The sequence below is a fragment of the Peromyscus leucopus genome, chromosome 6, assembly GCF_004664715.2.
Source record: "Peromyscus leucopus breed LL Stock chromosome 6, UCI_PerLeu_2.1, whole genome shotgun sequence".
Lineage (NCBI taxonomy): Eukaryota > Metazoa > Chordata > Mammalia > Rodentia > Cricetidae > Peromyscus > Peromyscus leucopus.
Genome location: NC_051068.1, coordinates 9,150,444 through 9,222,532, shown reverse-complemented (window position 1 = coordinate 9,222,532; position 72,089 = coordinate 9,150,444). Strand labels below are relative to the sequence as shown.

Sequence of the window (72,089 nt, the reverse complement as noted above, 5' to 3'; positions counted from 1 at the left end):
AAGGATTTCATTTGAGTAAGTGAATGGAAGCTATCATCCTTTGTAAAACATTGAATTATCGACAGGCAGCAGTGGCACACACCTTTAATCCCAGCACTCGGGAGGCAGAGGCAGGCGGATCTCTGTGAGTTCGAGGCCAGTCTGGTTTACAGAGCAGATGCCAGGACAGCCAGGGCTACACACAGAAAACCTGTCTTGAAAGAAAAAACACAAAACAAACAAACAAAAATACTGAAATATCTATCACCAGAGAAGTAGAAAATGCCTTTGTTTCTCAACCTTTAGTGTAAGAACAAACCACCATCAATTGAGAAGTAGTCAGGAGGAAGTATAGTGTTTTTAGTGACTCCTAATCTCTTCTGCATCACTGTACCATTCCACCCTTGTTTTACTCTTTATATGCTGTTTATTATTATTATTATTATTATTATTATTATTATTATTATTCACAGTGGCTGCCCCTCAACCAACTGCCTCCAAATCAGAGACCTGCAGCTCTGCTGTTGCCGCAGGGGTCTGGCTGCCAAGGCCGCAGTCTGAGGGGATTCTGTTCCCTCGGCACCGACTCTTTCAACACTATTGAGGGAAACTTTACCTAGATCTCTATCCCTCTAAAGAACTCAGGATTCACAGATTGAGGGGGAATTCTGCTCACTCAGAGAGGCTGAATAGCAAGTAGCTAACCTTCTCCCTTTGCTTCCCAAAACACTGAGTGTCCTTCTGCTCAGCCCCTGCATAAGAACCCTTATTATACATGGCTCCTCTGTACCACTTCCTGTCAGCTACATGCTGACTCAGCCTCCTGACTGCGGGTTAATTTTATTTAATCAAACAAATGTAACACGTCTTTGCATTGTTAACAAAAGCAGTAGGAAAAATGCAACACACTTTAAAATAATATTCCACAACATGTATATTAATTTTTTTAGCTCCTGTATGGAAGTAGAGACCTTGTTCTTTTTCTATGTGTTCTTCTGGGTTACAATTCAATATCTTTCAAAGAAGAGTGAGTAGTAGGGTGAGGCCATGGGCCCAGGAGGCATCTGGTGATGCCAGGCTGACAGATTCAGGGCTTTGCCTCCATTGACCTGAGGACAGTGATGAGAATTCCAGGAAGCCCGTCTAAGCTCAGGGCTCCTTTATATCCTTTCTGCCACTGAGGAGCTGCTTCCTATAGACTTATATGCAAAAGACCTTTGCAAATAAAAGGACTAATAATTACCTATGATAAGTAGTATAATTTTTCAATTTAATTTTATAGTTTTGATACAAATTATCACCTGGGGTTGTATGCTTTTAAATAGTGAAATGGTTTAAGTCTTTAAGTTACAGCCCTCACAGTAAGCTATTTTTATATTGATTTTTATCTGTACCAAAATAGCAAGCAAGGGAAGAGAGAGTATTTGGGCCTGTTGACAACGCATCAAGTCCAAGTTCACTGTCCCTGTGTCTGTAGCAGCAGCACAGATCTCCTCCAAGCTGCTGGGCCAACATCCAAGGATGTCTTTCCTCTGACCAAGCTCTCAAGGCAGGCCAGTTTGGAGTCACAGTAATTGGAAGAGCCTCTTCCCAGTGGTCTGAGGAGGGATTCGGCTGTGAGGGCAGAGACCTGACTTGTAAGGGACTTTAAACCTGAACGCACAGATTACATCCTAGGCTAACACAACTAAGCAGGACTCCCTGGGATGGCGAGATCTGATCAGAAAGGTCGCCCTTCTGCCAGGCTCCACATCCCGCAGCTCTGGGCTCAGTGGGGAGGAGTTGGAGAGAAATGAAGAAAAGAACTAGAATTTAAACTCCCTCAGTGTCTCGTTAGGGTTTCTAGTGTTGTGCTAAAATGCCATGACCAGAAGTAACTTGTGGAGGAAAGGGTTTATTTCAGGGTTTATTCCAACTCTCAGGTTACTCTGTTACCAAGGGAAGTCAGGGCAGGAACTCAAGACAGGAACCTGAGGCAGGAACTGAAGCTGGCTTGCCTCTTATGGATTACTCAGCCTGCTTACTTACACACCCCAGGACACCTGCCCAGGGGTGGCACAACTCTCCCACATCAATCATTAATCAATAGAGTGCCCCACAGACTTGCCCATAGGCCAGTCTTATGGAGGCATTTTCTTAATTAAGGTTTCCTCTTCCCAAATGACCCTAGCTTGTGTCAGGTTGACCAAATGACCCTAGCTTGTGCCAGGTTGATCAAATGACCCTAGCTTGTGCCAGGTTGGCCAAATGACCCTAGCTTGTGTCAGGTTGACCAAATGACCCTAGCTTGTGCCAGGTTGACCAGATGACCCTAGCTTGTGCCAGGTTGACCAAAGGACCCTAGCTTGTATCAGGTTGACCAGATGACCCTAGCTTATGCCAGGCAACCAACCAACAGTGGGGAACTATATACACTGCTAGGAAAAAGGAGCCCTGCTCCCGCTGGTGGTTGTGTCGGGGAGGGACTAGAAATGCCTACCTGTCCTTTCCAGGTTAAAAACAAATAAACAAACAAACAAAACAACAAAACTTACATGTGTGGTACTGCACTCCTTTAATCCCAGCACTCGGGAGGCAGAGGCAGATGGAACTTTGTAAATTAGATGCCAGTGTCGTCTACCTAGCGAGTTCCAGACAGCCAGGACTACACTGAGAAATGCTGTTTTGAAAAACCATAAAATAAAATAAAGCCATTGCATATATTCTGACCATGTGAGTTTATGTACAGGAAGCCATGCATCTTTTCCACACTTAGGGAACAGGTCCTCCCTGGGGCGTGGTGTGGGGGTTATAGGGATGATCAGTCTATCAGAGGCTGCTATGTTCAGATCATTGTCTTCTTGTTAGTGGTTACTAGAAGCTTTTATCTGGAAATGTGGATGTGGAGTGGAGGGCTTTGGCCCTGAACTCCTCTGGGGGTGTGGCTTCACAGAAACTGGCCTGTGCACTTCATCACTGTATTCCTTACTTCTCTTTCTGCTGTGACCAATTACTTGATGAGAAGCAATTTAAAGGGAGAAGTATTCATTTTTGGCTTACAGTTTGAGGGATACAGTCTACTGGGTAGAAAGCATGGTGGCAGGGGTATGAGGTGGTAGTCATACACTGTATCCAGAGTCAAAAAGTGGAAGGATTAGTCAGGTTAAGATAGATCTGGATTATGGGTCTCTGGGGAGAATTCCAGAGATAAGGCATCTGTCTGTTCACTCTGGCTGCCACGCTGTCACCCCATGCAGAGTGCTTCTATGTAGAGGGCCAAACCTTCAAAAGGCAGGAAGGTGATGTAGGAGAAGTCAAGAAGGGGAAACCATAGAACATCCCACAGCTATCCACAGAAGGTCTGGTAAACCTGAGGGCGCCTGCTTAACAAAAAAGTGTGAGAATCTGTTTCTTCCTCTCCAGCTGGCTCTGATCAAATCCAGCCTTCTCTAGTTGGAGTCAGCTCTCTCTGCTTCACAAGGGGAGATCCCAGCCAAACTCTTAAGCAGAATTGTGTAAATTCACACAGAGATTCTGCTGATGTCAACTGCTTTCTATCTGAATGCTGCCCCCTTGCAAACATTTCCTTCCCAAGATCTGGGAAAAGAGGGCCTTCCTTTGGATGCCAAGTGTTTTGGATCCTACCAGGTTTCTGACTTGTCAGACCAATAGAGAAGATCTCACCTCAGGTCTACATGTGGAACCCACATTTTTATTGACCCTAAGAGTCATGCTGAAAACTACATGGTCCATCTCTCAACCTTCTGAAATGTCAGTCAGAATAGGTTAGGTTATGGTACAATATGAAACAAGCCCAACTCCCAGTGGCTTTAACACAAGCTCACAATCAGCAAAAATAACCACACTGTTTTGAATTATATCTGTTGTCCTTTTAACTCATAAAATTGTCCAGTATAGAATCCTGGTTTGAAGTCATCTTGCATGTCCAAAGCAGGTTCAGAAGAAAACTCGGTCACAGACTAAAGGTAGAGACACCATTTTGACACGTTCTTACCGTCATTTCAGTTGTCAGGGGGGAGTTTGGTCACATACCAACTAAATGATCGCGTCTAACTTCCAAGGGAAAGATTAAGAAGACACACAGGAAGTGATGCCAGAAATAATTTGTAATTACTCCACCAGGGATCAAATGTTTTATTCAAAAGCAGAATAGTATTTAGAACCATCAATGAAATTGATATTCATATCTGCTTCATCTGATCTGTCAGCATGATGATTAATGTTACAGATTATCTTGACTGGGATAAGGGATGCCTGTAAAGGCAAAGTAGTTCTATCTCAGAGTGTCGGTGAGGGCGCTTCCAGAAGGGACAGTCTCTGAATTTTTGGGCTGAGTAAAGACGACTCACACTCACTATGTGCATCAGTACTATCCAATCTTTTGAGCATCTGAATACAGAACAAGGTAGAAAAGGTGATTTCACTTTCCGTGTGGCTGGGCCATCCATTATCTCCTGTTGTTATAGACCAGACCTTTGTACTTAGACTGAATTACATGATAGCTGTCTTGGTGTGAAGAAAAATCCTGACTTCCATAACCGTCTATCTGTCTGTCTGTCTGTCTATCATTTATATATCTATTGCTTGTCATTTATATATCTAATCACCGTTCATCTGTACACTGGTTACTCTTCCATTGCTGTGACCAAGGCAACTTTCAGAAGGAAGGGTTCATTTGGGCTTACGGTTCCAGAGGGAAGAGTCCATCACCCTCACGGTTGGAAGCATGTCAGCAGACAGTCATGGCAGCTGGAGCACCCCTGGGAGCTGCAAACTGAAAAGTGGAGGAAACAAACTGGGATTTGAAACCTAAAACCCTGCCCACGGTGACACACCTCCTCCAGCAAGTCCATACCCTGTAAGCCTCCCTCAACAATGCCACCAACTGGGCATCAAGTATTCAAATGCCAGAGCCTATGGGGGGCATTCTCGTTCAAGCTACCACATTCTATTCCCTGGCCACATCATAATTCAAAATGCATTTAGTCCAACTTCCAAAGTCCCCATACTCTCTGTCTCAACACTGTTTAAAAATCTGAAGTCTCTCCTGAGACTCAAGAGAATCTTCTAATTGTAAGCCTCTCTAAAGTCAAAAAGCAAATGACATACTTCCAACATTCAGTGGCACAAAATAAACATTGCCATTCCAAAAGGGAAGAACGGGAGCATAGTGAGGAGATATTGGATGGATACAAGACCAAAATCCAGCAGAACAAATACCAAGTCCTTTGCTCCGTATCCCACGTTAAAAGGCTTGGTGGCTCTGCTGTCCCCGCCTGTGACATCCTCCTCCCCCTGGGATGTTTCTACTGCCCGTGTGCAGCCACCTTGGCGAGCTCTCACAGCGCTGTCATCTCCAGTATCTTGGTGTCTCCAGTGCAAGCCAGGCTTCACTTTCACAGGTTCGTGGAATGGCCTCTCAGGACCTCCTGGCAGGGACTCTCCTGGCACACGTTTCCTGGCCTGTCTCAGCAGCTCTCTGAAAAGAGGGAGGAAGATTTCATAGCTCTTTCACTCATGTATCCTTCATGACTGTAAGGCAGTACCACAAGGATGACAGGCCAAGACTGGTTAGCTTGGGAAGAACCCTGGCCACTTTGAATCACATTTGCATTAGGGTTTGTTTGTTGTTCTTTTCTAGGAGCAGAAAATTCATTAGGCCTTTTCATTTCACAGGTTGGAAGTTTACATAGGTGAGGTGCTGCCTTGAAGGCATCTGTCCCTTAATATGATGCAGATTCTAGTCTCCTTAATCCCCTAATCTCTTTCAGTAAGCCTTGGCTGCTCCATTAAGTTTCCTGGTGCTCTTTTCCTCTGCTCACTGTGCATTTTGTGTTTCTTTGTGCTCCACTTCCTCCTTTTCACTGTGGGTCCACGCGAGAGTGTTTACCAACCATGCCACAGGCTAGTATTAGGCTGTCTTGAAATTCCCTTTGCCAAATAAATTAGTTCATTATTTTTAAATTTGGCTTCAGGCATGTTCAAGGACATTTAGGACAAGGGCAGAAAGCAACCACATGTTTTATTTTTATTTTTTAGTCTGGTTGCTAGTATTTTCGCCCTCTGAAACCTCTTGACCTGGGCCTTTACAGTCTCAGCAGTCACTGACTTCCAAACTCCTGCTAGGGCCTCTTGCAATGTTCAACCACCTTTCTAGTCCAAACTTCCAAAGCTTTCCACATTTCCCAAAAAAAACGTGGTCCGATCTATCACAGCGATGTCCTGCTCCCTAGTACCAAGTTTGGTATTGGTCAGTTTTGATTGCTGTGATAACACATCGTGGCAAAGGCCACTGGTGAAGAAAGGTTTTGTTAGGGCTGATGGTTCATCTTAGTTAGGATCTCCATTGCTGTGATAAAACACCCTGCCCAAACCAGTCTGGGGAGGAAGGGGTCTGTTTCAGCTCACAGCTTTGGATCACACTCCATCCTTGAGGGAAGTGGCAGGAACTCAAGGCAGGAAGCTGGAGGCAGGAACTGAATTGGAAGGAGAGCTGCTTACTGCCATGCTCCCCATGGCTTGCTCATCCTGCTTTCTTCTATTCCCAGGACCACCTGCTCAGGGCTGCTGTAACCCACAACGGGCTTGGCCCTCCCACATCAGTCACTAGTTAAGAACATGTCCCCCAGGCTTGCCTATAGGCCAGTCTTATCGAGTCTTTTTCTCAATGTGGCTACCTCTTCTCAGATAACTCTAGGTTATGCCAACAAAAGAAAACAAAACAAACCAATTGCAACAACAACATCCACAAACCCCAGTCAGGACAAGATTGCAGAGGGATAGGAATCCATCATAGCAGAGAACTATGACAGCAGGCCACAGGCTGGAGCAAGGTACAGGGGTCTCACATCTTGAACTGCAAGCAAGACCAGAGAAAGTGAACAGGGAATGATGAGTGGCTTTTAAAACTCAGATCCTGCCCCCAGTGACATCCTTCCTCCAGCAAGGCCACACTTTCTAAGATTAGCCAAACACTGCTACCAACTGAGGACCAAGTATTCAAACTTCTGGGTCTATGGGGGCCATTCTCCTTCAAACCATCAAAATCTATCTATTATCTATCTATCTGTCTATCTGTCTATCATCTATCTATCTATCTATCTATCTATCTATCTATCTATCTATCATCTATCTATCTATCTATCCATTTATCCATCTATCATCTATCATCTGTCTATATCAGCATCCTCTTTGTGTTCCAGAGAATATAGTAGGAAACACTTAATTGAACAGATCTTGTTAACACACTTACTGGACATTGCAGAAATGGGATGCTCTGTGATGTTCCATCCACTTGTGACCTTGAGTTTGAGTTTACTCTTCTCTCTTCATATTATGTGATGCTACCTTGTATTCAAACTCCTTCATTATAGATTTCACTATTTTTCAATCCAGTTTTTCTTTCCCAGTCCTTAAGAGCAAAGAGCTATGTTTTTTTTCCTTCTGGCCAGGACCACTCAGGTAGTAACATTTTTTTTTTCATATTTTCCCAACCCTGGAAACTCTTGTCCTTTAACATAAAGGTTTGTCTCCATGATGTACATACAGTTTACATGAGGAGTTCTATAGACTATGCTTTAATAAGTAGGAGGTGGGTTACCCATGCACCAATTGCTGTCCAACTCACAAATAAAATATTCAGACCACAGAGAGGCTAGATCCTGCTGCTGCCCTCTATTCCAAGCAGACTGTATTTGGGGCCCTCTGGCCATATGGGGCTCAAGGTTTGAAAGGCGTCTTATGGTGTGTTAAGAAGACACTGCCCAGGACAAAGAAGGGTGGCGTGCGTGTGGCTTACCCAGGAGTAGGACTGTGCAGGACACTGGAGGTGTGAAGTCGCACAGCAGGAAAGCATGGCACCAGCTGACACGACCCACCACTGAGTTTTTAACATGCACAGCCGAGTGTGGCCCGGGTCCGAACATTTCAAGATGATGGCACCATTACTATGGCTGTTTTCTTAATTACATTTTCTTGAAATGATTCTTCTGATTTTATTCAGTTGAAGCATTGTTCCAGGTATGAGAAGAAAGGAGTTCTTAAAGGGCACTAGAAATGCTTTATTGCTAGTTTTAGGAGTCAGTGGTAGGTGGCTCTTGCAGAAAATTGGTCTGAACTGTTTATTAAAAACATCTCATGGAGCATGTGCCTTATCTGACAGAGAGCAGCAATCTGACCCATACGATTTGATGCTGGAAACCTTGAAGAAGACTTTACATGGCTAGGGAAACAGAAACTCCTTATCTCAATTGTTTATGGGCTGCAACAGCTATGTTAATTTATGGTAATAGCTGTTCACTGTTGATGGGCAAGGCCAGAGTAGACACACTCAGAAGCATGGAAATTGTCCAAAGAGTTAGAAAATTAATGCTATTACAAACACAGACACATGCTTTTCTCAGTAGGGTTGTTCATTTCCTGCTATGGTTAAAATGCTAAATGTTTAAATAAAAGAACATTAGAATGATGTAAAATGAATATTCTATCAGTGTAAGACATTTCTAGGCAATAATAATCAATCTTAAGCATCCTGGTCTCTAATGTGTGGAAAGCCAGCCTCTTTCCCCTAGAATCCTATGCAATTAAGGAGTGGTATAGAATGTTAATGTACTACTGAAGGAAAACTCACATATAGGAAAATAAAAACTTTGCTTTGTACTTCAACCATTCTGCTATCTTTTAAGGAGCTAAGTATTAAGAAAAAAGATGAAGCCAGGTTTGACATCAAAGTGCCTGTAATCCCAATGCTTGAGAGATGGAGCCAGGAGGATCAAGGACTCAAGGCCAGCCTCAGCTACATAACAAGGCCATCCTAGACTCCACGAGATCATGTCTCAAAAGTAGAGTATTCTGTTCATCTAATTGTTTTCTGTCTGCCCCCAATGTAATATTATCAAGAAGTAGAATAGAAAGGAGACATCATTTATGATTCTTTATCAACTTTTATGTAGCTCATCCATTTTCTCACTGTTGGATAACAAAGAGACACCTATGTGGTCATTGGATACATGATATAAGCTCATTCATTGTGAAGGCAATGACATCCAACACCAAAGAACATGACATGCAAAGACATCATGATCCCACATCCAATGAGATGGCACCAAAGCAGAAAGACCGTGATGTCATGTCTTAAAGAAAAGTTAGTTCAGCCAGTACACATCATGTCCATCATTCAGCCAGTACACATCATGTACATTATCACTTGAAGGTGGTGATCAGAAAGGGACTTGTGATATGAGATTGTATGGAGGAAAAAAAAACCCTGACATTGAATTCTAGTTTTTAATGTACATATGAAGCATTTATCAATCAAATGTCTAAAAGTAGGTTGGGTTGTTAAAATTAACTGGTGGGTATATAATTCTTCCAACTTTTTTTTTTGTTTATTAGAAACGTAATAGAATAGAACCTGCAAAATAAAGCCAAGATTGTTTAATGAAAGCCAAAGTTTGCCGGGCAGTGGTGGCGCATGCCTTTAATCCCAGCACTCGGGAGGCAGAGGTAGGTGGATCTCTATGAGTTCGTGGCCAGCCTGGTCTACAGAGTGAGTTCCAGGACAGCCACCAAAGCTACACAGAGAAACTTTGTCTCGAAAATCCAAAAAAGAAAAAAAAAAAAAAAAAGAAAAAGGAAAAAAAAAAAGAAAGCCAAAGTTCAATTCTGTTTATGCGATGTGCAAATATGAATGTGCAGGATATAAGCCATCTTATTTGGGGTTGGGTTTCCTGAGTTTCTTGATGTTTTATCTTTCCTCTCACACAATGCACCAATATATTTTAAAAGTATTTTTTTAAGTATGTATATACACGTTGGGGTGGGGATGAGGAATTTCTGTGGAGGCCAGAGAGGGTGACCAGTTCCACAGAGCTGGAGTTGCAGTTGATTTTGAGCCTGAAAACTGAACTGCAATCCTCTGAAAGAGCAGTATATACTCTTAACCACCATCTAGCACTAAAGATATTTTAATGAAGATAGTCACCAAGTCTTGCTGAATGACTGGGTTATATTGTTAATCTCAAAGATGGGAGGAGAAAGACCATTGACACAAATAATCATGGCCAAATTAAAGCAAGATTTTTTTTTTTTATTTGTGTACATGGGCTGCCTTCACCTAAGGTAGGGTTGGAGAGATCAGCATTGAATGTGAGAAAGACAATGGTGGTCATAACAACAGGTAATCATAACAAGTAGTCATAGGTGTTGGCATTCTGGCCCACCGCTTAGGGACCTGCCAGGCATCCTGATGTAAATCCTCTTTTAAGGAAAAACCCCTCCCTTCCTTTTCCTCTCTCCCCCTTCCTTCCTCATCATGAGGTGTGCATACCTTCACTTTCCCTCTTTCTCGATTTCTCTATTATAATAAACTTCTATGTGGATGTCGTGCCTGGGGTGAGTGACTTTCCACTGTGCCATGCCACCTGCCACTACCCGCCACCATGTCTACATGGCATGTCTCCCTCACCTATTGGGGCACCTTGGCCCAACCTGCCAAGGCCTCCTGTGTGCCATATCATAACAATAGGTGGCCATATAACCTTTTGGAACAAAGGTAGGGTTGCAAGATGGTTATTAACACTTTTTGAAACACAGACATGATTGCCATTCCTGGAACATGCAGTACAGAACCATTTGTAGTTAAGGTGACAGGTAGGGCATTGCCCAAACCTTGAGAAACTGATTTAACCATAAACAGGAATGAGCCTAGTTGTTTTTACTGTAAGTTGGCTTTCAAGCCTAAGATGGAGGCAGGCTGGTTCTTCACATGCCTTTTTTGTCCACTCTATTTATGGATGACATGCCCCATGATAGGTATACAAGTGTCTTGCTTATCTTTATGCTTCCTTCAACCTAACACATCCTGTCACAGAGAAAGTACTAAGAAAGTCTGCACTGTGAAGACTTCCTGCTGTACATCCCCCACCCTCTCTGAGATAACATATGTGTGCCTTGTCTACAGAGACAGAGAAGAAAGAGATGTAGGTTGATCTTGGCCCCACCATCCAAAAGCTTGCATATTTCACATTTTCTCTGCTCTCCTCGCCACTCCTCAGCCAGGCTGAGCTGAAGGAAGCTCGCTCTTCCTAACCAGCAACTTATTTCTCTCAGTGGAATAATGCAGTAGGGGAAAAAGGTGGAAATAATTTTTGGCACAGAACCAAAGTCTAACATGGCCTCTCAGCATGCACATTTGAAAAAATGGGAAGTGTGGGGCAAATGGAGAGTCGGAAGGAAACAGGGGGCTTTAAGAAGCTGTGAGAAACACAAATCTTCTATCAAAGCTTTCTGCCAGCTCCGGGCTTCCCAGTTCATCCTGTGCTCTTCCCTCACACTCCCTCCTTCTCTCCCTCATTCCAGGGGTTTGTTTTGGAAATGTTGTCACTTGTTAGCATAGCTTTTATCTCAGTGGGATGCCTTTCCTGTCCGCTGTTTTCCTCTCAAGGAGGCAGGGCCCTCTCTTCACTCTGGGAGTTTTATTCAACATACCCCTGTTGTTAGATGAAGCTAAAAGAATTTTGATTAAGCAGTCTCCTTGAGGGAGACGCAAACCAAGGCCCAAGGTTCATGAATGGTGCCCCCTGGGGGCTGGAGGAAAAACACCAGGAGCAGGACCTTCTGTTTGGAATAAAGGTCTTGTAAATACCACTCCACTCTGCCTCTGCAACAGCAACCAGAGGGTGGGCTGTGGGCAACTGCCTTTTGTGAAAGTTGCTCCAAATGTTGAGACTAGGACTGTGATTAGAGTTCTCCGGTTGCTTTTATGCAAAGTCAGTCTGTCCAGGCAGTGTAGAACTTTCCACCTGGAATTCTGGAGCCTGGAGAGAGGGAAGGAAGCAAAAGGAATTCAGAAATATAGAAATGGAGTGACAGGAAGACACACCTGCTGATGGGGAAGACACAGGGCTGTGATAAATACTGTTCTTCTTTGTCCTTGACCTTTGAACTTACTCGTCTTAACTTCTTCTGGTGTTCTGATATAACATCCTGGTGGAAACAACTTACAGGAAAAGGGTATATTTGGGGCTCACAGTAGCAGGTCACAGTCCATTGCAGGGGGAGGTCACAGCAGCAGGGGTTTGAGGAAGCTGGCCTTACTTCCTCCATAATCAGGAACAGAGAGAAAAGGTAAATGCTAACATGCTAGTGCTCAGCTTGCTCTCTCTACTTTGTATTCCAGGATTCTCTCCCGGGGAATGCCACCCCCCAACACAAATAATGAAATCAAGGTAATCCCACACAGGCATGCCCAGAGGCTCATATTCCAGGTGATTCTAGTTTCTGTTAAATTGACAATTACTGTTGTAGAATATTATTTTAAGGTGTGTTATTTTTGTTTATTTTGCATTTGTTTAACTCTGTAAAGCTGTGTTACTGTGCCTGTCTAAAACACCTGATGTTCTAATAAAGAACTGAACAACCAATGGCAAGGCAGGAAAAGGATAGGTTGGGCTGGCAGGCAGAGAGAATATACCAAAGGGAAAATCTGGGAGAAAAAAGAAGTAGCCTGAGAAGGAGGAGGACTCCAGGGGCCAGCCACCCAGCTACACAGCAAGCCACAAAGTGAGAGTAAGAACTACAGAAATAAAAGAATAGGAAAAGCCCAGAGGCAAAAGATAGATGGGATAATTTAAAGTTAAGAAAAGCTGGCTAGCAACAAGCTATTTACAATTTATAATTAAGAATAAGCCTCTATGTGTGATTTATTTGAGAGCTGGGTGGTGGGCCCTCAAAAGAGACAAAGAGTAAGAAAATAAACAACAACAAATTACTTTTTCAAATGACTTTTGTAGGCATTAACTTCCTTCTCCCTAAACTCTGGGAGCTAGAATTATCCACGGTTGGGAAGAATTTATAATATATAAATAATATAATATAATAAATATGATAAATATAATATAATATAATATAATATAATATAATATAATATAATATAATATAATATAATAATATATTGTTGTGCCCAGATCGTGACCCCCAGAGAGACCACCAAAGACGAGCAAGCCGGAATGCAAAAGCAAGGTTTAATTCTGGATATCCAAAAGCAATACAAGCCTAGGCAGGGACTTTGTCCAATACATCCAACACACCTATCTGCAAGCTCAGTTTTTAAAGGGAAAAATCACAAGGTTACATCATTTAGGGGTGCTAGTACGGGTACAATTCTGATAGGCTCGCTTCTAGGGGCTTTCTAGAAATCTTGGCTTAATCTTACTTCTAAGGGGGTGGTTACCCGCCACCATTTCTCATTGGCTGCCCTCAGGTGGGGACATTTCTGTGGTCAGTTATCCTGGAAACCAGGGAGAGGACATTCCATAGTCTGGCAGGCATTACCTTGTGACTCTGCACTTTTACACTTCCTGGTTTCTGGAATCTGGACTGATTTGTTTCAGTAACTATTGGCCTATTCCTAGAAGGAGAAATCTTAGGCTTAGTTTTTGGGTGAAAGCATTTTGGTCTTATTTCTAAGATGGCTCATTTTGGTCTCACAATATTTGTATGTATTATGATCTGTATGTGTCCTAGAAGGCTGATGCTATCAGCTTAGGCTCATTACAGATAGATGGAAGAAAATCTAAACATGAAATTTCAGACCATTATCTGAACAGGAAGAAAACAGGACACTCAGAATCATGATGGAGAAAGACAAGTTGGGCTTACTTCATGCAGGAGAAATCTTTCAATTTGCCAAGGTCAAGCTTTCAAACATTTTATTTTCTCTGCCTTTCATGTCTGAGGCTTTGTGCAATTCTGTGACTCTGCCTGAAGGCTCTTGATAGTGAGTAGAAGAAAAGCTAACTGGAGCCTGGATGTGTATCTGGGTGGACCTTCACTTTGGGTAAAAGGGACTAGAGATGTACATCTAAACCCCAGGGTCAGTGTGTTAGTTCCTATCGCCACTGTAACAAACAGCACAGATTTGGTGGCTTATAATGGCTTAAATGTGTCTGTAGTTATTAGGGTCAGAAGTCCTAAATAAGCCTTGCTGGAATAAAATCATACTGCTGCCTGGGCTTTGTAGCTTCCTGAAGGTTCTTACAGACCATTTTATAATTGTCTTTCCAACTTCTACAGATCTTTTCCTTGGCTCTGGACCCCCTTATTTTCATTGTTAGGTGATAGTGACATCTTTGGGCTCACATTCTCAACATTTGAAGATTTTTGTAATTGCATTGGGCCCACATAGGTGACTCAACATGATCTCTCTATTTTAAGTCAACTGATTAACAGTTTTAATTCTTCTTTGCCCTGATAATGTATTCTAGGAATTATTCCCTAGAAGGCAGAGACTACTAGCCTAGGGAACATCAGATATCCTTGGGAGGATTTTATTTTGCCTAACAAAAGTGTGTGTTCACTTTTGTGTGTATAAGTACATGGAAAAAGAATGGAAGGTGTCAATGTGAAAACACAAATTTCTCTGCAGTGGGAATAAGGGATGATAGTTTATGCTGAAAGACAAATATTGAGTGACCATGGCTGAGGATCACAGATTCAGGACACCTGAAATACCATGCTCCAGCATGGCGACAATCCCATGACATTTTTACTGTAGCAGAACAGAGAGAATCATGAATCCAAGCACATTTAAAACACATTGGTGTAAACACCAGGCAGGCAGATGGCTTTCATGCAGGTGGATCTCTGCTATAGGTCTCAGTGTTATATGATGACGTTCTTAGCCTTTGGGCTTGTAGAAGCTGGTGGTCTACATTAGTTAGGTAAACTCATTTACTTAATGGTCACAAAGATGCTTGGTCAAATATAGAGTGGACAATGAATGGCCTCAGGAAGGCTAAAGATAGCACAAAATAATTTGTCTCTGGGCCTGCAACACAATAGCTCCCTAGAGTCATGGAAATTCTAATTAACCAGTCTTGCAGAACCTTTTACATAACTGTGGCTTTTCTTTTTTCTTTTCTGGAAATTCAGTTCACAAAGGTCATGTGCCAAGTGAGGTAAAGACTTAAGAGCATTTACTTTCGAGAGGAAGGATGAGAATGGAGTGAAACCAAGGACAGCCTTTCTTTTAACTTCAAGGAACATACATGTATGTATGTATGTATATATGTATGTATGTATGTATGTATGTATGTATGTATTTATACGGGGCAGGGCTACGGCGGCCATGTTGAGGCCAGAGGGTGACATGGAATCGCTTCTCCCCTCCCACCATGTGGGTCCTGGGAATTAAATTCGGGTCTTGAGGCTTAGCAGCAAGTGCCTTTCTTGCTGAGCCATCTAAAGGCCCTAAACTTGTTTTTTTCACCTGAAGTTAGTCACACTCACTTTTGAGGAATACACCTGAACCAGAAGATGGTTAGATGTTTTGGTTTAAAAAGTCATTAGAGTGTAATTCAAATTTATATTTGTCATTTGATACATAATTTTTAAAGCTACTATACTTAATGGGTTTGGTGACAGGATCATTTAAATCTGTTCATAACTCTAAGTGAAAATAGAATTTGGAGGTGTGAGTAGGTTTATACCTGAAGGTCCACCTCTCTGGCCTGTTGGCAGTTTCTGTGAAATGTCTAGAGCTGTCAGGCGGAATGGACGGTTCATCCTATGATGAGGCCACTCTGGTTTTGGGAAGCTGACTGGGGCCCCCACACCCTTCTTCTGCCTTGACCATCGCTCTTTAGTTCTTAGTAGAATTTGCATTTCAGTCCCAGTGTCCTTTCCTTGGCTCTCCTAGTCCAACAGGCTCATTTTGTCTCAGTCCATCTAACTCCTAATTAAGTACTTATTTCTGTTTTCTTTTGTTAAAAAGCTTTATTTTATTTTTATGTGTGTGTAAGTATATGTATGTGTGTATACGTATATACACAAATGTATGCGAGTGCCCTCAGAGGCCAGAAGAGGGCGTCCAGATCCCCGGAGCTGGAGTGACCGGCAGTTAGGAACCGGCTGACATGGGGGCTGGGAACCAAACTCAGGTCCTCTGCAAGAGCAACACTCACGCTTAACTGCAGAGCCATCTCCCTCTTCTGTTTCTTTTCCTTTCCTTGTTTTGCAGATATTTTTAAACTCTTTAACATCATTTTAACTTTTGATTAAATAAACTCTCTAAGACACACAAAAATATTTGTATCACAGATGCACACAATTACCAAAAGTGCGTTTCTACCATACTTCAAAAACAAGCAACAAAAGAAATTTTAAGTTTACTAAAAAAAAACAAACACCACAAATTTTCTAAGGACTATTAACTTTGTACTTTTCACTGGAACACAGAACGCCTGACAGTTCATTGGCTGTAGGGATCCCCATGAAAAGCCATATTGAAATCACCTCAGGCTGCATCTGATGTGACCCTGCTAAATGATTTCTGAAACACACAGTGAGGGAAAGGAAGAGAAAGTGGGAGGGAGGGGATTGTGTCAGGGAGTGCAGAAATGCAGCAGAATTGCTGGCCAACATTAGCAGCTCCTGAAGTGCACGTGTGGCTAGTTTGGCTTGGGGAGGTGCAGCTGAAAGTTGTCTACAAATATACACACGTACATACACCTCTTTTGAAAGATGTCACAGAAGTGAGCAGACACATTCACTGTCACACAATCTATATCACCAGGCAAGAGAGAATTAGGAGGTGAGGGAGGGGACTTGAGAGAAATGCCAGCTTCTTGGTTTGTCTGCCTCTGGAGGGAGCATGCTGCATGCTGGGCTTGCCTCCCACAGTGCTCCTAACTCAGGGCCTGCCTCCCACAGAGCTCCTAGCTCCGGGTCTACAATTGGTGACCTGCTTTAGTTTTAACTGGAGGTGTGACATTGAAAGAGAAGTGTGATACCTGTCTCTTTTCTAGGTAGTTCAGGGCTTCACCCACTGTCACAGGCACCAAAGGGAAAAGATACTTTAGAGATTGCTTTTGAAAACGAGTTAGCTAGCCCAGCATACTCCATTCACACAGGGAAGGTGTGCCTGTCATCTACCAAGACCCTCTGGGATGTCACTCAGGCCACCCAGAATGTCCCTTGTTCTTATCCTAGGACTTCTCTAGAAAACCTCAATCCTGCCATCTCACTTTCCCTCTTCCCAATCCAGCTGCCAACTACGCACTCCCTCAGTGAGGGCAAACAGTGCATGATTCCTTTTCTCCCCTAATTACCAACTAGGGAGGGAACTCAAGCAGAAGTTCAAGGCACGACAACAGACAGTTGTTTGGTGGGTGAGTCCCAGATGATGGGTAAAGTTTCCATCTGGCCTTTGGCGTTGAAGAAGAATTTCTCTTCATGCTGGTGACATGGTGGCATTTGTGTAGCAGTTATAAATGCAGCGACAGGAACCTAAAGGCAGACGTGGAAGGCAGGTTACACTGACCTCTTTTAATATTCGCTGTGCTGATATTATATAATATTAATATTATTGTGCTGATACCTTAATGTTTGCGGGGGCATGGCGGCAGACAGTGCCATGCCTTGCACCACCAGCTGCATCCTGGCGAATTTGGAATCGCCCAGCCTACGCAAGAGGCCTTGCTGGCCCATTGCCGCCGCCCTCAGCGCCAGGGCAGGTACCCGATGCCACCCGCAGCACCTGTGGCTCCACAAAGGATCTGAGGGCAGGTCCCCGAGTGCCGCCCTGGGCATCTGAGAACTGACAGCGCCACCAGCCTCACACCCATGCTATCTAATGATGCCTGGAGACAGGGACTGTTCCCGTCTCCCCGTTTATTTCGCACGTGTGTATGTGTGTGTGCACGTGCGCACAGGCCCGTGGGGGCCGGGGCGTGGGACCCCGGAGGCTGGCGACACAGGCGGTTGTCAGCCCTACCGACCCGGCCGTCCCCAACAGGCCTGGTCCTGGGCAGGTGCTCGTGGGTCGCTCGGGCTTGCCGGAGCTGGTGTTCACGCTGCCCACCCGGGAACACGGCAGCCTCCACGGGAGGAGGTGCTTCTCGAACCCAGGACTCCTCCAAGTCTCAGGGCTGGAGCAACGCCTGCAGAGGGAAGGGAGGGCGCAGGCGCCGAGGGCTGCGCAGTCGCGGCGCGGGCGGGAGGATGGTGCCGGGGTCAAGTGAGTGGTGGCGCGCACAGAAGCGCGGGTGTGACCCGTGCCATGACTTCAGATGCTGCATTGCCGGCTTCAGAACTAGAGTCACATGACTGACCCCAAGTTCATCCTCTGCTAAGTGTGTCAAGGGCCCTGGACTCCAGTCCTCTTGACTAGGGCACAGTTAAGGGGACCGAGGAAGGCTGGTTGCTGCTGTAAGGCCTTTTTATAAATACGGTTAAAACCTTAGAGGAGCCGGGCGGTGGTGGTGCACGCCTTTAATCCCAGCACTCGGAAGGCAGAGGCAGGCGGATCTCTGTGAGTTCAAGGCCAGCCTGGTCTCCAAAGAGAGTTCCAGGAAAGGCGCAAAGCTACACAGAGAAACCCTGTCTCGAAAAACCAAAAAAAAAAAAAAAAAAAAACCTTAGAGGGTGGAGATTGATGCCTCGGCACCACACTCAGGTTCTGGGTTCGTGCTCTAGGATACACTGACTTACTTTAACACATTTTAACATGTTTGAGAACTGTGGAACCACTGCAGTATGACAGGAGATTCCTGGTGAGGAAAGGGCTTTTGATAAGAATGCCATGCTTCAAGGCATAGTCTTTCAATTCATTTAAATTAGTAGAGCTTAATGTGTTTTCCCTTCATAAGTGAAATACACGTGTAATCTATTTCCTTATAAACATTAGGAAGAACACACACACACACACACACACAACACACACACACACACACATTTATATATATCCTGTTCTCCACGCTTCCACCTCTGGAGTTCCAGGAATATTGACATATACTACTCTGTACACTTTCTTAATCACTTCTATTTTACAGTCAATTGTGAACTAAATAATGCCATATGTGGTCTGTGGGATTCTGTTGACTTCTCTGTTTTCTTTCCTTTTTGTTTTGTTTTCTCATGAAGTTTTGAATTCCCTTTCTGATACCTGCGAAATATCTTAAGATTTTGATTAATATTGTAAGAATATGTATAATTTGAGAAAAGTTGCCATCAACAGTGTGGAGTATTCTATGAAGAGAAAGGATCTCTATGAAAGGGAACAGTGTTTAAATTTTTATATGACATTCAATTTCATTGTAAAAGTCAAATACAGCGTATTCTACTAGTGAATAATCTGTTTCTTTCCTGTTTTCTAATAAGAAAACTAAAGATACTAGGAACATTCCTGTACATATTTTGGTGAACATAGACACATATTTGATTGGTTATTTGCCAAGAAGTGAATGCGCTGGTTTAATATTATAATAATCTTTAGTTTAGGCTGCTAAATATTTTGTAATAAATGTTCAAATATGTGATATCTAAATATAACTGAATGTGTCTGTTCTGTATTCTCTTCAATGTTTGTAAGGACTGTCTTTCACTCTTATTTGGTGGTTTTGCATTACTAGTTTGCTATAGCCTGAAAATTTGCTGATGAAAATACAAATATTCACATTTTTTATTGGTTTTCAAGAGATTGTTTATTTTCTGGGTATGATTATTTTATCATCAGCATACAAAGAAAATAACTCATCAAGGCTTACATTTAATATATTATGCTTCAAGCTCTAGTTAATTCTTTTTTTTCTTTTGACTCTGTTCCAAAATTAGGAAATCATGAAAGGAAATTATATAGAAACTTAACTGATTATGATCACACATCCAGACTTGTGAATATTTTGAATCACAATTTCTTATTTTTATTGACTTTATAAGTAGATAATTGACTCTGAATTTTTTGTTGAGAGTATTAACTATTAAATTTATACAGTGAATTGACATTGTTAACTGCTGGAGACTCCACAGTAACTTAGTAAAATATTTTTCAGAAGCAATTAAAATTTTCTTTTAAAGATTTATTTATTTGTTATGTATACATGTTTTTCATGTCTGCAGCAAAGCACAGATTCATTACAATGGTTTGAGCCACATGTTTGCTGAAATTGAATCAGACTTCGAAGAACAGTCAGTGCTCTTAGCCTCTGAGCCATCTCTCCAGCCCTATAATTTTCTTTTACACATAGTCAAAAGCTGTGTTGATTGACATAAAGGAGAATGCAAATATTTTTTCTGTTACTTCACTGAAGCAAATATATATATTAATATGTATTCAATTTTTTAAATTTGTTTTTTCAAGACAGGGTTTCTCTGTGTAGCCTGGGATGTCCTGGAACTTGCTCTGTAGTTAGGCTGGCCTTTAAATCACAGAGATCTGTTTCTTCTGCCTCCTTAGTGTTGGGATTAAAGGCATGCTCTACCAACACCCAGCCATGTATTCATTTTTAAATAGTTTACAACACTCTGCCCACCTATTGACTGGAACATTTAACCTTAATATTTAGTTGAATGTAGTTTGCTGTCATAAAAAACCCACAAATGGACATAGAGTGTAGGATGATTAAAAACCAACAAAATTTAAAACACACACGCATACACAAAGAGATTGCAAATACTGAGCTAAATAATGTGACTTTTGGATTTACAGATTAAAAATATGTCTCTGTATGATGATGATAGCATCTTCTAGTTATGATGAATCACACTCATGATTTCCCACAGTTCCCTTGGTTTGCAGGAGAAACACTAATGCAAAGAGGGTGAATAAATTCACAGCAGTGAGGTGTAAAACAGGCACAGTGGACACAAAATTATGAGAGGACAAGACCATCTGAATAGTTAATCAGTAGCCTCTACTCTGGAAAAAGTAATTTAGTTGAGTTAAGTTACAAAATCAGGTAATAATTTTGAATTTATTCAAGATTTTGTACCTTAAAAATACTTAAAACCAATTGAACACCATGTCAGTTATTTTTGCAAGACAATCATATAGCCATGCCACCAAGCACTTATTGATTAAAAATAGTGATATAAACAAAATGGGGAATGTATATATATATACACACACACACATTTTATTAGAGCTACTTGGAGATTGTATATTACTTAAATTTGATTACATATTGGAAAAATACACAATGCACAAATGATTTGGAAGCTACACTTATTTTCCCATTGGTTGGGTTTGCAAATAAAATCACTATTAGTGGAATGCTGGTAGGAAGATTGACTAAGGTGCCTAGTATGATTGTGTTTTAGACAAACAGGCACAGCTTATGTTATATCTATGGAATACATACAAAGAGGACAAGTCCATGCTGCATCTGAAAGAACTTTCCTCCCATAAAGCCTTGCAATGGAAAGCTCACCAACTGACATAGTTGAAATCAATTATGAGAATGCAGACATAAGAGATATCATATTGATTTTCATCTAAGATATTCTCTCCAACAATCTTAGTCCAGTTGAAATATTTTAATATATAGAATATAAACTGTAAATACAAGAGAGAAAAGCAATTATAATACACACACTGGTTATAATCGTCTTTGTGGTAGAGTTTAAAAATTAAATTCTCATGCCCTTTAAAAGATTCTTTACAAATGATTTTAACAATTATATTTCCAAAATGGATGCAACCACAAATCTATCAATAGTGCAATGGTTTAAAAAGAAGTACCATAGGTGTTACCTAGGAATGTCCTTAAACATACTACTTATATGGCTGGACCGCCAATAATATGCAATAATATGAATGATTGAATGAGCCTCCAGTTATGCTGATTGGAATAAAAGAAAAATACTGAATATTCCATATATTTTTAAAAACATATCTTTCTTTAAAATACAACAAAACAAGCAAACAAACCAAATAAGACAAAAAAAAATTGGATAATTTTAAAGTACCTGATGGCCACTTAAAAGATGCTCAACAGGGAGGTATCAATTGGTGTGTATGGTGAAAAATAATATTAAAGAAACATATTTTAGTGGGAATGTCCCAAGATTGATACAGATCTTCATTGTATCAAGATTCACACCACAGTTCTTTGGTTCAATGTGGTTTGGCCCTCATGGGCTTATCTGCTCTAAATTTAGTCTCAAGTTTGACAGTGTTGGTAGGTAGTGTCACTTTTTTTTTTTCATATTTTATTTTATTTTACAATAAAACCATTCAGTTCTACATAACAGCCACAGATTCCCTTGTTTTCCCCCTTCCTGCCCCCTCCCCTTCCCCCCAGCATACCCCCATTCCCACCTTCTCCAGGGCAAAGCCACCCCCGAGGACTGAGATCGATCGACCTGGTAGACTCAGTCCAGGTAGGTCCAGTCCCCTCCTCCCAGATTGAGCCAAGCGTCCCTGCATAAGTCCCAGGTTTCAAACAGCCAACTCATGCAATGAGCCCAGGACCTGGTACCACTGCCTAGATGCCTCCCAAACAGATCAAGCCAATCAACTGTCTCACCTATTCAGAGGGCCTGATCCAGTTGGGGGCCCCTCAGCCTTTGGTTCATAGTTCATGTGTTTCCATTCGTTTGACTATTTGTCCCTGTGCTTTATCCAACCTTGGTTTCAATAATTCTCGCTCATATAAACCTTCCTTTTTCTCGCTAATTAGACTCCCAGTGCTCCACCTGGGGGCCTAGCTGTGGATGTCTGCATCCAGATTCCTCAGTCCTTGGATGGGGTTTCTGGCACAACTATTAGGGTGTTTGGCCATCCCATCACCAGAGTAGGTCAGTCCTGGCTGTCTCTCGGCCATTGCCAGCAGTCTTTTGTGGAGGTATCTTTGTGGATTTCTGTGGGCCTCTTTAGCACTTTGTTTCTTCCTTTGCTCACGTGGTCTTCATTTGCCATGGTCTCCTATTCCTTGTCCTCCCTCTCTGTTCTTGATCCAGCTGGGATCTCCCACTCTCTTCCCCTTGACCCTCGCCCTTCATTTCTCCCATGCATGTCCAGGTTGTTCATGTAGATCTCAGCCATTTCTCTGTCATTGGGCGATCCTCGTGTCTTTCTTGGGGTCCTGTTTTCCAGGTAGCCTCACTGGTGATGTGAGTAGCAGTCCAGTCATCCTTGTTCCACATCTAGTATCCTCCTATGAGTGAGTACATACCATATTTGTCTTTCTGAGTCTGGGTTACCTCACTCAGGATGTTTTTTCTAGATCCATCTATTTGTGGCACATATACACAATGGAATACTACTCAGCAGAGAAAAACAATGACATCATGAGGTTTGCAGGCAAATGGTAGTGTCACTTTTAAGAGACAAAGCCTATAATGAAGCTTCTCTGTCATTGGAAGTGCTCCCTTCCGAAGAGATTAATGCTGTACTGGAACCTGGAACTGGAATTACTGCTGATGGAACTGCATCGGTACTATTGTCAGAGAGTAAGACAGCCTCCTTGTCACTCTGTCTGGCTTCCTCTCACACCGTGTGGTCTCTCCTCAATGCCCCATCCGCGAGGCCATTTGCTATGATGTGACATTACCAGGATGCCACGAGCAGAGGACAAACTGTTGAAACTAGGCCATTTGTCCTTTCAAAACACTGAGCAACAGAAAATAGTCCTGCATGTCTGATTATGGTAGTACACCCGAGTTTGGGGAGGCACACTGCCATTGATTTTAATCTCTCTACTTACTATTTTCTGTCTATCTATCTATCTATCTATCTATCTATCTATCTATCTATCTATCTATCTATCTATCTCTATATCTCTGTCATCTATTTCTAGCTATCAGTCTACCTATCAATCTATGCTTGTGAAAATCTGTTGTTCTTTACAAACACTTGTGGTTCAACAGTTGCTCAAAAATAGTTTTTCAAAGCCAAACAGGGGAAGGAAATGAATGTGTCACTTTGTCAGTTATGGCATGAGCCTTAGAATGTTGACATCAGTGGTCTGTCACCATGACTACTTCAGGATGCTCAGACTTCAGTAGTTGGTCTACCAACTGCTGTGACCATCTTTGGTGTTTAGTGCCAAGAAGGAAAAAGATAATTTCACGTTCATTGAAAGGTTCTCCATTCCAGACTCCGCTGTAAAGGTATTTTTAATAAGTAGTTTTGATTGTCATGATAACTAATAGTATGAAGATGTATTCTGTCTTGATTCTTGCAGATCATGTGAGCCAATTCTTAACTCAGCCATGGCTTCATGAAAAGATGCCCATGTTTAGTAATATTCACTACCAATCCACTAAATAAATATGGTTATCATGTCAGGGGAGGTATGTTCTAGGCTACACATGAGAATAGTATCTGTAAATCTACAAAATTACCTGTCCAAGTTATGAGAGATGGTTATATTCTGATCCTTCTAATTGTTTTACCCACTATGACCACAAAAGTTTATTGGAAATGGTCAGATTTCAACCCAAAATAGAAAAACTCTCTGGTTTTCAGCAAATTGTTATGGTTTTCAACATATATTGTGTTCTTTAGAATCTATTTCCCTATATTTTAACATTGATTCAGATTAGACAGGAATGACTTTCCAAACATGTCATTTAATTTCAAATTTGTTTATCATGAAACTGAGTTGGTACTATTTTTTAACACATCTTTACATGTATGAGGACATATGCTTGACATGTGTGAGGACAACCATTGGCTGTTTGATTCTCTCTTTGATTCTTTGATTCACAGGTATCTTAAAGCTAAATGAAAGCTATGGTGTTTCTGTGCATATTTCTTGAAAGAGATAACATATGTCTTGGGAAGAGTAATATTCACTTGAAGAAATATATATTTTGAATATTCAAACTGTAGAGCATGGCACAGAAAAGAAACCACTCCATAATTGCAGGGAAGAATTTTATTGTGGATAAGAGAGAATGTTCAGAGGCATCTGGAAGAATTCAGAGCAGTAATAAAAAGAAACAGACTTGATGTGACCAAAACAGTCTGTGAGAGAAGGGAGAATAGCAAAAGAGAGTAGTGGAGATGGCTGGGGCAGGGGGGAAATACCTAGACTTCCTAAAGAGAGCAAGGGGAGTTCTAGAACATTTGTGGGGTGGTTGTGAAGGGACTGGAAAGTAGATGGGGCTGTGAGATATTTAGCAAGTACTTTTGAATCGAGACACAGGGAACCTGGAAGGCAGCATGGGTGTTGATATCAGCCACAGGTAATTGGGGATCCATATGTCCCTTTTACCAGAGGAAATGACTCCTTCTGCTATTCAAGATCCATTTCACAAATTCTTGATGAATGCTAATTTTTGTTTTTGTTTGTTTGTTTTGTTTTGTTTTGTTGTTTTCTAACCACCGGAGACCCTTCTATAGTCCATCTTGTGCTGGACAAAGACTGACATGTCTGGATATATGTGTTCCCTGAGAACTGACTTGTTTAAATCATTAGGAAAAAACTTTTATTTCTTTCACATCTATTTATGACAGCCTACAAAGGAATGTGTTAATTATGGCATTTCAATACATAGATTACTTTCTTATTTGTTTTCTTTACCACACTCCAACATATCAGTCATTTTAAAACAGAATTACACAGCAGAAAATCTTTATAAAGAACTTTACAATTTGGTAGAGTTTTGCTATCTTAATTAGTACTGTATAATTACACCTATCAGTGAAAACACACAGTTTGCAGAAGGTACAATTTATTACTCTCACCAAAATTAAATCATTTTAAAGACATGGGCATTCTAGTTTTGCATGATCTTTCTATGATTATTATGTGTCCAAGGTATACTTTATAATGAACTATGAGATTTACACAGTATCTTCCGGGTTGTTTCAGTCACAATCCTTTGTGCCTCTAGGCTTTACTTCTTCTAAGCATGCACCTCTCCTCCATAGTCTCCAAAGCTACCTGACTTACCTGTGTGTGCAGCTTTCTGACTGTCTCGCTAAGGCACATTTGTCTATAAAGACTCCTGTGATTCTTGCATCTGTTACACTCTAAGGTTCACAGTGTTAACGATGTCTGCATGCTGCTTTTATCACATGGACCTTTGATAGGTTAAAAGAATTAGGATTGAGAGTCTTTGGGGATAAATCTGCAGTTCACAAGGTTTTGCACAAGAATTCCTCCTATTATTGCACACATATTATTGCAGTTAGGGTTGGCAATGACATCCAACTTGCTACTCCAATGGCCATTTTTCAGGAGTCACCTTCTTTGGCCTTCATTTAATGTTAGACATTGATCTCTCCTTTCCTGTGAATCCCTCTAGTGTGTGAATATTTCTTCTCTCCAATAGCATGCCTTGCAATGTGTTACTACTTTATTTATAAATCATGAATAATGCTGGTAAATCAAAATTCTTTTTTAAAAAATTGATATTTTTTAGTGTTCAATTTTTAAAATGATTTAAAATGTGATGGAATTACATCACTCAGCCCTTTTCTCACTCTAGACTAGTGGTTCTCAACCTGTGGGTAGTGACTCCTTTGGGGTCCCTTATCAGATATTCTGCATATCAGATATTGACATTAGGATTCATAACAGTAGCAAAATTACAGTGACGAAGAAGTAATGAAATAATTTTACAGTTCGGTCCCCACAACATGAAGAACTGTACTGAAGGGATGCATCATTAGAAAGGTGGAGAACCACTTCTCTAGACCCTACCAGCTTCCCAGGCCTCTAAGTTGATACCTTCTGAAAAAGAGCCCACTCCTGCAATCTGTTCCCAATACTTCCTTTCCTAAGCAACCTTAAAACTGTTGATAACTCAACAGAGTCCTGTTGGAGAACTGAGCCTGTGTTTTAATATCATTCACCCTTTGAAATTAGGTATCAATTAACAACCACTGAATACCTGTTCTGTTAGTTGGAGATCTGGACCAGGAGAAGCCTTTTTTTTCCTACATGGAAACCCTTGAGGAGAAAGCCATGGGAGGGATACATCGAACCTTGCTGTGCCAAGGCCCCGTGGAACTCAGAAGAGGCTGGAGAAGGAAGAAACAACATCTCTCCTTGTTCAGTGATGTTTTGATTGTATCTAATAACCTGTGAGTATGTACATTGTGCCTTCCTTACTATGAGAGGCTACACTTTGATTAGGCCTTCCTGTTCAAAACCACAAAAGTTTTATTTATTCTTTTTTATTTTTTGAGATTATAAATACTTCATTATCATCTCCCCTTTCCCTTTCCACTTGACAAGTCCTCCCATATTCCCCCTCTCGCTCTCTGTGAAAATCATGGCTTCTTTTTTATTAATTGTTATTACATATAAATGTATATTAAGATATATGTATGTATATATACAATACATATGTGTTTTTAGCTATACATATATTAGACGCTTGTATATGTGTTTTCATGGCTGTCTATATGCTATCGGGTAATCAATTGTTCTGCTGTTTGATCCTGGGGAACGAATAGCAACAAACTTGAAAAGGAGGCAGGTGTGGTAGCACATGCCAGCAATTCCAGCACTTTGGAAGCTGATTTATGGGTATTGCAAATTTGTGGATCTTGTGGAGACATCTTCTCAAAGTAAAATATTAAAAACATGATAATCAGGGGCCCTCTTGCTTGGTGTTTACAGATAGATTGTAGAAGCAAGGGGGAAATCCCTGATTATGATGGTTGCTCATAAGGGGCCACACATGAGAACCTCTGTGAGCTCATAACTTCCAAAGCAGTGTGAAGAGATGAGAAGCAGCTACTGTCCCTAAACCAATCAGGGGAAACTGCAGACATCAACTAGGTCCAGCATGGTGATTGTTTGGATGACATAGGAAACTGCTGTGATTGAAGCTTTACACATGGTGATATTGTCACATAGAACCATGGAGGTATTTTCTGTGATCACCTCTCCAGAGGATCATAGCCTTCATATTACTCTGAAAGGCATGAAATAGGTACTGGTCTTATCAAGTAAACATTTTAAGGGTGTGTTCTCATAAAGACATAAGTAGACTGGAGGACAGGCGTCAATACAACAGTTCATTCAGTTTTGGGGATAAACGTTCTAGTCTCCAGTGATTAATATTGCTGAAGATCTACTTCACAAATGGTGAGAAGAAGGAAGGGTGCTGGAGAGAGTTCTGCTCTGCATTCTAGACACAACCAACTGGGTCCATTTCCTTTCAACCCTGAACAGTCCCCCAAAGTTCCCAGTCTAGACACTGATGGTCAGTTAGTGTCCGACAGCGGCAAGAATGAAACGATTGAATGACCTGGCTGTCCACCAACCTGTCCATCTTCCTTATCATTTCTCCTCAGCCCCCCTTCATGCCACGGTTGGAAATCCTCATATTTTAATCTGAAAAGATAGAAATAAACTCATTTGAAATCAATAAAACATACTGATAATTTCCCATATGAGTGTAATTTGTGAATGTAAGTGAAATTCACTGTGTTTTTTGTGAATAAATGAAAGTAAAATGGCTGACTTTCCTAAAAGACGAAGTTTTTGTTTCCCTTCTATTGTGTTACAATGGTAATTAAAACTATTTTGAGATTGTCGTTCATATTAAGTAAAGAGGATTATCAAGCTTATGAGATGATTTTCATTATTTACATTTTCAAGGCAGATTATCCCTTAACACTAAAATTTGAATTAGAGGTTTCTAGTTTAAGCATTTCATATTATATATATATGTATGTGTGTATATGTAATAATTGTGTATTAATATATATGCAATTAGATGTCTTGAGGGTGAAAAGTAAATGGAAATACAGATGTTTCATATATTTGAGACATATGTATGTATGTGAATCCTGAAATGAATGTTACATGCTACGCTTGCATTTTAACTAGAGCATGTTCCATTATATGGGGTGGGCCTTCTTTCATGGGAGTATCATGTTAGTCTTCAGATGTTTTGGATTTGAGAAGATTTACATGTAGGATTTTTGAACCAGAGGTTATACTTTTGACCTAGTGTCCTCTGAATCTGAGAGAGAGAGGAGAGAGAGAGAGAGAGAGAGGAGAGAGAGAGAGAGAGAGAGAGAGAGAGAGAGAGAGAGAGAGAGAGAATCATCTTCAATTATGTAGCCACCTATTAGCTCACTAGTCTCCAATGGAGAGATCCATGCCCAGGTTCATGCAAAAAATGCCCCAGATAAAACACAGTCAACTATTAAAAAAATACAAAAAGTGTGCATGTGGGAAGGAGAGTGGTCAACAGATAGAAGGGAAAGAAGTTAGAGTATTAGAAAATAATCAGAACACATTGAATATGCATGTAAAATTATCAAAGAACAAGCTCCATATAAAAAGAATAAAGAAAGAAGGAAAATTAATGCTCCTAAGACAATTGTTTCTCAAGAACACTTTTGATAGCATCAGAAGGCTTGGTAGGAAGACATATTTGTAATCTAGGCAATATTTCTATATTATTTATTTGGAAAAGGTCATTAAATGTAATTATTTATTTAAGTAAAACATAAAACACTTAACTAATTTTCTTGGTATTGAAGTTATGGAAGTAAACAAGAAGAAAAGTTTAACACTTAACTAAATAGATGGGAGAAATATTGAAGCACATGGTTTTCTAAAAATGCCACGTCTTTAAAATACACAGTGTGGTCATTCTAAACACTCAACTATCAGAAAAAAGACCAGACTATGGCTATTCTTGGCCATCAAAAAGTGTGAACCTCATAACTTCCTTCAGCACAGACTTTGCTGAGGCGCATCTACCATAGCATGAGCCCTGCCTGTGTGATAGAAATGGATGAGTCCTCCTCTGCTCTGGAGCAGGAAGAACTAGGACTTACCACAAGTAATTCCCACTGCAATGAAAAGCAAACCAACAGATGCTTTGATTCTCTCTCTAGGCATAAGGGAAACTTTAAGATGAAATATGTCATCCCTTGAGTTATCTGTGGATGGGTGACTATGTGGACATAGTCGGGACAGACAACAGCTCTGCTTGCAAGTCGATTCTCCTGTCCTGGCCCATGGGAAATTTGGTGGCAACCTTTCGGTAAGACCTACAGCTTGGACTTGTGTTCACAAGAGGCTGGCTGTGGAAATTGTGGGTCAACTTAATGCTGTTTAATTCACAGGGAAAAAAATCAAATCAATGAACCAACATGTTTACCGATTAAGAAATCATGTTAGTCTGATTGTATACAGACTGCCAACTCAAGTTTTTTCCTCCCATGATGACCCTCATTTGTACTTTCCACCACACACATTTCTTCATGGAACTAGACTGCTTAGATTTTCACCTGTGATGTTCATCAGGACTCAACAAGATCCTTGGGGTAGAAATGAGGTCATCCTGTTCTTTGAAGGATATGGACAGAACAAGGCCTTACTCCATTCCCCACATTCTTCTTCCCCAACCGATCTGATTTTTCTCTGGGTTTTGAAAGTACACAAATTGATCTCACTCCAATGGTATTGTGTAGTATAAATTTGAAAATTACCTCCTACACTCCCAAGTTAATTTCCTAAAAAAAAAAAATATAGTATTTAACCATACAGATAAACCTAGTCACTTATTAAAAGCTCAGGGTCTTGAGTGTTTGTGTAGTGGAGTATCATTGGTGTCTATAGTCAACACATGAGGACCAGTGTCCTTAGACCATCAGAGTCAGAGTTATTTTGTGGAGTGCAGGTAAATGTCAAATTCACATTCTTATCTTTCATGAGAGGATCTGATCATGGTGTACTAAGAATACCTTGAGTGCATTTGTTGGACTCACAGGGATAGTGTAGCATACACTTGCTGTGGGAAAGCATACAGCAGCATTCATCTTTCTTTTCCACATGAAGAGTTCATCATATACAAACCCCCAATTTGGAATCTCCTCATTCCTCTGTCCAAACTTCTAGCCTCATTCCAGAGTTTACTCAACTAACATAAGCACTTGCAGGTTTTTATAAACTTTCTAGGTTCTGTGAGTTTGATCTTTACCTGAGAAAAACATTTCCACAGAACTCTTTGAGGAAGAAGATCATCTTTGTGTCATTCTCTAAATACACTCTTTTCCCTTGTTAATATTCCTGAAGATTATCTATAGTTAATGCTTAGTGTTTCTCCCACATTGAATATGAGAGGAAGTACTGTATTTAGGGAATTATGAAGAGTTTCATGACAGCATTTCCATTAAACTTTTCTTTTTATGAAGGAGTGAAATTCGGAAGTCATGTTTAGACTAGTTCACATTCAGTTGAATGTGTATCAGTGTATTCAGCCAGCACATCACTAAGTGTCTTAAAGTTCCTGCTGTGTCACTTTTGTAACTGGTGACATTAGATGATTATGTAGACAACAGTCTATGTACATGTGAAGGTTGGGAATCACAGGCACAGTCCACCCTTCTGATGAAACTGGTTGCAGGCAGAATATAAAGTGGATGAGCAGGTAATTGTAGAAACATGAAATGTGCTGGTCTTTGGGCAAAAATCAGTCCATAGTTCCATAGAAAGTAACATGGAATTCCCATGTGACTATGCAGCTCCAAACATGGATGTAGAACCATTGAAAAAAGGAGAAGAAAAGTCTGTGAACAAATGTTCTTCATAGCACGGATCATTCATTATATTCAGAATGTAGAAACAACTTACATATTAAACTTATGAATGGAAAAACAATATATGGCACAGGGATGTGGGCAAAGGGAAATAAAAATAGTGAGATGCACGGCCAGCTTCCACACTATAGTGAACTTCTTATCATGGAAGATTTCCAGTGAAATAACAGGTCAATCAGAATCCCAGTCATGTGGAGAATGCCACCTACACCTGCACTCTCATTGATGACAACTGGCTTATAATATTTTTATGAGGAATAGTCTTAAAAATCTTTGCATAAGTGTTTCAAGAGTCTAATTGTTTTTCACTTTTTGTATTACAGTTCCATGGAACAGAAAGATTGGTGGTATTTTTATCTCCAAAGGTATTTTACTAGCATTCATATTTTAATACCTTGGTAGTATAGGAATGGTAATCTGTGATCCATTATCTATCTATCTATCTATCTATCTATCTATCTATCTATCTATCTATCTATCTATCTATCTATCTCTATATCTATCTATCTATCTATCTATCTATCTATCTATCTATCTATCTATATATCTGATAGATTGTCTTCAAATTGGTGTTGATTAGATGATCCCTGACTACTGTTTCATTCTCTCCTGTTAATATGCATATTTTGTTTAATTTTGAGGAAGTCCTGGTGCCATGCTCTTCATCATCTCCTCTTTAATCTATATATGGGGGTAAACTGTACTCACAGACTTATTTTAAATTCCCACCAATACAGGTTACTCTACCTTCCACATGCAAACCATCCACTGCTTCCTACTTTGAAATCAAGCAGGTTCCTCCCCTTTCCTGTCACACGAAACATTTTGAGGACTGGATATGCTTCCACAATCACATCTTAGGGCAATGTATTATTACCTATTGGAGGCCAGCTCCCACCTTTTAAAGGGTTCCTATGAGGAGGAGAGAGGGATAAGAAAATTTTAGATAGAAAGATAGTGAAGAGGAGAAAGACAGAAACACAGAATATTTTTGGGAGGACCTGGATCAAAACCCACCAGCCTCTTCTGCCTCTTCAAAAGGGATTTTTATAATGATGTCAAGGGGCAGGGCAAAAGACCTCCTCTTTGCTAGATCAAAGCACACCACCCAGCCAAGTGTAGACCCTTCCAAATACCTGGTAACCACACCTGTGGTCAAATCATCCCCTTATGTGGCCCTGCTGGGTAAAGCAAGTACAAATTCTTGGACCCTGAGTAAGTTCTTACTAGGAAACCTCTGTGGTTGTCTATTGCTCCTGCTTTTTAATACATTAAAGGGCCCCTCAGACCCCTCAGATGGACTGTGCCTGCCTTAGGTCATCCTTCTTTACAAATCTTTACCTATTGTGGAGATGCACTTTCCATCAAGCATACTCTGTGATCCATTAGAAGTTAGCAAGAAGAACTTTACCCGTCTCTGACTACTAGCCTCTGGCAGGGGGAAGTACAGAGCTTAACTCAACTCTGACTCAGGTCCCTACTAAGAGCTGCAAGTAGTTGAAATAACCACAGCAACCCCTATGGCTGCCCCCGCCACCCCTGTAAAGGAGTGGAGGAAGACCAAGATGGAATGTCCTTTTAGCATGGGTCAAGATGTTTATAACAGCCTTACCTGTGCCAAGCCCTTTTTAAATCAATAAAGTCTTGATGCAAAGGCATCAAATAAATCAATAAATTCCAGATGCAACTGCATCAAACCTAAAGACTCCCTTAGATTCACCAAACCATGGTTCATTAATATTATGGGTGACTTTACCATTCTGATAGACGACACCCCCCCCCCAAAGTTCCCTTCTGAGGAGAGACCTGAAGAGCTTCCAGTTTTTGAGAAAGAGAAATTACGAAGTTTTCCAAGCACTTTAGTTCCTCCCTTGTCTAATCCCAAGACTTCTGTTCCTTAAACTGGGCTTCATGGTCAAGAGGGAACTGACCCTGATTGAATGATGTTGTAAAAGCATTCTCATCGACAGGCAGCTCTGGCAGAGCTGAGGGTTTTGTTCTGCCTGTATCTGCCTCAGGAAAATTGCCCCCTGCTGCTCAGGACTTAGATCTAAACTGTCCCGAATTAATGCCCACAGACTAAAAGCTTCCACTGGAATTTTTTCCGGCCCATGTTCCTCATAATGTTTTTGCATTTCAACTCTTACTCTCCCCCAGGAGTTTGTATCCAGAGTCCCATAGTCGGAAAACCAAGAACACGGCTCCTCTACGAACTCCAAGAACCTCTGTTCTTGTGCTGTTCTACCTTAACTCCCTAGTTTTCAAACTCTCTACAAACGAGTATACAAACATCTGCCTACTGTTTCCCTGCCCTGTAACAACTTTTCTTCCTCAAACTGCTAAGTCCACAGTGGCTGCTTGTTCCTGGACGCTGTTTTCAGGTCCGGCACTACGGAAATTCTACTCTTATCTTAAGTTTCTTTCTGCGCAATATTCCTATACCCAAACCCTACACTTTTTTTTTTTATTAATTTAATAGATAGAAATTGAGAGAGAGAGAGGGAGAGAGAGAGAGAGAGAGAGAGAGAGAGAGAGAGAGAGAGAGAGAGAGAGAGAGAAACTTAGACAGAGAGAGGTACTTGCTGCAGCCTAACTTTTCTATATACAGTTTTTGCTCTCTAAGAATAAAATACTACCACCTTAAACTTAATACAAAACCAGACATGTCCAGCTGCTTCCGTGGTTCTTTCTCCCTCACTTTCTTCCTCTGCACCCAAGTCCCTAGTTCTGGTGCCAATATGTGTGAGGCAAGCTCCCACCTTTTAAAGGGTTCCTATGAGGAGGAGAGAGGGATAAGAAACTTTTAGATAGAAAGAAAACGAAGAGGAGAAAGACAGAAACACAGGATAGCTTCAGGAGGACCTGGATCAAACCCACCAGTCCCTCTGCCTCTTCAAAGGGGGTGGGGCAAAAGACCTCCTCCTGTCTAGATCAACGCACACCACACAGCCAATTGTAGACCCTTCCAAATACCTGGTAACCATACCCATGGTCAAATATCCCCTTATGCAGCCCTGCTGGGTAAAGCAAGCTCAGATTCTCAGACACTGCATAAGTTGTTAATAGAAAACCTCTGTGGGTCTCTGCAATTACCTAAATATGTCTTTGTTGCTGAAATATTTTTGAACATTCCCTAATCTATAATGCATATTGCTGAACTGATAGTCTTTTATTTAAAACCAACATGGTATTGGTAAAATATTGACAATGACTAGTGCAAAATAAGATATTAACAAATTCATTACTGTATTGTGTGTTTTAATGCATTTGAACAGGTCCATTAATGAAGCCACAAAGGGCTACAGGAAGCATGTTAAACTCCCGATATTCACCGAGGACATCCCAAGCTGTGCCAGTGTATGTGAATATAAAACCAAAAATGACATCCCAAGTTCATGACTAGGAGAGACATGCAGTTTATAGAGCAATGGAAGTTGGGGACATAAAAAGAGGGTGGAGGAGAGAGAGAGTTTGATATTTAGGTAGTATTTTGTTGAAAAGGTGTATGTGTATGCCATGCATGCATGTCTTTCATATGTGATATGTAGAAAGCAACATGAAGCAAGATTGATCTACATTAGCTACAGTGCTAAAACAAAAGAAATAATTTTTGGTTATATGACTGAAGATTGACTCAGGTAGTTACAACAACATACATTTCCAAGCTAAGTATTCCTACTGCAATTAAATTTTTTCCAGTCCTTATTGCTTACATAGAGACTTATGTATTATTTCTACTATTCCTTATTTATTTTAAAATATTTTGTCTAATCATAAACAATTCTAATCATGGATAATCATAAACAAATTTTAAACAAAATATTATCAAGAATTTTATTCACTCTCCATACTCACCTGCTTGATCACAATTGACCTCTATGAACCCGTCCCCTGCTCCTTCTCTTTGTCTCTCGCTGGGTGTTCTCTCACGTGCTTTGAAGAACGGCTGCATCACCATGTAATCTCAAGGCATAAGGACGTCCTTTCATGGAACTTCAGTTGAGAATCCATCATTAGACATTTAATATAGCTGTGTGTGTGTGTGTGTGTGTGTGTGTGTGTGTGTGTGTGTGAGAGAGAGAGAGAGAGAGAGAGAGAGAGAGAGAGAGAGAGAGAGAGAGATCATGTGTGTAGTCTTTAAATACTAGATAGTTGTTCTGTTATTAAGTTACACCCATGTTTATTAATATGCTTGTTTGCTTTTCTGGTTTGTTTTTCTAATTTTTCTATTTTTGTTCCCATTCCACTACTGGATTCATTGAAAATCAGCAATTTAGCTATTATATAGAATGCTAAGCATTGAAAAAACCTTTCCTACTATAAAAACAGGATGGAATCTAGCTGAAAGGATCGCCACCGTTCTGACCTTTATATAAAACACATTTAGAGTCAATATTCTAATGTGTCACTGTTGAAATTGAACTCGGGTAACCAAGGTGTGTCTGATGAAGATAGTTTAGATCATGCAGCAATTGGTTCTGCATAGCAGGTCCCCATCATACACAACAGTCCTTAAGGAGAAAAGTGTTGTATAAAAGTAATTTCTAGCCTATAATGTAAATCATGAGAACACTCTAGCTAGCTTTGCTGAACCAGATGTGTCTTCAGGGCAGAGCAGAGCAGAATGACCAGTAGGGAAATGTTCTCTTGCCCCTGCTTTTGGTTTTTGCTTTTCTGGTTTGTTTTTCTAATTTTTCTATTTTTGTTCCCATTCCACTACTGGATTTCAGCCATGGCAAATGTTCAGTATTGCACACGAGAAATCTCCCTGATACCTTAAGACACCATTGCAAATGAGACCTAATTCTTTTAAAATAAAATTACCTACCAATTTTCATCCAAGATTCTGTTGCTTTTATATTTTATCCTGCAATATTTTATCCAGTACCCTTTTGCGTAGTGCAGGTAATTGGCTATAGATATGTTTTGGTTTTCTTCATGTGATAATGTGTTTATTTCCCTCTTTTTCTTAAAGAGATATTCTCAGAACATAGAACAGTCTTTTGATTTTTTGGTTCTTAAATATCATCCATCATTTTTCTTTCTCCATGTTTTCTAGTCAGCAATGATCCTTCATACATATTTTTATATACTTTAAGTTTTTCTATTGATTTTCTATTTATAATTTGGCTTTTTGAGGTTTGATACTTCTTTGAATCATATGTGTATTTCATTACACTTAAAATAAATCTGAATTTTTTTGTACAAATTAAGGAAAATTTTATAGCTATTCTTACTTGAGGACTATTTTGCCCCTAATTTTCACAGTAAAATTCTTGAAATTGAACATAGATCCCTCAGACTGTTTATATTTTTAAATACATAGATGCAGATGAATTCTAAAATTATCTTCCATAATTTTATACAAGTATACAAATCCATTGCCATCTCACCTACACCACTCCTAAGATATCCCAAAATCATTCTCTCTCTCTCTCTCTCTCTCTCTCTCTCTCTCTCTCTCTCTCTCTCTCCCCATTGACTTCAATTACACATGTAGAAAATACTAACTTTTTGAACTTAATCTTGTGTAGATAATAATTAACTGTGCTGTCCTCTTGAGTCAATAGCTATGCTATGGCTGGAAGAAAGCATTTCACTGCATGCCTATATGATTTTAAATAATATGTTTTGAAATTCATGCCTTGTTAGTGATATCAATAATATTATTTTACCTGATCATTATTTTTATTTAGTTTTCTTAATGTATAATTTCATTATTATTATACTTTATATTTCTATCTGAGGCTATAGTTATTTTTAACATTAAACATAATTCCTTTATATCATTAAGCATAATTATAAAAACTTATGATTTCTCATAGTTTCAACATGTGATCTATTATGAGGTTGGTCTTCACTCTTAAGAATTATTTACATATCCCTGGTTCTTTATGTGTCAAGTAATATTTTAACATACACAGCAAAATTATGTTATATTTTCATTTTTAATTCTCCAATAAACCCTATTTTCAGGAATAGTTTCTTTATATAGACTCTCTCTCTTGAAATATGTCTGTTTTATGAACAAAATCACCATCAGGAAGGAATGTACACATCCCTGTAATCATTATTTAGATCTTAATATGTTCCAAATGCTTTGAAAATGCAATATCTTCCAATGATGTCAATTAAAACACTATTAGCCCATCACACAATTTTTTTTGTAAAAAATACTTCAGTTTTAAAATTATTGCAGTTTTCACACATTCACCAAAATATCAGAAGCTTTTCTTATCGTTAAAGATATTACTCCTCTCTCTCTCTCTCTCTCTCTCTCTCTCTCTCTCTCTATATATATATATATATATATATATATATATATATATATATATTCTATGCTTAGTAAGATGTTAAATCAGTGAGTGAAAGACGTCCTTGTTCATAAAATTCAATTAACCTGGCATGTTACAGTAAAGTTTGGCATCAATCTTCAGCACTGCACACACACTTATGTTCAAGTTAGTCAGTTATGCCTAGCAGTTAAAGGATAATAAATAAAATTGCCCTGAAAGAGGTGGTTTATGGAGTGGTTCCTTTCACCTTGCTTCAGTGATGTTGTTAAGGATAGGGAGAGGGCACCTGTGCTGTTTTTCTCCTTTAAAGGACAGTTTCCTAGAGTCTTCCTACAATCCTTATTGCAGACATATCTGATATTGTAGAACCCATGTGCATAAAACTATACCTATCTATTGATTGTCATATTCTATAAAGATGTATTAGAATTCCACTATATCAGTGCTATCAGCTCAGATTCCTATCAATTGGTTTCATTCTATTTTCTACACAGTCTTCCTAGATCTTTGGAGAAGATTCTAAACATGAGAGACAGTAAAGAGCTAATACCATGAGCACATTGTTTGTTCTTAAGAGTTTTGAAAGATGGGGTTTCATTTCTAAAATCTTCTAGATCTATCACCTCAACAGGTTTTTTTTTTTTAATTTAAGAAAACTTTTTATTCATTTACATACCAACCATAGATCCCCCACTCATTTCCTTGCGTGCCCCCCCTCGTTCCTCTCCAGCCTTCCTCCCCACCGACCCATCCCCCCATCCCCTCCTCCAAAAGGGTAAAGGATGCCATGGGGAGTCTGTAAAGCCTGGTACATTTAGTTGAGGCAGGACCAATCCACTTCTCCCTGCATCTAGGCTGAGCAAGGCATCCCACCATAGGTAGTGGGCTCCAAAAGGCAGCTCATGCACCAGGGATGGATCCTGATCCCACTGCCAGGGTCCCCTCAAACAGAGCAAGCTACACAACTGTCTCCCATATGCAGACGGCCTAATCTGGTCCAATGCAGGTTCCACAGCTGTTGGTTTAAAGTTCGTGAGTGCCTATGAGCTTGGTTGAGTTGTCTCTGTAGATTTACCCATCATGATCTTGAACCCCCTTGCTCATATAATCCCTCTTCCCTCTCTTCGACTGGACTCTAGAGTTTGGCCTGCTGCTTAGCTGTGGATCTCTGCATCTGCTTCCATCAGTTACTGGATGAAGGCTCTATGATGACAGGGTATTCACCAATCTGATTACAGCAGTAGGCCAGCTCAAGCACCTTCTTCACTATTGCTAGTAGTCTAGGCTGGGGTTGTCCTTGTGGATTCCTGGGAACTTCCCTAACCCCATAATGTCTCCCTCTATCAAGATATCTCTTTCATTGCTCTCCCACTTCATCCCTCTCCCAGCTCAACTATCCTGCTCCCTTGTGTATTCATCCCCCATCCCCTCCTCTCTACTGCCCCCCCCCCCAGTTTACTCATGGAGATCTCATCCATTTTCCCTTCCCAAGGTGATCCATGCATCCCTCTATGATCCTCCTTGTTACCTAGCTTCTCTGGAGCTGTGGGTTGTAGCCTAGTTACTCTTTGCTTTACATCTAGTATCCACATATGAGTGAGTACATACCGTATTTGTCATTCTGAGTGGGTTACCTCACTCAGGATGATATTTTCTAGTTCCATCCATTTGCTTGCAAATTTTATGATGTCATTGTTTTTTACAGCTGAGTAATACTTCATTGTGTGTATGTACCACATATTCTTTATCCATTCTTCAGTTGAGGGGCATCTAGGCTGTAGCATGAGTCTTAAAAGTTCTTATTAATAAAATCAAAACTGAGGCCAGTTATTTGAGTGAACACTGGAAGATCAGAGAGACAGAACAAGCCACAGCTAACCTCACCTGGCCAATTCTCAGCTGGTCTCATTTCCTCAGACTGGAAGCCTCTGTGTCCTCATATCCAAATGGCTCTCAGCTGAACCGTGCTGCTCAAAACATAAAAGCTTAACCAGTCAAGTGCTTCTAGTTTCTGGTCCTCATGCCTTATATATCTTTCTGCTTTCTGCCATTACTCCCTGGGATTAAAGACATGAGTCACCATGCTTGGCTGTATCCTTGAACATATGGATTTCTGCCTCTGGAATGCTAGGATTAAAGGCGTGTGCTACCACTGCTTATCCTTTATGTTTAATAGTGTGGCTGTTCTGTCTCTGACCCCAGATAAGTTTATTAGCATGCACAATATTTCGGGGAACACAATACCACACTAGGTTGTTTCCAGGTTCTGGCTATTATGAATAATGCTGCTATGGACATAGTTGAGCAAGTGTCCTTGTGGTATGGTTGAGTCTGCCTTGGGTATATGCCCAAGAGTTATATCATTGGGTCTTGAAGTAGATTGATTCCCAATTTTCTGAGAAGTCACCATACTGATTTCCAAAAGGCTGTACAAGTTTGCATTCCTACCAACAGTGGGGGAGTGTTCCCTTTGCTCTACATCCTCTCCAACATAAGCTGTCTTCAGTGTTTTTGATCTTAGCCATTCTGACAGGTGTAAAATGGTATCTCAGAGTTGTTTTGATTTGCATTTTCCTGATGACTAAGGATGTTGATCAATTCCTTAAATGACTTTGAGCCATTTGAGATTGTTCTTTTGAAAATTCTCTGTTTAGCTCTGTAGCCCATTTTTTAACTGGATTGTTTGGTATTTTGATGTCTAGTTTCTTGAGTTCTTTATATATTTTGGAGATCAGCCCTCTATCAGATGTGGGCTTGGTGAAGATCTTTTCCCGTTCTGCAGGCTGTTGTTTTGTCTTATTTATTGTGTCTTTTGCTTTACAGAAGCTTCTCATTTTCAGGATGTCCCATTTATTAATTGTTGCTCTCAGTGTCTGTGCGACTGGTGTTATATTTACTAAGTGGTCTCCTGTGCCAATGCGTTCAAGGCTACTTCCTACTTTCTCTTCTTTCTCGTCAGGTTCAGTGTAGCTGAATTTGTGACCTCAACAGATTTCTACACTGAATATCATCTATTTGCAAAGCCTGACATGGAGAAAGTGCTCATCCATATTGGTATTTCGAAAAGAAAGAAAAGATGCAGCCAGTTCTTATCCTGACTTTCCTAGACCTGTATATATGCTGTGCATGAAAATAAAGCTATAAAATGATGGAAGCAGAGCTGGGGTGGAAGGAAAGGCATCAGCCCTCTTTTTAACCCTACCTCAATAAGGAAAGAAAATTCAGAATGCTGAGTTTCAGCACCCATGGCTCTACAGTCCCCCTTTATCATAAAAACCGGTTACCTGCTGTGTTTGAATACCCAGTAACCAAGTACTTAAATTGAAGATAAATATGTTAGACTTACAGTCTTCCAGCATTATTGTATATAAAGGGAAGAAAACAAGATATTTATTCTACATTAGAGTTGTCATGATAGCCCATAGATTGTAAGTGATGATTAGACAATAGCTAATTGTGTGCTTTTAAGTTATTTTATAGCATTTTCTCTGCACTTTTTATAGCCTTTATATGTAACAACAACAGACTTGGAGACGGTGAATGATGTTATCAAGAAGTTGCTACCTATGATAGGAATGTCTGTAAGTTACTTTCAAGCTACTTTGACTTAAATTTGAGCTTTTTTTTTGAGATCTACATATATGTAAATGTACATATAAAGATATACGGAAGATACTTGATCATGATAAATTTACAAATCATAGTTTACAATCTCCTTTAGAACTGAAGCATCTAAGATATAATGATAAATTAGAGGGACGTTTTTCTTGAATTTTTGTCTAAGGTTCATGTGAAATGAAACTCATAGCTCAATGGTTTTAAGCTATACTTTTAGTCACCCTGGGCAATTTACATTTTCTATTATAAAAAATAATTGAGATTATTTGGTCATATGCACACATCAAATTTAAAGACTGCCTATCATAGAACGAATGATGTTCTTCTTTTTTATTTTTGATTATACTGTACTTCATATTTGGTATCTAATTCCTTCTCCTCTCCCATTCCTTCTTCTTTCACTTCTCTGTGTGTGGAGGTGTAGATGTCGTGTTTGGATGTGTTCTTTTTTCTCTCTCTCTTAATATTTATGTGTATGTGTCTGTTTCTATCTCTGTTCTTCTTTCTCTCTGCATACATGTCTGTGTTTAACTTTGTCTTTTTGTGTGTAAAATACATGTGTCTCTGTGTATTTATGTCTCTCTTTGTGTATATCTTTTTCTGTATGTGTAGATGACCATCTCTATCACCTCCCGTGAGTTTGTATGATTTCTCTGTGTTGTTCTCTCTGTCTCTGTCTCTTCCTGTGTCTATGTCTTTCTCTCCCTGGGTCTATGTCCCTCTCTCTTTCTCTCACTACCATGGTGTGTTGTGGGGGGTGGTAGTGGTGTGTTTGTCTGCTTGAGTGTGTATGTCTGCACATTTTAATAAATAAGACTTCTACAGGGCAGTGCAATTGTTTTTTATCTGGAATCAACAACAAAGTCCAACTAATGATACCTCCAGTTAAAGCATATTTTTGCTTTATCCACTATAGTAGGGTGCTAAATATTTCAACAGAATACTCTATTTAGATGGTTGTTCCAAATGGATCCATAGCACTGTGTACAGTAATTGTGTTGTGGAGCTTGTTTTCAGCATCTGGCCGATTTTCTAGGTTAGACACAAGTCCTTTCTCTCCACAGATTGGACATCTCTGAAGGAAAGCCAAAAGTTGTTTTTACTCCTAGGCATCCTCAAAGTCTCTCTGTTTTTTGTCTATTTTTCCCGGTCTTGCTGAGGTTACCACATCTTTCAAATGTTACTTTGCTCAAGAAATCATAGGCACTGAGGGTGTATGGCTCTCTGGGTAATAGGTTGTGTGGGCATTTCAAGTCAAAGTTCAATATTCAACACACACACGTGAACAAACTGATGTAACAGATCTTGGAATAAACTTTTTCTTGGTAAGTGTTGATGGGTGAATGTAATTTTTTATTCCACGGTCATTCACATTCTATTGTGGATCAATAGATCTAGGCTCCATGAGAAAGGTAAGGCAAGACCCAAGGGTTTTCTCCTGAAATCATTGCAGGTGACTCAAACCTGTAGTCAAAAAACACATCATTAATGGTGATCCTAAAAATTTTCCTGCTGGAGAGCTGGGAATGGTGAGGAAAGGTATTCTTAAAGAATCCACTGTGAAAGATTATCTGTGATGGTTGGTTCTTTTTGCCCCCCGCCCCCCAGAGTGCTCAAGATTACCAACTGTGGTTCTGTCGTGGCTTCCAAGAAGCCCCAAACCTACTCCAAGGTAAGTAACAGGGAAAACTAAAGAGGGCTGACCAAGGCAATGTTTTCACCCTGAATTCTCAATGTTTTCGTCATTCATTCTTTAAAGTTAAATCAACATTAGAAGAAAATAACTTAAACATTATTTCATTCATTTAATTTACAATTACCAACTATTTAATAGAACCTAGTCACATGATACTATCTCTTTATGCAACAGTCTATGGTCTGGTGAAAAAAAAATCCCTGGAAGTTTCCTGTGCATTTCCACCTGAGAAACAGAATTTTCCTAAAAAGACAAACAAAACAAGACTTTGGATTTCTTGATTCTAAATAAAAAAATTTAATTTTCATTCATTGAAGAGTAAAGACAATGCTAGGGGCTAGAGACATGTCTCAGTGATTAAGAGCACTTATTAACTTGTGTTCTTGCAAAAGGGCTGGTTTTGATCCACAACACCCACAACCATCCAAAACTCGAGTTTCAGGGGATATGATTCCCTCTTCTGACCTGCTCAGGCACCAGGTACAACATGGTGCACAGATATACATGTGAAAAAAAAAAAAAAAACACTTAGACACATAACTAAAACTGAAATTTAAAAACTTTAAAGAATATTCTGTTTACTCCAAACTATGTAGCTTGTGTTTTGGAATGAAAATGTGAAATCTAGCCATTTCTCTGAATCCATGTAAATATAGTCAGTTACATCTCTCTATGACCTCATTGAATGACAGATATTCTGTTCAGACTTTGGGAGGCTTCCTGACTCAATCACCTGCTATTCTTTATATTGCATTTTTCCTGGAATTTTTCATAAGATTATTGACCCATAGGTAATAGTAATAAAAGAATTATCTGAAGCATTTGGATAAGAATTAAAAATCTGAGATTACCAAGTCTGCTCCTGAGGCTGACCTTCAAAAGATACTGAAAAGGTGATGTTCTAAGACATGTAGTGATCCTCAGACAAGTATCAGTGAGGATGTCTGTTGGAGATGAGAGAACATTGCCTTGTTGTTCAAACCTTTCTCATATATCCTGAAAACAATCTCTGGGGATATTCTTGGTTACTCAAAGTACAGAAATCAGACTATTTTTTTTTAATATTTATTTTCCGGGTTTTAGCACACTGGGCAATATTGGGGGAATAACCCACCCACATCTTTGATATTTTTTTCTTTAAGGCACAGGGTATTGATATTGAGCCCAGGCAGGTAAGGGACTCCTGACCCTCACTGTCACCATCACATGAGTGCTGGGAATACAGACATGTGCCAAAAATGTCTGGTCCTTTTGCTTTTTATAAGGTGGATACAATGACAGTTCTCAGTCAATGATAAGACAAATGTGGGGGCTTATTACAAAATAAATTACTGAAAGGTGTCAACTTGGTAATATTTTAATTCTAAGGTTTGGAAGAGCTTTGCACATCATGGATGCTTCAGAAATCCCAAGAATTGAACAGTCTTGTTGATTTCTCAGCATTCATTTTGAATGTGTATTTCAACCCACAGGCCATACTCAAGTAAGTATACTCATACTAGATTGTTCCATATTGATCCCTTGGAAGCTTCTAGAGTCTACTAATTTAAATGTTACTGTAACTCTTGATCTGATTGTAGCAATGACCCTGTATCTGTGTCAGAAGGAAAGGCAAAACAAGAGCTTAATTGTGTTGGTGATTCATCAGAAATGGACAAGGGCAAGGTTCCGTCTTCCCAGAAAATCATATCCATATCACAGCACAGACTCTTTAAGGTTCCTTTAGAGAAGAAAAATGTAAAATGTGGGAGAGCAAAGAAAACATCTCTACATTAATTCCAATTTTGTAGATGTATTTCCAGCCCACAGTCACTGTCAGAACACATTCCAAGAATGGAGTCGTGAGAGGGAAATTCTGAGTGCTTGTGAGAAAACTCCACAAGACCAAGACGGTCTTGTGACTTCCGTTTCATCAAAAACACGGAAATGTTTTGTGATTTTGTGCTCTTCCCAGGTGTAGCAGATAGGAGTGAGTTCACGTCAGCTGCTGTTACTCAGCAGCCTCTATGGACAGTATTTTTGCCATGTGCAGCTTGTCCTTGTGATTGTGCACTTTGCTCAGGAGACGACTCTTCACCCTCAGAGTACCAATTGTCTAATGCTCTCAATAAATTTGTCTACCTCATGAGACTTTAATCCACCTCATGTTAAGGCCCCGTATCCCAGGTTCGTGCCCCCTCAAGTGGTAAACAACTGCTGTGTGCAGGAGGCTTCTGTGTTTTCAAGGCAGAAACCAGCAGGCCTTAAAACTGTCACAGGGAGCACAGCAAAAGTCCCCCACACAGTGTGCTGATGGCCTATGTTCTTCAAACAAAGTGACAAGTTGAAAGTTTTCTGTTTTTAGACTCTTGGCTTACACATCCTTACCTCATCAGAGCATCCCAGGGAGGCTCCTGATGCTCAGCGTGTACAGTCTACTTGGTCGAGAAGCACAAGGAGAAATCCAATATAACAGTGCATGCTAAAGCACATTGGCATGTTTGCTCACATTCATTGCCCTCAGTTTCAACTCACATTCTTATTTCCTATTTTCTTCTCATAGAGCATGAGCATCCCTATGACATCATAATGAGAAACATTCAAAGTAACGTCAGTCAACGACGACGACGACGACGACGGAAATCAAGGAAGTGCACAGCTTTTCCTGCCCTGCCTGGGCTGTATGTGGAACAACCAGATCTACAGGGGCGATTCATCCTAAAGCCCAGAGACCCAGCAGGAAGCCAGAAGCAGAGCAGTGAGTCCCTGACCTTCCTTCAAGTGGCCTTTCTCAATTCCAGTTTCTGTTCTGCATACAATATCAATGCATAGTGTCATTTCTTGTTTGGAAAGGGGCACAATAAGGAACAAAATCAAAAACCAAACAACATGCCCCAGGCCAGACTTGAGAGAATTCTAAGTGCTGCAAGACTCGCTTGTCCATAGGGAGGACATTTCATTCTTCCAGACAGATTGTCACCATAAGTATGCCAAGATACTGCCTACACATAACCATGTGTGCAGACAACTTTGGTCCCATTAGAATATGATTTCTAAGACCTGGGTCCCCATATGTTCCCCATCATGTGGTTTCATGATCACAGCAAAAAATGTCCTAATCACTACACTTAGACAAACCTGTAATGAAAGTTATACAGAAAAATTACGTGTACGGAAGGGGAGATCATCTGTTCTGGACTTGGGTAGAAATGGCCTTAGGATTGGAGCCCAGTCTCTAATCTCATTTCAGTTCACAAAACAACTGTGTTTTATGTGTGTCTTTGGATCTGAGTGGACCTAATATTTGTATACTGGGGCCTTTGAATTTATTTAAATATTTTTTCAAATTATATTATACTTTCATTATTTTCCCCTTTCCTCTCCTTTCTCCAAAAATCTCCCATGAACCACTTTGATTGCTTTCAAATTTTTGTGTTTTAAAAATTATTACACGCCGGGTGGTGGTGGCGCATGCCTTTAATCCCAGCACTCGGGAGGCAGAGCCAGGCGGATCTCTGTGAGTTCGAGGCCAGCCTGGGCTACCAAGTGAGTTCCAGGAAAGGTGCAAAGCTACACAGAGAAACCCTGTCTCGAAACCCCCCCAAAAAAATTATTACATATATACATGTATAAGCACATGTGCACACGAACACACACACACACACACACACACACACACACACACACACATGCTCACTCCCACACACATCTTACTCAATCTGAATGATATTACTTGTGTTTTAAGGCCTGACTATTTGGTATTGGAAAGCCAACCAGTATATTGTATGCTGAGAAAGACTGTTTATTTTGTGTTTTGTTCTGTGACTCCTTTGTTTACTGTTAATGCATTTGTAGTAACTTTTTAAAGATTTCACTATGGTCCAATATTCTAAAAGCAATCTCAGGAGAGAAAAAGAGACTTTGATCTCAGCTTTGAACTAACACAGTGGGGCATGGGCCCAGAGTCTGCCTGACAAACGTAGTCATGCACACTTCCTCATGAGGGCATCTGCTGCTGAGGAAAGAAATCTGACAGTGGTTCTTCAAAAAGCTCAGCAAGAAAGCTCAGAATGGGGCACTATGACGCTGGAGGACAAGAACACAGCTTGATCTGAATACCAGTGAGGGAGGCTGTGAGAAAGGAAATGACCGCTGAGGCCTCTGATGGTGTATAACTCAGGAAGCTTGTTCAACTGGCTATCAAGTACCTCATGATGTAATGGGGGCTAGACAGCATTGTGTTGTGAGAATTCCCACTGAAGAACACTCAGATCAAGTCTCTGAGACTAACAACAGTGTAGAGTGCAGAGAAGAAGAATACACACACACACACACACACACACACACACACACACACACAACAGGACGAGTAACCAACTTAAGAATGTGGGGAATTTTATATCAGAAATGATAACCTCTTTGTATGCGTTACACCAGGTACATTATAAACTTGAAATCTGCAACAAAGGTTACTTAAATGAAACTACTCCGTGTAATGATCTCATCTCCTCTTTAGATACAGAGGAGCCAACAGTTAAGAGAAGACGGCCTTTCATATCCTGGCTGTTCCACAAGGGCTCTGTGCCTCACCAGGACCAAGTGTGCACAACCCCACCAGTTGTGAAGACAGGAAAACTCTTCGGAAAAGATCTGACTGCCATTTGTGAGGATGGCACTCTACCTACAGTGATTCTGGTAGGTCTCATATGGTTCTTCTCTGGCTGCCCTGAGGACAAAATCCTGCTTCTCCTAAATACCCCCCCTTCGAGTCTATCATCAAGTGGAGAAACAAGTGTGCATCAAATCATTGGCTTAAGAATAGGAAGGTAAGAGAGGGCTATTCACCACAAACCGTGTATTGGAAAAGTTGGATTAAATCACTTTACTGTAGTGGAAAATCTGATTACAAATAAACATTGCCTGAGGTCTCAGGGTTAACATTAGGGTGGGATGGGTACAACAGGAGATAGAAGCACCAAAACCAGGTCAAGGTCCTCTTCGTCTACGCCAGCTCTTGCATTGCACCTGCGCACACCATTAGTCTGGTTCTCAAGAAGAAGGACACCTGCTCTGTGCTGCCAGTGGAGTGACAGGTGTTTCTCTTTCTTTTCTCAGGACATACTATCCTTTATTAGTGTAAGGGGCCAATCACTGAAGGTATCTTCAGCACACCTGCAAAACAAGAGCATTCCTATCCCTAAAGGAAAGGCTGGATTCCGGGACAGAAGTGAACTTGAACAACGAAAGTGTCCCTGTTGTGGCATCTATCTTAAAGGTAGGGCGAGTCCTCGCATCCTCTACACTCAGGATTCCTCCCAATCGGTGTGAGTAGTTTCCTGCATCATGTGTACTCTTGAAGGACAGTAGACAGGACTGATAGAAATCTGATAAGCCAAAGGTTCCTCTGATGCTCACAACAGAAGGGTTCAAGCATAAACCAGTCACAGTGAAGGGTAATGTGACTAAGTATCTTTTATTTGATTCCTCTGTTCCTCATGCAAAACAGGTTTCAAAATAATAATAGGGTATGGAGGGTCATTTTATACAGACACATGAGTGTCACCTTGTGTACATGCCTAGTCAGATGTGTTTTGTTACCAGTTTTCATCATTCTCTGTCACTCCTTAAGTTTTTTCTGAGAGGCAAGTTTTTCTTCCTTAGTAGAGCATGCATCTCCTCCACATACACTTCGGCTACACATAGCCAGTAAGATCCCAAGATTTTCCTGTCTCCCTCTCATGCAATGTTGAGATCCAAATGCAGGTCCTCATGGCTTTGAAGCTGGCATTCTTAATCACTGAGCCATTCCTTCAGCCCCATAAAATGATACTTTTATGTTACTATTAAAATTCAACTTAAATCACATAATTTCACTCCTTCCCTTTGCTTGCTCTAAGTCCTCTTGTTTCCCATCAACTTCCCACTTCCTCTCAAATACAGGGTCCATTTCCTTTAATGTTTGTTATTACATACATATATACATATACATCCGTAAAAATGTTAAAACCACCTGATGAGTCCACTAATGGGTAGCAGTATATGCACTATTTCTTAGCCACCAATTGGTATTGGATTACCAATTAGGGGGTTCATCTTTGAGGAAGACGTACTTTTCCACTCTCAGTAGTATTTATGTGTCTGTAGTTCTATATCTAGAAGTCTGGCTTCATGAGATTTCCCCATCCCAAGTTAGTGCTACTGAGGATGATATTTTTGTTCAGGAATATTGTTTAAGTAACCATATTGTTGCTCAGTCTTGTGATATTTATTTGACAGTCACTATACAAAGACATACATTCCATTTCCTCTGCCACTTAGAGGAAGGATATTATGTTGTTGTTTTGCTCTTTTTGGGAGGAGGGGGCACTCAGTTCTCAAACCACACATAGGCTTATTCTTAATTATAAATGCCCAGTCTTAGCATGGCTTATTTCTTGCCAGCTTTTCTTACCTTTAAATTATCCCATCTACCTTTTCCCCTCTGGGCTTTTCCTTTTCTTCCTTCTGTACATCTTACTTTCATTCCTACTCCATGGCTTGCTATGTAGCCGGGTGGCTGGCCCCTGGAGGCCTCATCCTTCTCTGGCTCCTTGATCTCCCCCTTCCCAGATTTCTCCTTCTATGTATTCTTTCTGCCTGCCAGCCCCACCTATTTCTCTCTCCTGTCTCCCTCCTGGCCATTCAGCTCTTTATTAGGCCATCAGGTGTGTTACAGGCACAGTAACAGTTTCACAGAGTTAAACAAATGCAACATAAATAAAAATAACACACCTTAAAATAATATTCTACAACAATGTATTTTCTCTTGGAGAATGCAAACATGAAAGAAAGTCCAGGCTCACCCAGCCTTGGCTTATGTGTGCATGGGTCCATGCAGTTAGGTCACTTGTTTCAGAGCCGTTAGAGTGAGAAGCAAAAAGTCCTTGATCATGAAGAAATTACCATAATGAATGTTTGTCATTTGAACATAAGAGTTGAGATGAGGTATTGATCTCCTAAGAGTGTGCCAGCGTGCTCTACCCAAAATCTGCTCTTAGGTTTCTAGTTTTGATGGACAAAACATAGTGGGTCTACATGTCAGACTAGGTGCCAACTAGGGGATAGGTTCGGAACTAAGAATGAAGTTGCAACTAAGTGAATTTTACAGTTGAAAGTATTTTGAGTAATTTCTGTGATATATATTTTTCACAAAATATTTTTTTATGTATGTAAGGAGTTTCTAAAAAATATACCAGGAAGTGTGCTGACATCTAGACTATATGATGGATGGCTTGGTGTCCTCGACCAAGTGTATGAAGAGAAGAAAGTAGCTGCAGTGCAGAGGTAATGATTCACTAATTTCCTGAGTAACACCAACAAAAAGAGGAATAATGTTTGCTTAGACACATTAGATCATATACCACAGAATCATTTACTAAACATACTGACTGACAACAAAAGGTTTCAATTGTTCACAAATACAGAGGACATTGTGAAAGGAGAAGTATGACTTGGGGAGTCACAGTGGCCCATGCTTTTAATCTCAGCATTTATGTAACGTGTGTGTGTGTGTGTGTGTGTGTGTGTGTGTGTGTGTGTGTGTGTACATATCAATTAAATTTGTTCTTTTTTTCTGGGGAGATATTTCAAACATAATTTATAGGACACATTCCTTCTTTCATTTTATTCTGAGGGGACCATGAATAAGATACAATTACTCATTCCCTTTCTTCATATTTATAATTTCATGAGTAAAATTTATTGTTTTTAAATAACTTGTCTCTGTGTTCAGTCTTTTAGAGCAACTACCCCAACCAAATATCATTCTTTTGAAACCACTTTTCGGGATATTATATAAAATTGAGAGAAACTCTAGATTCAACCGCATGACATCTTCTAATTTAGCTATTTGCATAGCCCTGTGTATTCTATGCCTGCCTAGCTCTGGCAACTCAAGATTGGCAGATATCACCAAAAAGGTAATGAGACATATGTTTTATGCCTAGAGTAAACAAGTCTTCACAATGAGACAGGAACACAGGATTATTCCGAGAGTCTGGGGTTTGATTTTTTTGTTTGTTTGTTTTTGTTGTTGTTTTTTAAATTAGTGCACCCTTGATTGTCATTCATCTGGAGAGGGAGAATCATTTGTGGATTTTGAGTAAGTAGAATTTAAATGGGTATTTGAGCTCAGTGACTCAGTCCTTTGTCGATTGTGATTTAGAATATTGTTAGACTAACCCACTGAGAGCTAACATTATGAAATGATAAAAAAAAAACAAAAAAAAAACGCAGGTGCTGGGTTAGAAAATCAAGACTGGGCCCTTGATGTCATCACTGAGGAATGTGTGAATTTCTACTTGTTTTCAAGGTGGTTTTCCAATGAAACAAAGGCAATATGGGTTGTTTTAGCAGATATGTTGTTCTGAGGCATGGTTAGTGTGATCAAATATATCCTTGGCCTCTTGTTGCTGATTATGGTTGAATTAGAGATACTTTTCTATGGCAGGCACATTTCAAATATGATAACAATATACCAGAATTTATTTAGTATAAAGATCAAATGGTTATTTGGACTCTCAGTATTTGAGTTTCTGATTAACTATTGATTGAGCAATTGCTCTTGGGCCCCTAAGAAGTATATCACAGGAAAGCCTGACTCAGGACATCTTTTCTCATACTGTGTAGAATCAATGAACAGAAGAGAAAGCTAGGGTTCCAAACAACCTGTCATTTCAGATCCACAATTACCCACTTCACTGCAAATAGGCCTTATATCAAATATTTCCCAATATAATTGTAGGGAAAGGGGGCTGCCTAAAGAAACCCACCCTGACCCTGGAGCCCAGAACTAGGGAAAGATGGCTCAGATCAGGACAGAAAGAAATACAGTTAGGCTCAGATCAGAGTCATCTCTGCTCCTGGACAACTGACCTGTGAAACTAACCAATCACAGAGCAGGAAAGTAGCATCCTGGCCCTGGATCCCAGGACCAGGGAAAGAAACACAGCCTGGGTTTGGGACCTGAGCCAGATAAATGAACACTTTATCCCCAAACCCAGAACTAAGGAAACATGCCCTGACTCTGAAACCAGTACCAAAGAAACACTCTTGGTCCCTAGACTCAGAGTCAGTGAAAGAAATGTGCCTTGGCCTTGGAATTACTGTCAGAAAGCTAAGAAAGCCCAGTGAAGGAAACACAGGCTCAGATCAGGGCCATCTCTGTTCCTAGCCAACTGACCTGTGCAACCAACCAATCACAGACAGGAAAGTAGCACCCTGGCCCTGGGCTCCTGAGCAGCTCAAGGTGTCTGGGACATCTCCTGGGCAGAGCTGTTCTATGCAGCTGGAGGTGTCCAGGATACTGAACCCTCCAGGGCTGAGCTATCTCTTTGCAGCTCCAGCCATCAGCTGTCCTAGCAGCCCCAAGCAAACCCCCAGAATTGCACCTAAGTTACTTATATTTTGAAGCTGAAACCCGGAGCCAAGGCTACAGAGTTACAAAGTAACTTATAATAATGAACCTGTTTGTTGAGCTGTTAACATTGCTTCTGCACTGAGCAATCAGAGACACATGAATGCTCTTGCTCAGTTGACTTTGCCTGTCTCTTCATTTTTAGTCACCCAGTAGGAACTTTCAATAGGATGGAGCCCACATTGAGGGATAGTCTTCCCTCCTTAACTGTACCTTTCTGTAAGCATCCTTAGAGACATACTCAGTCATGTCTGTCACAAATGGAACAAAAGTTACTCAAGTTAACAGTATATAATGGCCATCACATTGGGAGCACTAGAAATCATCCTCTTATGTAGTATTGTACTGTGATGATCACATTTTATCATCTGATCTCAAAAATCTTCTTTCATATTTCTAACAGGACCCCCCCCCATATTTTATAAAAGCTGACCTTTTCTCTGAATTTTGAACTACATATTTTTAGCCTCAAGGCTCATATATCAAATGCGATTTACAACCATGCAAAATGACAGAGACCCTTTGTGTTTACCTTGTTTTGTCACAGGTTTCTCTTGTCAAATTTCTTGAAAATTATCCAAAAATATTTGGAGAGGAGCTCATTTATGAGAGCTCACTATAGAGCTCATTGCTTTGCTCTGATGGGGAGAAGGCTTACAATTCCCTGAACACTCCAACCACCAACAGTGTTGAGAAAGAGGAGAAGGAACAAGAAGACAACCCCTGTCCCAGTGGGAGGACAAGCCCCACAGTTAGTGATGCAGAGCCCAGAAGTCCAGCTGCTCCTCTCCACAGTGAGGGAACTATAGGTAAGTACAGATTATCTATTACCTTAACCTATGAGTTAGACACATTTAACCCTGAAAACATCATTTAGTTGGAAGTTTCTTTGGTGCTGCCTGGCCCCACAGTCAGGATGAATCTCTCACTCGTGTCCCACAGCCTCTTGGTCCCAAGCAAACACACAGAGGCTTATATTATTTACAAACTATATGACCTAATGGCTCAGGTTTCTTGCTAGCTAGCTCTTACAGCTTAACCCAGCCCATTTCTATTAATCTATACATTGGCATGTACCATTGTGGCTTACCATTACTTTCACATCTCGCTTCTCCTGGTGGTAGCTCACAGTGTCTTCCCCACTCTCCTTTTCTCCTCCTCTCTCTCCAGTTCAAATGTACTGCTTCACCTTATTCTACCTCATCATTGGCCAAACAGCTTTATTTATCAACCAATGAGAGCAACACATATTCACAGCGTACAGAAAGACATCCCACGGCACAGCGATTGGGAGTCTACTAAAACCATTTGGAATTAAAACTTCACCTGTACATTATAGGTATTTTCCTGTTGTCAGAAACTGCCTGTAAATTGTCATTTCTTCTTCACAGTGGTCCTGAATTTATGTAAGAAGCAAATTCTAGAAGTGCCACGTATACAATTAGTTAAGAATGTGTGGAGAAATGTCACTTACCTTGATATCTTGACTCCTGACTGATTTTTATAATACTCAGAATAGCCATTCAATTTTGCCAGCCAGGTTTCTCTCTTTAACAGCCCTGACTGTCTTGGAACTAACTAGCTTTGTAGAGCAGGGTGGTCACAAACCCACAGAGATCTTCTTGGCTCTACCTCCTGAAAACTGGGATTAAAGGTGTGCACCACCATGCATGTTCTTTTGGAAGTCTTCATATAGCATAATATACCCATAGGGGAAAATTATGCTATGACCTCAGATTTGACCTCATTGTTCAAGGGAGAAAAGCTAAAGACTGTCGGAGAAATACAGTCAGGCAGGTTATGAGATGAAGTGCAGATACTGCTCTTAAATTATAGTTTCCCTGCTGCAAGCCACAGGAATGTAGTAGGAATTCAGACAAATATGGAAAAGCTAATACCTGGAAGAAGCTAAGGGCCTTTGAGAGAATTAAGCCAAATCTCAAGGAGTATTTGGTGTTATTCAGCTTTTAATATATCAGCTATCTTCTGCTATTAATTTCATATGCACTCATAACTTCCCAAGAACTTTTAACAGTGTATTTTTCCTAAAATTCTTCTTAAGCATCCTAGGCTGTAATGGCAAATGTTCTCCTGAATTAAGGTAAACACCCTTCTGGAGACACTGCTTTGGAGGCAGGCTAGGTGCATAGCTTTATTTCTTGTGCAGATGAAACCCAGGACACCCCCCCTCCCAGCCCTGCTTCCTCTCACAGGCCAAGTGACTCAGGACAAAGAGTGTTTTTTGTTGTTGTTGTTTTTGGTTTTTTGTTTTGTTTTGTTTTTCATATCAGGTGGAGGGAAGCAATTGAGGCAAGATTCCTAGCAGAGTGGCATGGTCCCAAGGAGAAAGCAACAAGGCAGAGTTTTTGCAGAGTGTAGGTGGATTGAGTCAGGTCCTGACAGCAGGAGAGGAAGTGATGAAGATGGACAGAGGAATTGACAGAGATGAAGATGAGGTTGAGATGGAAAGAGCTAAGTAGGAACTAGGACAATGATAGGACAGGAAGAGAAGGGACAGTGAGGAGCTAAGTATAAGAACAGAAAAGAAACTATGTCGAGAGAGAACTGACTCAGAAAAATAAAGCATATGAACTAAAGAGTTTCATGTGCATAGATTTATTTAATATTGTCAAAGATTAGATTATCAGCTGGTTGTAGATTCTTCCTGGACCCTGGGAGAGGGCTATCGAGGGGCTGTACCCCCCATAGTCTCAAATACTGCCCATGGCTGTTCAGTCAAGAATTCACACAGGAGGACTCAGATTGTATACTACATCACTGCTTGATTCTAATATGTATATGCATAGCTTTCAAGACAAACACCAAAAATTACTGATTATGGGCCATATACCACTAGATATCATGCCCCTTGGGATGCAGTCTCATTATCACAAATGTTATATTATTGGTTCTTGTCTGTGTATTATGGTGATGCAGAAGGTATGTAAGCTATAAAATGAAAAGCTATGGAAGGGTTAAGTGAGTCCAATTATAACATACAGTGATTTCCCTTTTTTAGATTCTGAGGAACATGTCAAAATGTCTTTAATAAATCCAATGATTACAAGGGGCTCTGATATCAGCCAAGACAACGTGTGCTTAATTCCATCAGCACCAAATGAGGAACACCCCACTGGAAATGCTGACACCCCACCAGCACCAAACAAGGAACTTATTGGAAATTCTGACACCCAATCGCCAACAAGTGAGGAACAACTCATTGTAAATCCTGACACCCATCACCACCCATCAAGAGACACCTCTTCGGGATGTCTCTCCTGAGTGTGTGTGAGGATGGCAATCTGCCTACTCCAATACTGGTGAGTTTCACTCTGGGTGTCTACAGCTCTCCTGTTCAACATAATTTCCAGAAACCTCTGTCTTCGGTGAATTGTAAGACTAATGAATGTCTAGATAACCTGTCTATGAGAGTGAGATCCTTTTAAAATACTGCCTCAAAGAAATTAATCCTGCTGAAGTTAGAGCCATGCAATCCAAGAAGACTGAAAAAAAAAACAAAAACAAAAACCCGTAACAAAAACCTACAGTGTTTCCATGTCTTCCACTATTTTCCACAAAGATCCAAACCCACCAGCTTATTGGAGGAAATAGGTTTATGGGTGAGACCCTCTGAGTTCCCAAACCTCAACTCTTCCAGCTTCTTTCATGACTCCATATTACTCTGGGGTCTTCCTTAGTATCATTGCCACTGAGATTATTCTATTTTATAATTCAAAATATCTAGAGTGCTTTCTTTTGTATTATAAAGGAATTATATATAAGCATTGTTCTGTGCTATGTATTAACCCTTTCATTCTAGTAGAATGTATTTACAAGCCATCAGCTATTTTAAATGTTACTAAATTGCCATTGAAAATACACATTAAGTGTGTGGCATCCAGTTTAGTTCTATACTCAGTTTCAGGAATTTATGCTGCATATGAACAATCTTGTCATGTCAGAGACACAATAATTACTGTCCACACCTTGTGTATTTTACAAAATTTTTCTGGTAACCATGATTATGATCATCCCAAATCTGATAACAGAGAAAATATTCAGTAAAGGTTATGTATGGTAGTCATTTTTACATACTGAAAACATGGAAGACAAATTGATATTTCCTTGGATCCTTGACTGTGACAGCACCTTATGACATTAATAGTTGAAAAGAAGAGTCACAGACAAAGGAAATGAAAGTCTCTGTCAAAGGAAGTATAACAAGATAAAGCTTTCTTAAAAACACAGATTTTAAGACTCATAACAGGACCCAGGACAGACAGGAAGTAATAATAATGGCTGGGACACTGGAAGGGAAATATACCAATAGTAACTGAGAAAGGCAGGCGTGGGAAAGATGTTCATAGAAGAGAAGGCAAGAGTAAGAGGGGACCATTCACCAAAACGCTTGGGGACAGAAGTGTGAGTCAGTGCTGAGGAATAACTGATTCCAACAAATTCCAGTGTTTCAAATTAGGAAAAGTAATTAGGGGAGAAGATATATCTAGAAGCTATAAAAAAGAAACAAAAAATGAAAGAAAAAATTCAAAATCTTCCTTCCTCCCAGGTGTAGCTCTGCACCCGTGCCTGCCCTTGCTCTGGTTCTCAGTAAGAGACACACTGGTGCTTCAAAAGTGTGGATCTATAATAACAGAAGCTTTTCTTTACCTCACACAGGATATGCTCTCTATTATTGAGGAAAAGGGACTACATACGGAGAAGATCTTCAGAACAATAACCAACAAATCCTTCCAAACCCTTAAAGAAAAGCTTGATGATGGGGAGGAAGTCAACTTGACTGAGGAATCTGTCCTTGTTGTTGCATCTGTCTTAAAGGTAAAGAAAGTTTAGCATCCTCCCCACTCAGCATCCCTCTAGAGATGCATAAGTACTTTCCTTCCTTGAGATAAACTGATGATGATAGTTTCCTTCACATAATGACCTAAGGATAAGAGGCCTGATAGATAAAAGTCTGACAAGCTAAAGGATTTATCACAAAGACACAGTTGAAGAGTTTTCTGTTAGAAGTTAACTTCCCCATATGTTAGGTGTGCTTTGGTTTGCCATTGCAAAGGACTCCACTGATTTCACCTCTGACCACACCATGTGAGGAAAAACAAAACAAGTAGCAATAGTGGGAAAAGTGATTTACAAATATATATGTATATATATATATATATCCTTCAACTACAACACAATGGCTAGTCCACCAATGACCTGTAATAGGTTCACAGAGAGTTGAATGTTGCCAAGTACAGACATGAAATTGTTTTCATTGCTACCAAAAAATAAATAAGTACTTTCACATTTACCAGACATTGCTATCCTAATCCCATGTCAGAGAATCAAGAAGTAGCCTAACCTACTAATGAAGAGTCTACCACATTGAACTTGCCATGAAGCTGCTGCTTACAATTTAAAGAGTGGAAATTTTGCACAGTTAAGTGAGTAAATGTGAAACAGACATTCTCACATGGGACACAGGGGTCAGGTGAGAAAGTTCAGCCCAGTCCAAGTGTGCCTGTAAGCAGAGCTCTACATGCACATTAGAATTTTTCTTACCATGAATCTGAATTAAAAGCTCTGATTCATCAAATTGTAGCCTCTGGATGAAGTGTTTACTGACCCTGCCCATTTATGGTTGCTTATATCCAGGAAGAGCACTTTTAACAGGGAATAGGTTTATTTCATTGCCACCACATCCAGACCCTGCTCCTTTGACTCCAGTCTTAGGTGAGGAAACCCAGGCTCCTGCTTCTGGGTTTCACAGTTGAGCTGAGATTCTGGGTAGATGATATGTTGGGAATCCCTTAAGGAAGTGGGGTCTAATCCAGTGGTTCTCAACCCTCCTAATTCTCTGACCCTTTAATACAGTTCCTTGTGTTGTGGTAACCCTTAACCATAAAATTATTTTGTTGCTACTTTATATCTGTAATTTTATACTGTCATGAACTGTAACTTAAATGTCTGATATGCAAACTCCAAAGGAATCAGGACCCAATGGTCATGAACCACTGTTCTAAACAGATACTTTTCAACAAAACTGTTTCTCAATAATTTCTCCAATGTATATTGACCATTACGATTCTTATTTTTCTTTTTCAAAAAATATAAGGAATTTTTTTGATGTATACAAGGAAGCTTGCTTTGTTTCCACCTATATGAAAAATGGCTTGAAGTCCCTGATAAAGGATTTCTTAATCAAAATATTGCTGCTATCCAGAGGTAATGATGCATTAATCACTTGGGGAACAACACAAAAAAGAAGTGGTATGTTCTTAGAGGTGTATTTGCTTGTATTTACATGATTATCCACTGAAAGGATGTCCCATGCCAAGAGGTTTCTTTTGCTCACACATGTAGAGTCACTTTATAAACAGATGCATTTCTCAGTCATGTGTGTTGTCTCATGCCTGTAATCTCACCATCTGGAAGGCTGCAACATTATAATTGTCATGGTTTGACAGACAGCCTCGGCTAGATAGTTGGGTCCAGACCAGTCCAGAATACAGTTTTGAGTTCCTGCATGAGACAAAAGTGTGTGTGTGTGTGTGTGTGTGTGTGTGTGTGTGTGTGTGTGTGTATGCCTGTGTGTGTGTGTGTGTGATGCCTGTGTGTGTGTGATGCCTGTGGGTTATTTCTGTCCTAATATTACCATGCAGTATTTAATGATATTTCACATGCTGAATATCTGACATTGATTGGTATATAGAGCTGTTACTGAATTCAACTTGCTGAACTCTAGCAAGCTAGAGAAGTCTAGGTCAGGTTCAACTTCAACTTCTTTGAAACATTTTCCAGTACAATACTCCATAGAATGATTTCTTAGGTAACAGAGGAGCTTTGAGCTCCTATTACCAGCCAGGACTCTAGCATCTCAGTCTTATCTATAGAAGCAGCTTTTATAAGTGTAAGGCTTAGTTTCATCAGTCCTGTTCAGCTCATCACATTCTAGAATGACAAATGACTTACATGTGTTCATATGAAGTTACATATTACATGTGTCTGTCTCCATGGTGTCTGGAGAGGACAGATGGTTCCGTGTTTAACATCTCTGGATGTTTCCATTCCCGGGACCCACATGACTGTTTGTAACAAGTACACATGTGGTGCACAGACGCACATACATGATTTTCAAAGACTTCCCATGGCTCTCTACACAGAAGTGGTTTGCAGAAAATGTCTTAGGCAATACTTCAGCTATATTCTTGACTTCTTTTGAATTCTGCTAGTTCTATGAACTAGTCTACAAAAGATTTATTCTTCTTTCTCTTGGTATTTACAGATTCATAAATAACGTTACTTGTAGGACAAACAAACATAACTGCCCCATTTTTCTCTGTTTAGTCTTTTATCACAGATGCCAAAACCTAATTTCATCCTCTTGAGACACCTTATGAGTGTATTATACAAGATTAAAAGTCATTCTTCCATTAATCACATGGACACTTATGGATTGTCAGTTTGCATAGCCCCTAATCTTCTATAGAGGCCTACTTCTTGCAGCTCGGGATTTGGAGATGATCTCTCAAAAAAAGGTAAGGGCACTTGTTCTCTGCCTTTGGAAACAAAGTCTCCATTGTGATCTAGGAATTGGGCATACCTTGGACAGATCATTGCTGTTAATGGAACCCTGTAGACCAGGCTGTCCTCGAACTCACAGATCCACCTGGCTCTGCCTCCCCAGTGCTGGGATTAAAGGCGTACACCACCACGCCCAGCTTGAGTTGCATTCTTGTGAGGTGGATGAGGAATTGGTCTATTTCAGAGAGCTTTGGGAAGGGAAATAGTAAATGTGGATTGGAAGGAAGTAAATCATTCCTTTCTTAATTGGGATTGAGAATCTGATGTGCCTGAACCATAGAGATGAGAAATGAGATGTGTGCTGGAGTTCAACAAACTAATATTCAGGACTGTGGACAAATATGGAACAATACATAGACTTGGACAAATATTCCAAAGTAGTTTTCTTATCCTAGGGAATGACATTTACTCCCAGCTGCTCTGGTCTTTAGTCACACTTATGTGTGGATTGAACATATGGGCACCAAGGCTCTATATACAGTGTATTCTGTCGGCTGTTTATGGCTCAGTCAGCAAAATCTTGTCTATCAGCTCCTATGCCAGACAGCTTTTCATTTGGATAACTACATACTGTAAGGATTCACTTATAAAAACTAACATTGATATTATTAAAGTATTTAAAATTATTTTTGTGTTACTAATGTTCTGATTGAATGTAAGTTTGTATATTCCAACCTTGCCTAGTGCCCCTGGATGTCAGAAGAAAGCTTTGGATTCTTTGGAATTAAAGTCACATACAGCTGTGAGCTACCATGAGGTCCTGAGAATCCAAACTGGATCCTCTAGACTCTCAACCAGTGCTCTTATCTACTGAGCCATAATTCTAGCACAAAATGTTTATTTTAATTTGTATGAAGCATGAATGAAATGTTTATTTTTTTACTTTACAGTAAGTTTTATGTTGCCTGCATGTGAGTTTGGGCCCTTGGAAGCAATGCAACATTGGGTCCCATGGAACTGGGGTTCCAGATGGTTGTGATCCAAAATACGGTGCTGGGAGCAAGAGCTGGGTCCTCCGAGACAGCTGCCAGTAGTCACAACTTCTGAGCAAGCGCTCCACACAGCAGTTTATGTTAACTTGTGTTGTTGATGTTTCAGATTTATTATTGATATGCTTTCTTTATTTAGATAGCCTGAGAGTAATACTTCATGTGTGGGGGAAAATTCCTGAGAGAACATACTCATCTGCTAGGGAAAAAGCAGAATGAGAGACAGCCAGAGAGGAAGATGGGGTCTTATATTCCCTCTAACGTCACAGCAGCATGATCGATTTGCCTCACAGCTTGGCTTATCTATTAAAACTTAATTACCAGTAGAAGAGCCTGAAAGATTAAGTCATTAATATATAAATCTCCTGAGGAAATCTGCAACGAACAAATCAGACATGATGCCTTTAAGCAAAGGAAGGGTACAAAGTTCAGTAGGAATAGATTATGGGAAGAGTTCTGGGAGTGGAATACGATCAAAACATTTTGTACTAAATTCAGAAAACTGAGAAAATAAAAATAAATAGTAAACCCTTAATGTACAAGTGCAGACTTACATGACAGTTTCTCTTGTTTTGTGTTAAAATGACAGGCAAAACCTTTATAAGGGAGCAAGGGTATATTTCAGCTAGTAGATTCCAGGGATAAGGCCCATAGGAGGGAAGTCATGTGACTCACACTGGGGCAGTATAGCATGAGGAATAGCTTACTCATCTAGGACTCTAGTTGGCTTGGGCTATGCACAACCCCCCTTTAAACTATTCAACCACCAAGCTACTGGCAACATAAAATCCAAGCCTATGTTAAGCTGCATGTTCAATCCAAATGGATCAACAAAATATGGTTTTTCACTTCTAACAACTGTTAATGCTTCTCCCATTGTGGACAATTCTATTCAGATATGTTCCTTTATATGTTCAGGTATGAAAGCAAAGAGCAGAACCATTCTGAACTACTTGCATATGAAATACAGCAATCATCTGAGTGTGATCTTCCTGATAATCATTTCTTTCCTATTTTGTGCAAGACTGGTCAAACATAAAATTAGGTGCATCCTGAGAAGGAACATAAGTGATTAGTAAAGTTGACTTAACTCCACCATCTCAATCAAAAGACAATTAATTATCAGCATTATTCAACTTAGCAAGTGCCTTACTTTGTGACTATTGCTGTGGTGAAACACTAACAAAAATAAGCTTATGGAGGAAAGGGTTCCCTTCGTGATCCACTCCCAGTGAGCAGTCCATTGCTGAGAACTGACAGGGCTCCCACGGAGCAGGGCAGGAACTGGAGGTAGAGCTGAGCAGAAGGCATGCTGAGTTCTGCTTACTGCCTTGCCCTATTTCCCTTTTCAGAAAGCGTTCTTACATAACCCAGGATCAATAGCTCAGGGATGGCACCATCCTGGCCATCTGGACCCTACAAATTCATTTGTTAATCAGGACAGTGTCCCCTACACTTCCCAATGCTATAGGCCAATCTATGGAGGCATCTTCTCAATTCAGATTCCCTCTTCTCAGATATCTCTACATGATTTGCTGCCCCTGAAACCAACTTCTTCTCTTGGTTACTTCCTATTGCTTTGGTATAAAACCATGGCCAAGGCAACTTCTAGAAGCATGTGTTTATTTGGAGCTTCAAGATTAGAATCCTCACAATCACAGCGGAGGAGCATGGCCGCAGGCAGAGCAACTCAAACAGGAAGCTGAGAGCTGAGGTTCTTACCTTGGACAGCAAACATGAAGTAGAGAAGAGAGTGACAGGAAATGGCTTAGGGCCTAAATTCCAACCAATGACGTACTTCCTCCAGGAACCCAAATCACCTCACCACCCAAATGGTGTCAAAAAGAGAATGGCAAGTTTTGAGATACCTGAACTTAGAGGGCCATCCCATTCAAACCACTGCAACCAAACTCCTCCTCCTTCTCATCTCAAAACAAACAAACAAACAAACAAAACCAAGGGGTAATCATGGTACCTGTAAAGTCACCAATTCAATTCATTCCCAGTTCCTCTTGGCAGCATATCAGTTCTGAAATGTCTGTTTGCTTTCTAGTAATTTCTTTTTCTTTGAAATATGTATGAGATTTTAACCAAATATTTTAGTAAGATGCAAAGACCCTAGAATCTCCATTCTAGACAGAGAACTTGGAAAACAGCAGTGTGTTTGCAAAAAGAAATGAAAGCTGGTGCTTAGTGATTTCAGCATTATTTATTCTTTTAGTCAATCTTGGACATCAGTGGATTTGGGAAGACTTACCTCCTCGTTTAAGGCTGTCTGGAAATACAGACATACCTGGAGGTTTTGTGTGTGTGTGTGTGTGTGTGTGTGTGTGTGTGTGTGTGTGTGTGCAAGGTAAATAACAATTTAGTCAGGTTAACAGTAAGAAATTTCCAGGGGGAGATATACATGTCTCAAGTGTTAATAGGACTCTTGCTGGGGACCTGAGTTGGGTCTCTATCGCCCATGTATGGTGCTCTACAACTGCCTGAATTCTCGACCTCAAGCATCTGACCACCTTTTCTAGTTTCCATGGCCATCAAGTACTCACAAAGGCATATAACTGTACACACACACACACACACACACAGAGAGAGAGAGAGAGAGAGAGAGAGAGAGAGAGAGAGAGAGAGAGAGAGAGAGAGGCACACACACATGCACCATTAAGAAGAAACATAAAACATTAGTCATTGCAATGATATTGAAACTTTTGAAATATTGAAGCTTTTTCTATTTATTATAATGTATTATACTGATTGTATAATTAAATACATGTTCATAATATTCTTAGTCATTCATGGGTTCATATCTGTTTGTAGTAACTGCTGTTCTCTTCATAATTCTGGATTTCAAGTTTTTTTCCTTTCAAGACTCTGATGTCAAACTTGTAAACTATGTGGAATGACAGAGGATCCTGTTTTTGCCTTGTGGTGTTACAGATCCCCATTGTAGAAATTCTCATTGAGAATTTTCAAGAGATATTTGGAGAAGATGCCACTGTACTTCCTGAAGACATCGGAAAGAGTTGTGATGACATAGAAATATCTTCAGATTCACTGTATGATGGTGAGTCTGATGACATGAAGGATGCCAGTGATGACCACAGTGGCTGTCCTGTCAAAGGACCTGTCCTAATGGTGATGATAAAGTATTCAAGAGTCCATCTGCTCCTCCTCAGGAGGACTGTCCTGCATGTAAGGGAAAGTTTTAAATCGTCATCAAATGAATGGAAGAATGACACCATTCCCTGATTCCATAAAGTTGTATGTGACCTCTCAGCAGCATTGGAGCACATCATGATGTCACAGCATGGGGAAAGTTTTTTAAATAACACTTTATTTAAATATATACACGTACTTATATACACATGTATAAGCATGTGTATATATTTATATGTGTGTATATATGCTTATATTTGTATGTAATTCAGTTAAAGTACTTACACATATATAAGTATGTATATATACTTATATGTTCATATATGACACATGAACTCCTAATTTAGCACTGTAAGGACCCAGAATATTGCTTACTATATTTCTCACCTTTCTTCTCCATGGTCCATGAGTCATGGAAGATATCTTAGATATTGAAATTATTAGCTTTGAAAAGATAATTTACAATAATTTGTTTAAAATCCATCAAACATTCTGGAAGATCAAGCCCTCTGCTACTGTCTACAAACTGTGCTATCCTTGTGCATAAACAATATTGTTGGCTTGATTTCATAACAGAGATCAATCTTGTCAAATACTTAGCATTGGTGTAAATATTAAATGACACAGAATTCACTACAATAGATATGTGAAGAATGATCAAGAGGCTAAAATTTACCAGGATCAACAGTTGTTGCCATTCAAATTCAGGTAGATTGTTAACACAAGTAATTCACTGTGTAGAGTTGAGATGAGATTCATAGTTGATTTTCTTGGCTTGATAATATTTATCTCATTGACTTGAGGAAATACACAGAAAAACTCATTTTATCTGAATTGATGTGACTCTATAATCTAACAATCTTTGTATCAAGATGACATTTTATGTTTCATTTAGCAGTGAGCAATGGAACAACTTCCGCATCCAGTACCATCGAAGGTCATAGTGTTCTACAGAACCAAAAACTGGAGGATGATGACTGAGTCAGCATCTGGATCAGCCAAGCTATCTTCCTGCCCATGATTTTCTCAGTAACTGGAGATTTGAATCCCAAGAACTCCATTGGGCTACATCCTTCACTTTCTATATTATTCCACTGAAAACTAGTTTTGGAAACCACTTACAGAATTTAACAGAATTTGTTTGACTCTTCTGGTTTTGTCCAGAAATGAGAATTCCTTTTTAAAAGATATTGAGCATGTCACCATTAACCAGAGGAGAAACCCAAAGTGATGGTTTTAGAGTATGAACTTGAGCCATGAGTAAGAACTTCTCAGGTTCCAACTCATTCCATTTGAGGGTTTCCTTCTACCTCACAATTACCCATAGTTTAGAAAACCTTATTATATGACATTCCTTCTGTTCTTCTATTTTATCATATTTGTTACAGATAGTTTCACTTGCTATATTTTATGCTGTATGTTACATATTCTTTACTGTTATAGTAAATGTCATCCAATAACTTGATTGCTTTGACTCCAGTGTGTCTGTTTCATGATTCTCCATAGTCTTTGGAGGACACCGTCCAGCAGTCTCCTCCTCTCCCTCAGTTACTCAGGATGTGCAGTTATGTGGCAGAGCCACTGGAACCACTTTATTGGTCTTTTCTTCTGAACTCCCATCACATGAATGGATTTCTCAAACTGTATTTATCTGTAATTCCTTCAAGTTTCATACTTAGTTTAGTAGCTCTGACAACACTGTTTGCAAAAGTAATATTTTGGTATTCTTAACTGAAGCAAAAGTAATACTTTGGTATTTCTAACTGAAGACAATCTTATATTTTATGCTTGAATGAGTTCATAAGGGAAGTATTTCCAGTCTCTGAGCTCAATGTTTCAAATAGTTAGCATGAGTACTTATTTGTTTTGTTAGTATCTCCAGCCTCCTTACAACTTCATCAAGTAGGTGTAATTTAATAGTTTTTGAAAGATCACCACTAATTATTTCACAGAATTTACCCTGAGATACTCATCGATAACACTTTTGCCAGATACTTTTTATCCCTTTGAAAGTCAGTGCATGGTGATCACACAAGCATAAAGGTAAATGGAATTGATACAGCTCGGGAATCTGAAATTACAAAGCAGACAGCTCAGAGGTTGAACAAGGAGCACATGGCTGTAGAGATACAAACACAAAGAGTTCTTAATGTTCTGTTGCCAGGAAGAGAAACCTGACCCTTCTGATAAAGTTACTTTCACCACCAACAGGGATTGGAGAGCCAGTGTCTCCAACAGCAGGGAGGGTCTGGCTACTGTTTCCAGCAGCAGGAAATGCTGCTGCATAAACAGGGCTTTGAAATCCTCAGATATTCAGAGATGTTCTCAGAAGGTGAGCCTCGAATTGTTAGAGCATGATGGTCATTATCTTCATGATTATCAGAATTATTATCAAAATTATCATCAAAAATATCACCAACTTCTTCATCATCATCACCATCATCATCATCATCATCACTATTATCATCCATCATCATCATCATCCATCATCTGCGCTCAGACTTGGGTCACACCATAGACTTTAGATTAGATCTTTTCTGAAGTATGAGGTCCATTGTTAAGCACTTTGCATAGAACATTTCATTTGGTAAGTTTTTAACCTAATTTTAGAGGTAGGAAAATTAGCTTTTTTGAGTTAGAAGTAACAGAATCTTCAACACAATTAGAATTTAAGGTATTGTGTAAATAACAATCCATCCAACTTTGTGTGTGTGTGTGTGTCCTAGAGGGGGAGATGGTGGGGAGGAAATGATGAAAATGGCACTTTTGTATGAAATTAATAAAATACAAAAATATTACTACCAGCTCTCAAATATTTTTGTTTATATGTATATACATACACGCATATGTGTATATATAATAAATTTCTATCACCCATGATAAAAATGTTTTATCAGAATGTGAAATGTAGATAATATTTCTCAATGTGTCCCCAGACATATCAAACTTGCTGTCAAACTCACTAAATATTTATTGAAAAAAATGAATAAATTCTCAGATATTAGCTAATCTCAGAAATTATATATTACTGTAAATTCAAGAATATCTGTTTAATAAAAGGGTATGTGTGGAGAAAAGTAGGAATTCAGACACTGACCACTGAAGTTACAGTCCATTTATGGTCCACAGCCATGATACATAGATGTGGATTGGACAACTAAATGATCATTTTGATAACTGTCACTTATTATAAGAGAATATTGTCATGAAGTCTGGACACACTTAATTTGATGGAGATATCATTCATCCTCTATTTTTAATATTTGACATTATAATTTAATTACAACATTTCTCCCATTTCATTTCCCCAAGTCCTCCCATATACCCCTCACCACTCTCCTTAACATTCATGGCCACTTTTTTCACTAAGTGTTATTGCACTCATGTATGTATATGTATATACATATATATTTTAAAATATTAACTGTTAAGTCAGGATAAAGTTACTTGTATGTTTGTTTTCAGGGATGACTGTTTGGTACAGGACAACCAATTGGTGTGTTCTTCCCTGGGGATGACCACCTATCCCCTCCCAGCTTTCCTCAGTTGCCTGTGTTTCTTTGTCTAGAGTTTGGCCCTCAGGGACTTTTCCCCATTCAGTTTCTCGTGTACATGGGTGTTATCCTTGTTCAGCTAACGTGTAGACAGTCCTGTCGAGGCTTTATGGGTAAGGCTCAGGGAACATTGCAGAAGAGAGGGAGAAGAGCGTAAAAACCAAAGGATCAGGAAGTTTTTTGTGAGACTGTTTTCCTAGTAATATCAGAAGCTTTACAAATTTTATCAGGCTTAAAAAGGGTAGAATCAAAATTGTATCTTATAGGCTGTTCATTTTTACTCTATTAATCCTACCAATTCTTGAGCATGGGAGAATATTTTCATCTTCTGTCTTCTTCTTCATCTTCTTTCCTCAGTGTCTAAAAGTTTTGATCATACAAGTCTTTCCCTTCTCAGAATTACCCCAAGACAGTTCGGATTTTTGAGCTGATTGTGCAGAATGGTGGTGTTTCCCTGGCTTCCTTTTCAGTAAGTTTGTCGTTTGTGTACAGGTGGGTTACTGGTGAGTGTGTGTTTATTTTATACCCTGCCACTTGCTGAAAGAGTTTATCAGCTGTGAGTTTCCCGGTGGAATTTTAGGCTCACAAATGTATACTATCATATAATCTGCAAATAAAGATACTTTGACTTTTTCATTTCCAACTTGTATTCCACAAGTCAAACAGATTCCAAGTTTTTCACTCGGTGCAGACACCACCAAGGCAGCTCACCCTTCTTGTGACAGCTTGGCCTTGGCATTGCAATGGGGGATTGTGTTGAGTGTTAACTGACACTGGAAGATACAACCCACTGTGGGTGGCACCATTCTCTAGGCCTGAACACTGTATGACTGAAGGAAGTCAGCAGGCAGGCAGTGTGGGTGCATCTGTTCCTCTCTGCTCTCGACTGTGGATGTGATGTGACCATCTGACATGCTCCTGCCTCAGTGACTTTCTGGCATTGATGAACCCCTTCTCCCTGGAGTTGTTTCTTTGGTCAGGGCATTTTATGAACAACAGAAGTGAAAATGGAACAGGAAATAATGAGCACAGCTTTGGGTTCCTCCAGCAAGTGGAAATAACCACATGTCCTAGATGACTCCAAGTTTCCTATCGACCAGACATTGGAAAAGCACACACATTTACCTTTGAAGTCTGGTCTCCACTGCCATCAACTACTATCACCTCGGAAGTGAAGGTAGGGTCTTGTTTCTGCAAGAAGCAAAAATAACATCAAAATTTGGCAAAATTATGATAGAGATTAATAAAGATATAACAGTATTCTTATATCATCTTTAACATGTGTATTATGTGTACGTGTGTATGTGTGGGGGGATGATCATGGTGCACATATAAGGTCAGAGGACAACTTGTGGGGGTCAGCTCTCTCCTACCATGTGAGTCACAGGGATCAGACTCAGATGGTCAGACTTGACAGCAGGGGTCTTACCCAGTGAGCCACCTCGCCAGCCTGTAAAACTGTAATTTAAGAAACATTTTTCTCTCAAATTTATTTTTAATAGTGTGTGTGTGTGTGTGTGTGTGTGTGTGTGTGTGTGTGTGTGTATGGAGGTTAGAGGACAACTTGCAGGAGTTGGTTCTCTCCTTCCACTGTGGGGTCTCAGGATGAACACAGGTCATCAGGCTTGGACAGCAAGCACCTTCACCTGCTAAGACATCTTCCCAGCCCTAACAAGGTTATAATTTAAGCAACAGGTGTTCTAGTGTTGCTAGGAACAAATACAGACAGTAGTAACAAACCACATGAAATACAAAAGGCTCAGAAGGGACAGGACAGATGATGGGCAGACATCTGCCCTGTACCACATGAGTGGAGGCAGCACGCATCTGTGATGCTAAGGCAGACTGGGGAGGAGAGCCATGTATGAAAAAGAAGTCCCTGAGGTCTAGGGTAGAGGGAGATTCAATATGTGCACCAATCCTCAGCCCAGTTCAGTTCTGCTTTATCTTACACAAGTTCAAGTCTGTAATAGTCCTTTTCAGTCAAAAAATCTGTCTTAAAACCAAAGCAAAGCAAAGCAATATAAGGAACGTTCTAGACAGAGATAGAAAGAGATGAGGTTTAAAGCTCACTCCATCTTTAACTGTCCTACGTCAACTCCAAAGAGATATATTAATTGCTGTGCTTCTGAGTATAGAAAGTGCAAGCATTTAAAAAATAGACATCTTGGGCTGGAGAGATGGCTCAGCAATTAAGAGCACTGATTGCTCTTCCAGAGGACCTGAGTTCAATTCCTAGCACCCACATGGCAGCTAACAACTGTCTGTAACTCTAAGATCTAACACACTCACACAGATATATGTGCAGGTAATGCACCAATGCAAATAAAGTAAAAAATAATATTAAAAAAAATAGACATCTTTTAGGGTTGGATTTTATATAGCCCCTGTAGCATGCCTGCCTAGGATGTTTGAGTGCCTGCTTGCATGTTTAGATGTAAATAAGCCCAATATTGGGATTGTTTCTGAAGTAAGGTTGTACTAAAATATTTTATTTTTGTGCGATTAGTTTATAATTAAAAAATTTAAGGCTATAACTTTGAATCACTTAATCGATGTGATTTCATTTGAGAAACAAAGTTCTACAGACTATGTTATAAAGACTCCAGTGGATCTCTATACATGAATCTATGTGGTGATATTTTATTTGTGCTGAAATGTGGTAATGTTTTATTTGTGCTTTGATAAATAAAGCTTGCTTAGAGATCAGGGGGAAAAGGCCAGCCATTTTAAGTAAACAAAGTCGGGCACCACATGCCCTTAATCCAATCACTTGTCAGGCAGGGTCTCTGTGTGTTCAAGGCCACACTAGGGAACAGAGCCAAGTCTGATGACACATGCCTTTAATCCCAGTACCAACCATAGAGACCTGGAAGTCTGTACAGACAGAAAGTGTCAAGGAGGTGAGGTAGCTGGGCTAAGAGCCAATGAGAGGGCAGAAAAGCAAGGCATATGAAGATATGGGTAGACAGGAAGTAGCTTGTATTTGGAAGCTGCAGAGTTGGTGAGGTAAGGTTGGCTGGTGGCTTTTCCTATTTCCATGATCTCTAAGGCTTTCACCCCTACATTTGGCTTCATGTTTTTTATTTAATAAGACCATTTAGGAATTCATCTACATTTGGTGCCCCATGTTGGGTGCCATTTGTAGCTGAAAGGTTTCCTGTGTCCTGCCCAGTCTGCAGCCGCTCAGACCTAAGTAGACCCACAGAGGCTTATATCAACTAAAACTGCTCAGACATTAGCTCAGGCTAACTACTGACTAGCTTTTACATGTAAACTCAGCCCATTACTGTTAAGCTATATGTCACCACATGTTCTGTGGCTTTACCTGTGTGCCATTACATGCTGCTCCCTGGATGGTGGGATGGCGTCTCCTGACTCAGCCGTCTTCTTCCCAGAATTCTCCTTGTCTGCTTATCCCACCTTTACTTCCTGCCTGGCTACTGGCCAATCAGCGTTTTATTAAACCAGTGTACAAAAGCATTATTCCACAGCAGGGAGGCTTGTGACCCTTTGCAGCCACCTGGCAGAGACACTGAGGGCAACTGAGGCAACGAGGTGACAGGAAGCCTGTTACTCAGAGCTGTTGTGGTTAGAGGAGGGTGCACCATGAGGAGAAACCCTCTGTCAAAGCAGAGACAACAAGACAGAGTGACTCTTCTGTCTCCAGGACAAACAGCCACAGGAGCTGTCTTGCAAAGAGGGCATATCACTGAACCTTTAAGTGGTTGTGCCAATGGCCACTATGAAGTGCTCCAAGTCTCATTACCTGTGACCCAAAACATCTGCTCAAACCCCAGCACACTGTGTGTAAACATTTCATGTAGTGGGTAGCTGTTCCAGCTTTGATCTGGAAGTACTAACCCCAGTGAGGCTTCTGGTAACTGTCATGCCTACTGATGGCCTGCCTGAGGCAGGGCTGAGATGGGAGCCCTTAAGACCTGAGATCCAGATGTGCTGGCTGTCTTGGTTCCTGGTGATCCTGGATGCTGGATGGTAGACTGAGCAGAGTTCTCCAGAGAACCCAGCTGGATTGCACCTCACTTCTCCCAGATCCTGTAACCAACCCCATTACTGGCTGTAAGTTAGCTCCCCCCACCCAAATAAACCTCCTTTTTAACTACGTTGAGTTGCCTTAATATTTCCCCTATTAATTTCATTCTGGCTGCACATTAATTACAATCTGGCCAGCTCTTGAGGATTTTTTGTGTCTTCTCTGCCTGTCTTCCATAGCCACACTGTTTTCTCTTTCCAGGTGATTCCCTGCTATTCCATAGATTTTGAAACACCAACAATTAAGAGAGTTCATTGGTGATGGTGGTTGGAGTTAACAGAGATGAGTTTTGAGAGGAGCTTTAGAGTCTCAGACATTAGACAAGTCTCCAAGGACCAAATGAGTCACAGAAGATAGGATGCAGGCAGCTTTCTGTTGGTGACATATTTAAAGCCTTTCTGCATCCAGGGATGGGCTGGGAGATGGC

At 40.2% G+C, this 72,089-nt stretch overlaps 1 protein-coding gene across 1 annotated transcript; it reads left to right on the top strand.

Annotated features, from left to right (window-relative positions):
* Positions 1-17,374: 17,374 nt before the first annotated feature.
* On the top strand, positions 17,375-47,810 carry LOC114695358. The gene is made up of 6 exons (XM_037207273.1): positions 17,375-17,544; positions 17,774-17,995; positions 23,802-23,868; positions 42,805-42,868; positions 45,435-45,629; positions 47,388-47,810. Exons 1-6 carry the CDS (start codon positions 17,375-17,377, stop codon positions 47,699-47,701), a joined length of 1,032 nt encoding a protein of 343 aa, XP_037063168.1. The 3' UTR covers positions 47,702-47,810.
* Positions 47,811-72,089: the final 24,279 nt, after the last annotated feature.

Excerpts from the sequence above, each read along its gene's own strand:
- LOC114695358 (XM_037207273.1), top strand. The coding sequence starts at position 17,375 with ATGGCGGCAGACAGTGCCATGCCTTGCACCACCAGCTGCATCCTGGCG. Across the intron at positions 17,545-17,773 it reads CACAAAGGATCTGAGGGCAG|GCCTGGTCCTGGGCAGGTGC; the intron begins GTCCCCGAGTGC and ends CGTCCCCAACAG. Across the intron at positions 42,869-45,434 it reads AGCCCCAAACCTACTCCAAG|AGCATGAGCATCCCTATGAC; the intron begins GTAAGTAACAGG and ends TTCTTCTCATAG.